The sequence below is a fragment of the Mustela nigripes genome, chromosome 1 (assembly GCF_022355385.1).
Source record: "Mustela nigripes isolate SB6536 chromosome 1, MUSNIG.SB6536, whole genome shotgun sequence".
Lineage (NCBI taxonomy): Eukaryota > Metazoa > Chordata > Mammalia > Carnivora > Mustelidae > Mustela > Mustela nigripes.
This window is the reverse complement of record NC_081557.1, coordinates 2,063,800-2,129,027: the sequence shown is the minus strand read 5'-3', so window position 1 is coordinate 2,129,027 and position 65,228 is coordinate 2,063,800. Positions and strand designations below refer to the sequence as shown.

Genomic DNA, 65,228 nt, shown 5'->3' with positions numbered 1-65,228 from the left:
TCCGCTGGACGGGGAGCCTGGCATCCGTCCTCCATCCGGGCCTCTGCTGGCAGCCCAGGGAGACCGCCGGAGGCTCTGTGGGGTCGTTCAGGCCCTGCTGCTTGTGCCAGAGAGGCCCCGAGCCGCCAGGAGCCAGTGGGGAAGGGGGCACTTGCAGCGGCTCTTTGGGTGATTGCTGACTGCGTGGGTCATGACCCCTGAATTGCCTGGAGCCACCTTTGTGTCCCCCTTCTGGGCTGGGCCACCACAATGCTTTTCAGAGGCTTCCAGTGACCGTCCAGGGCTACCTTCCCACCCCATGGGCTCTGCGGCCTGACCCTCCTTCCTTCTGTACTCCCCCCTTCAACTAGCTTGTCCTACACGAGACTGGGCCCGGCTGCCAGGTCTGTCCTTCCTGGTTCGCCCGCCCCTGCACCCTTAAATCTGCGGGCGGCTCTGCACCCGCCGAGTGCAGGGCTCACGCCCAAAGTGGAAGGGTCCCAGCCTTGGCTGGGGGAAGCCAGATACAAAGAAGGGCCTACAGACGACGCATTGTTCTGGCTTCTGAAGGCTGTGGGATGGCCGGGGCCGCGGTGGCAGGGTGACCGGGACACCCCCGAGGAGACAGGGACTCTGGGAACTGCTTCACTTGGGAGTGTCTGGTTGTACATGCGTAAACTGCCTCAGTGAAGCTACTTTCTCAGCAGTGCCCCGGAGTTGGGGTCAATCCACTTAAAATTCTGGTTTTCCTCTGGGTAAGTTAGGAATCGTGGCCACCCAGGGCCAGGTGAGTGGCAGAGGTTGCCCACACCCTGCAGTGGCCAGCAGTCCCACTCCCCCTGAGTGCTAGCCCAAGTCAGCCCTGTGGCTTGTGCTCCCAGAGAGTGCCCGGGCCCGGGGAGGTGAAGCCCAGACGTCAGCTGGCCTGTCTCGGCCGATCTGCCGGTCTCTGGCCCACTCTCTGCTCAGGGGTCGTCCCTGTCTCCTTGCCCCCGCGCGCCCAGTGGGTGATGGGGAACAACACAGGGTCACTGCAGGGGAGGGCCTAGGGCAGCAGTGGGAGACGTGTCCTCTGACCTGACCCTTTGCTGCACAGCCCAGGAAGGGTTCCGCCCGAGAGCACTGTGCCCGTCGGGGGCCACCCTCGGCTCCGTGCCAGCCAGCCTTGCCCTCAGCCGCTGCCCCAGTGCCAGGGGCTCCCGGACCCTCCTCAGCTGACCCCGGCTGAGCTTTCCATCCTTCTGAACTTGGTGTGATCCTCCTCGTTGGCCAGGGACCCCCTCACCATCAGAGGCCACAGTGGGTGAAGCCTACATTCCAAGGTGGGTGAGGCCTAGACACCTCCTTGAGGCCAAGTCACCTTGGTGCACCAGGACGGAGCCCCTGTCCACCCCCAGGATGTCACCATGGTGCCATTCGCGGGGCGAGCGGGGCCCAGAGGACTCAGCTCAGGGAGGGCGGCGGCCGGATGTTCCTTTCCCTGACAGCCCAGCAGGCGTGCCTGGCCCGGCTGGGCTTCTGTAGGCCCTGGAGACATGGGGTGCCCCCCCGACACGGGCCGGAGACGTCCCGAAGCCCAGGAATGTCAGTGAAGCTCCCCAGATCTCAGCTTCTGCTTCTGGAACATGGGGAGAACCCTCCCTCCTGGGCACAGGCCAGAGGCTTCAGAGAGAAAGCCCAAGGCACATGGCTACAGCCGCCTCCCTGCCCAAAGCCTTGGTCCAGGCAGAGCCGCCCACGCGGGTCCTCCGCATCGCCTGCCAGTGTGGAGCGGGGCGGGGCGGGGCGGGGCGGGGGGGTTGCTTGGGGACGGGAAGGCCTCTGGGACGCAGGCCAGCAGGGAGGCCCTTGGGTCCCTACCTGCCCGCATTTCTGGCAGGGGCTGGAAGTTCCCAGGAGAGCTCCCGTCCTGGAGAGGGGAGAGACGAGCAGAGGAGGGGGCTGGGGGTGCTCCCCCCCCCCCCGCACAGCCCTGGGAGGAGGACGGGGGGACCTGCAGCAGCTCCGGGAAGTGTGCGGCTGGGGTTCACCGTTAGGCTTCTGGCCTCCACATCTGGGAGGGGAGTGATGATGCGGCGTTCCCGGCCATGCGATGTGCGGTGCTGCCCGCGTAGCCCAGGACGCTCACGAAGGTAGTCGCCGGCGTCCAGGTGCTCAGAGTCGGGGGCGGCAGCGGGGGTGGGAGGATGGATGGGGCCCGGAGGGGGCGCCGTCAGGGCGGCGGGCGCTGTTTGAAGTGGTTGCCGGGGAACCCTGAAGAGCCTGGGCCAGGACACCCAGCACTCAGGCACTCGGGCGTGGGGAGCCGGGGTGGCACCTGGTGACAGCAGGGCCACATGCAGACAGCCTTGAGACTTCGGTGCCCACAGGCTGCTGGTGCGGAGGAAGCGGCGAGAGGTCCCCCCCCAGAAGAGGGGCACCTCCATCTCCCACGGGTCCTCGACCGCTCCGCCCCCACGTCCTGCACCGGGCAGCATTTCTGACTTCAGAGCTGCGCAGAGCACGCTGAACTCTCCCTGGTCCTCGCCCGGGGAAGGCCCGGTGCTGCGGAGAACTCCTGCACATCCTCGCAAACCCAGTGCGGAAGGCCCCGGTGGTCTCCGGAAAGCCTCGACCTCCTCAGCCAGAGCCGGCTCATGCCGCCTCTCTGCTGGGCCGCCTCTGCCAGCAGACGTCGTGACCGGCTGAGGCCAGCAGCCTGTCGCGGGGCTGGGGCCTGTGCTAGAGTCGGCGGAACAAAGCAGGGCTCTGAGACCAGAAGCGGAAATCCAGGGGTCCTGCGGCGCTGGGGGGCCTGCTGCATCCTTCCTGCTCCTGCTGCTGCTGGGGGCCCCGGTGTCCCGGGGCTGTGGCCCCTCCTCCCTCTCTCGGAAGGACACGGACCGCATTCAGGGCCCACCCAGATAATCGGGGGTGACCTCATGGTCCTCAGTCACATCTTCCATCACATCAGGCAGTAGTGACTGACCCCGTGATGTCCCATCCACCGGTTCCATGGACAGGACACCCCAGGTTTGCCCGCAGGGTTGGAGAAAAGTTGCACGAATGCCGGCTGCCTGTCACGTTCGGGTGGGGGTGGGAGCCGGCCGGTGGGCGGTCTCCGAGCTGTCACCGTTCACCCAGCAGTCTGTCCCGTGACCTTGTGCGGCCCAGGATCGTTCACGCAGCCTCACTTGTCGCTTCTGAGATTCGCCTAACACTGCGCCCCCCGAACACCAACGGGGGACACTGCAGAGGACTGCCCGGGACACCAGTCGGAGAGAACAGCACTGGGCCGCGTCTCCCTGTTAGGGAACACGGCAGGCTCCCTGTTAGGGAACACGGCAGGCTCCCGCCAGGGCACGCGTGCGTGTTCATGTGTAAATACATCTCTTTAACTGGCAAAATACACAGAAATGTCCCGTCTTCCCGGCCTCTGAGCGCGCGGCTTGGGCACGGAGCACATTCACACTGTTGTGCGGCAGTCCCCACCGCCCCTGTGCAGAGGGAAACTGCCTGTGAGACACCGACCCCATCCCTCCCCCGGCCCCAGCGCCCACCGTCCACCCTCTGTCCCCCAAGACCCCGACCACCATCCCGGCCCTGGCGCCCACGGTCCACCCTCTGTCCTCCGAGACACCGACCACCATCCTGGCCCCGGCGCCCACCATCCACTTTCCATCCCCGAGACACCGACCCCCAGCCCCAGAGCCCACCATCCATTCTCCATCCACCAAGACATGGATCCCCATCCTTCCCCCGGCCCTGGGGCCCACCGTCCACTCTCTGTCCCCCTGAGACACCGACCCCCCTCCGTCCCCTGGCACCCACTGTCCACTCTCTGTGCCTGTGAATCTGGAGACTCAAGGGACCCCATCTGGGTGGGATCTGCAGTATTTGCCCTTCTGTGTCTGGCCTTTTTGACTCTGCATCACGTCCCAGGTCCATCTAGCTGTGGCCGGTGTCAGCGTGTCCCTCCATGTTCAGCCTGAGGGACAGTCTGGTGTGTGGACAGACCATGTCCTGTGACTCCATTCATTTGTCGACAGACGTGGGGACCAATCTACCTGCCTGGGGGCAGGAGTGAGAGTCCCTCAGGCAGCCGTGGGAATCCCGGGTGGGACCCTTGGGTAAATAATAGTAAGCAGCCCACCTTTGGGGGGCGGGGTGGACAGGCGCAGACGTCCCTTCTGTCCTGTGAGGACGCCGCCCGGGAGCCTGCAAGGGCTGACGCCGTCCAGAAGGCGGCGGCCTCAGCTTGTCCGTCTCTGCTCTCCCAGTATTTCGTGCATCCTCGTTTGATTCAGGCTTCCAGAAAGGTCCTGTGTCCCCGTGACCCAGGCCCCGGGCAGTCTGCCCGAAGTGTGGGCGTGCCTGCCGGCTCCCGCTCCTCCCCTGACCCTGGCCCCGGCCCCCCAGCCCCGACCCCTCCCTGACTGCTCTGACAAGCACGCGGAGCCCCCACAGACTTCCGGTGCTCTGAATAGTCCCATTTCTGGGACAAGGAGGTCGACGCTTTTTAGGTCCACGTTTCCCAGAAACTTCCCTGAGCACCTGGGCTGGGCTCTGGGGGCCCCACAGTGTGCGACCCTGGCCCTGCATCCCAGGAGCTGATCGAGGTGGTGCGGCATGGATGGACGCTTGCTGGGGGCCGAGGAGGAGGAAGGGGCTCTGGGCAGGGGAGGGGCCGTGATTCACTGATGAGCGTCTCGCGCGGAGGCCCACCTGTCAGACTCCCGCCGAGGGCCCCGAGAACCAGAGAGGGGGACAGGGACACAGGAAACCAGGCTGACCGTGAAAGTCGGGGTGACACCCGCCTCCCGCCCTCCGGCCTCTCCCTTTTCCCAGGTTCCCGATGGGAGGAGAGAGATCAAGGGCGGGCCCGGTGGCAGGCAGCGGTGGCCAATGGGCCATGTCAGCCTCGGGTCAGGTGGCATCAGGCCATCTCCCAGGTGCGTGGACTTCCCCCACCTTCCCGGGGTTCACACTGGAGCCACCACCAGGACCCCAGTTCCCAGCAGTGCATAGTTGGTGGGAGTAGGCCTTAGGGTATGCTCTGACCATCTGAGGGGACTTCCTGGAGGGGGCCGGGGGAGAGGGTCTCCCAGGCACGGGAAGCAGGGAGCCCCCCCCCTCCCCAGCCCCGGGGCTGTTCTGAGCACCGCCTCCCACAGGAAGAGGGCGGTATGGAGCCCGGGGGCGCCTGGGCTGCCCTGGGCTGCCGTGACGCACGGCTTCCTCCCAGGCTTCCTCCCAGGCCGCTCTTCCCAGGCTGGTTGGGCGAGAGCCTCCGGGGCTCGGCCTCTCACGGCTGCATGGATGAGCTCACGAGGGGCGTTTCAGAGAGGTGCCATCATTCTGACTGGGCCGTCTGACGTCCTCCCCCAGCCGGACGGGACCGCAAGGGCCCCTGGCCGGATGTTTGGGGACTAGCCTGTCTGCCTGGCGGCAGGAGCGGGTGTCCCCCCAGACAGGCTGTGCGTGAATCCCGGATGCGACCCTTGGATAAATATTAGTAAACTTGGCTCTGACCTACACTGCCTGACGCCACCAATGGGAGGCAAAGCCCGGCAAGGTCCCTCCCTGTTCATTTGGGTGGGGCTACTTCCTGCCCCGGGGCCTTGGGGTGCACAGGCTGGCAGCGGGACCCTCGGCTGAGGCCCTGACTTCTCTGAGGCCCCACCCTCCATTCCCTGCAAGTCTGAAAAAGTGACCCCAGCAGCCCCCACCTTGTTGGGGGCCCAAGAAGGGCAAAGAGCGAACGGAGCCCCTGTCTCTCCGGCGCGCGGCCGGCCGGCCGGCACCCATGTGGCCAAGAAGCCTGGTGGGCTGCAGGTCCCCGCGGGGTGCAGGCCGAATTCGCAGCAGGGCCCCCACTGCCCGGCGGGAAGCCGTCTCCCTGCTGGGTCCTCTGGGCTCCCAGCCACCAAATGGCTCAGGGAGGGAGCTCCCCCCAAAGGTCCTCCGTTGGGGTTACAAGGGCAGTGCTTTGCATCCTCATCCCTCCCAATTCCCTGCCCCAGAGGGTCCTCCCGATGGGCCTACTCAGGGGCGGGCACGGGGCCCTCTCCTGGCTCCAGGCTCACGCTTCTTAGCTGGGAGCAGGAGCCGGCGGCAGGTGGCCCACGGGGCCGCTGCTGGCCCAGGGCAGGAGCTGTTGCTAGTGAAGCTGCCTGGGTGGGCCCAGCTCCCGACCCCCAACCGTGGGGGAACCCCACCCAGGCTGCCCTGCCCCAGGGTCTCCCTCCCAGGTTGGAGGCCAAGGCTCCTCCCCACTCCCTGTGACGCCCACTTGTCAGAACACCCCCCGGGTCGCTGGCCCGCCAACGCTCCCTGGAGAGGCCTGGCCAGTGGGAGGCAAGGAGATAAGGCCTCACCTGGCCTCACTGGGCACCCCCTGGTTTGGGGGGCCCCCACAGCCCCTTCCTCCCACTCAGTCTGCTTCTCTAGCACCTCAAGCCCCCCACCTCTTCTTCCCCCGGCCTCACCCCTCCCACCAGGGCCCCTCCTCCCTAAGGCCTCACTTCTCTGTGAAATGGGGCTGAGAAGAGCACCCCTGGGCGCCCCCTGGGCAGCTCCGCAGGCAACACCCCCTCCCCGGGACTCCTTCAAGCTGTCCTCGTGGCCCCGGGCCCCCAGGGTCTCCTTCCTGAGGGCGGGCAGGACTCCCATCCTCGGGTTCCTAGCCCCAAGCCCCTGGTCCGAGCTGGTGACCCCCAAGGGCCGGGGTTCTGGACTGCCCTCTGCGAGGTTAGGGGACTTCCCAGGCACGGGACAGGGGTGGCTGGGGGAGGGTCAGTTCAGCCGCAGGCCCGGCTTCCTGAACCCGCACTGGCTCCTCCTGCGCTCTGCCGTCACCAGCGCGAGAACTTTTGGAAGCAGGGACCTGGGTGTTCCTCCGCACCTGCACCTGCGCTGCAACCTTGTCCCAGCCCGCCAGGGCGCCCGGGCCCTTCCTGTTCGGTGTGCGGTCCTTTCCCAGGGTCACAGCTAGGTGGGGGTGTTGGAAAGTGGGTGTCTTGAAGAGGCCCTGGCCGCCGGGACCCTCTCCGGGACTCCACCCCCACCCCTGGGAACCGGGCGGGGCCAGCCGTCCCTCCTGCTCCTATAAAAGGGAGACAGTAACTGAAAAGCCCGCCCCCCCTTCCTACTGGGAAGCATGACTCAGCCGCCCCCACCGCCCGCCCCAGGCTGAGCCTCCAGCACCAGCAGAGTTTTCGGCACCCACAGGGTCTTTCGGAGGCCCCCCTACCCCCTGGGGGGTGCAGGCGGGGGCCAGCCGGCAGGAGGGCGCGGGAAGGACAGGACCCCGGGGAGGAAGGGGGCTCCCTCACGTCCACGGGGCACTGTCCCCGCGTCCCTCATCGAACAGAAGTGTTACTGTCCCCACCCACTTCACGGAGGAGAAAGCAGGCTCCCAGCACCCGCTCTCCGCGTCCGCCTGGCCCCGGGGTGGGGAAGACGGAAGGTCCGGCCAGGGGCGGCCCGCGGGGTGGAGGTGGGAGAGCAGGCCGGCGGGGCAGGGCCCTCGGAGGGTCTCCCGGGGAAGGGCTCTCCGGGCGCGCGAGGACTAGCTGCCCGGGCGCCTGGAGGAGGGTGGGGGTCCGGGCCCCGCGGACTTCCCGCCCTGGGCCGGCCCCGTCCCCCGGCGGTTCCCGGGGCTCCCCGGCGGTGAGTCACCGCGGGCAGGGCCGGCCGCAGCGCATTCCTCCGCGGGGCCGGCGTCCGGGGCGGGGTGGGACCGCGAGTCACCCCACGAGGCCGGGGCCGGGGCGGCGGAGGAACAGGAGCCGAGCGCGCGGCCTCCCGCGGCCGCGGACGGCGGGGGCGCGGTCTCGGGGGCAGGGGGCGGGGAGAGGGGCGGGGCCGAGCCCAGGCGGGGCCCTATAAAGGCGGCGCCGGGAGCCCCGGAGCGCACCGTCCGCACCGCCCGCGCCTCTGCCGCCGCCACCGCCGCCATGAGGACGCCGGGCGAGGTGCTGCGCGAGGGCGAGCTGGAGAAGCGCAGCGACAGCCTGTTCCAGCTGTGGAAGAAGAAGCGCGGGGTGCTCACGCCCGACCGCCTGCGCCTGTTCCCCGCCGGGCCCGGCGCGCGCCCCAAGGAGCTGCGCTTCCACTCCATCCTCAAGGTGGACTGCGTGGAGCGCACCGGCAAGTACGTCTACTTCACCATCGTCACCACCGACCGCAAGGAGATCGACTTCCGCTGCGCGGGCGAGAGCTGCTGGAACGCGGCCATCACGCTGGCGCTCATCGACTTCCAGAACCGCCGCGCCCTGCAGGACTTCCGCAGCCGCCAGGAGCGCGCCGCGCCCGCCGCGCCCCCCGAGTCCCGGCCAGCCCGCGCGCCCTGAGCGCCGCCGCGGTGAGTGCCGGCCGTCGCGCGGGGGACCGTCGCGGGAGGCCGTCGCGCGGGGGACCGCGGCCGCGTGTCCGCGCGCGGGGCCCCGGGGGGACCCTCCGCCGGCCGGACCCCGGCCGCCCTCCGCGCGCCCTAACCGCCTGCTCTCCCCCCAACCCTCTCCAGGAGCCGCGCACTGGACGAGTCGGGTCGACGCGGGGCCGCGCCGCCGGCAGGAAACCCAGGGGGCCGCCCGGGACTGCGGGGGACCCGGGCGGGCCGCCCGCCCGCTGACCACAGTGAGGACAAAGGCCGGGAGCCGTGTCCCTGACCCACACGGAAGGATCTTCCCATGCAGAGCCACAGAGCCTCGGCCCGCTGAGCGGGCGCCTTAAATTATCAGACTATCTATGTATTTATTGGGTGGTTATCATGGAACCATCTGTCGTAATAGTTCGTTTTGCATCAATGTGTTCATTCCAAATAAACTGATCTGTTCCCTTTTCTACCAGCCCAGGCCTGGTGCCGTGAGCTTCCTGCGGCGGGTTGGTGGCCCTGCCCGTGGGCGTCGGGTGGGGGTGGGGAGAGCCACCACCCTGGCGTCTGGGAAGGGCCCGGGGAGAGCTGTCTGAACGAGCGCAGTGTCATCTGCACGGCCCTGTTCACGCCCTCCTTGCCAAGCAGCCTCTCCCGAGGCTGGGAAGTGCCCCGAGGTTTGGCCCCGGCTGACTTCTGCTCCTGGGTGTGCCTCGGGAGGACAGGAGGGGGGGCGGGCTGGAAGGCCGGGGCTGGTGCTTGCCCAGGGAGGTCATTCAAACTGCCCCCTTGAGGTCGGTGCACCTCCTCTGCCCACAGACCCCAACGGCCGCCCACCACCACTCGCCACCTGTCCCGCAGCCCTCTGGAAGGAAGCCTCAGGCCTCTGGTCGCCTGCCCGGCTGCGCTCCCCTTAACCCCACCCCACCCTGCGGCTGCAGCCGCTCCTGGCCATGTGGCCGCCAGGTCCTGCTGGCCGGCACCCACCCTGTGGGGCTAGGAAGGCAGCGGGGCTTCTGGGCAAGTAGTGGGAGGTCTGGGCCGTTCCCCGTGGTTGGCAGCCGACAAGCGGCAGCCTCTGCCCTGCCCGCCCAGCTGCTTCCTCTGGGCTTGGCCAACACAGTGTGTCCGGGGCTGCCTGGTGGGGAGGACTCGAGGTGAGTTCCTCCAGCCACTGGTGATGAGCTGGCCAGAGGACAGAAGAACAGGACATTGTTCTCAGCCTGCTGAGGGGAAACTTCATTTCGGGGACCTTTCTGGCGGGAAGGATATCAGGGTGGGAGGCAGTGGCGTGGGGAGTGAAGAACCAGAATTGGGCCCTAAAGCCTTGTCACTCACACTGGACGCAGGGGAGCCCCGTGGGCCTCCTTGCTGGGTCTCAGGGCTGACTGGGGCGAGGGGGTGGGCGCTTGCCCCTTCGCTGGGAAACCGGAGGAAACCATCCCTTGTGGGGCGCCTGGGGGGCTCAGTCTGTTAAGTGTTTGTCTTCTGCTCAGGTCATGATTCTAGCATCCTGGGATCGAGCCGGCTTCTGGGCCCCTGCAGGTCCCTGTGGGTCTGCTTCTCCCCTTCCCTCGGCCTCCCGCTCCCCTGCTTGTGCTCGCGCACAAGCTCTCTGTCAAATAAAATCTCCAAAAAGAAAAGGAACCATTCCTTGCAAGGAATTTTCTCCTGAACACGACCTGTGCTTGGGGGAGGGGTTCCTCTGGAGAAGTGGAGAGAGAGTGGCCCCGGGGCCTGCACAGGCTTCAGATCCACCCCTGTCCTGCCCAGACCTTTATGGAGACTAAGGGTCAGTCCCCGTCCCCCGTGCAGTTCACACAGAAACTGGTCTGGTCTGAGCTCTTGGGCCAGGAGAGCTGACGGACCTCTGCTCTCTGTGGTCCCTCTGGTCGGGACCGTGGAATTTTGGGGGGTTGGGGGTCCCGAGTTGTAACAACCAGTTTTCCAGGCAGCCTGTGTGCGGGGCGGTGGGGGGGTGACCTTCCTGGTTTCAGGGTCGCCTGCCCCCACTACTGGATTGTTCTCTCTGGACTGGTCATGCTGGCCTCCCCTGCCTAGTGCCCTCTCCCCAGACGGGGTGGGAGGCGAAGGGGCTCCCCGGCTCTCATGACTTGCTGCCTGGCTCCACCCACCAGGCGCCCCCACCAGGGAGTGCGGCCGTCTCCCTAGACCTCTTTCCAAGCCTTGAACTCCTGATCCTCGTTCTGTTCACGTGGGGTGACTGACAAGGGCGAATGGGCAGCGGCGTGCTTAGCCCCGAGGCCGCGCGTCAGAGGACTGGGGGTGGGCTGCAAGCTCCGGGCGCCAAGTTGCTCCGCGCTCTCCGGGTGGGGGTGGCAGAGGGGAAGGAGGGGACAGACTTCTAACCAGACGGCAATGCCCTCCAGGGGGCAGGGCCCAACGCACAAGGTCAACTCGGGCAGCACCGCTCTCTCAGGAGCCCTGGGGCTCTGCGGCCAGCCCCTCCTCCAGGAAGCTCTCCAGCCTCTCCATCCCTCTGGCGCTCACCCCCAACTGCCCTGTTCAACCCACAGGACTTTGCAGAAATTAGGCTGGATGAAGGCTTTATTGCCAGTCTGTGCTCGGGGACTGTGGTCACCGGACTTTGTCCGTCTTCTGGGGCAGAGGCAGTCTCCAGAGCACCAGGAGGACAAGGACATTGGTGGCAAACTGCACGTGGCCAAAGATGGGGACCCCAAAGCTGCGGTAAAGGAGGCCGCCCACGGTGGGCCCCAGGGTGCGAGTCAGGGGCTGCACGGAGGCGCAGAGGCCCAGCATGGTCCCTAAGGGGCGAGGGCAGGGGGGCAAGTCAGGTTCGGCCAGGTCCCTCGGCACCACTGCCCTGGCCACCCCCTCCCGGGACACAGCCAAGGCCTCCCCTGTTCCACACCCCCCACGCGGTCCTGGCCCTGCTGCCCTGGCTCCCTCCACCCAGACCCGTGGGTCTGCTCCTTTTGGACCACCCAGAGGTGGGGCTGAGCCCGCGCCATGGCCCAGAAAGTTCCAGAGCCCCCGAGGAGTTTGGGAGTGGAGCCACAGGCCACAGGCCAGGCCCTGTCCTCCTAGACCTACCAGGGCGATGGCATCCCAATGGGGCCAGGAACCGGGAAGGGTGGGCGTGGGGCTGGGGTCCCGGGCAGGCTGACAACCCCCAGGATCACCCGACAGCCCCCACCCCTCATGTGGACGGATGAGTGCCTCCCCCACCCACTTCCCAGGCTCACCTCACTGCCTGAGTCCCCGCTGCCAGACACCCCCACCCCGTCACTACAGCGCTCCCTGCGGCTGGGCCCTGTGCAAGCCACTGTGCATGTGGGTGACATCAACGGGACATGGCCCCCAGGGTCCTGGGCTCCTGGGGCTCACAGCCCCGTGTCTGTCTGTCTCTTTCTCCCGTCTCCCCGCTGGGCCGGCTGGGAGCTGCCTGGTGAGGCCCCGCCTGGGCTCAGGGGCTGGCGTGGGGGAGATTTAAGAGCGGCTTCTCCCATCGCCCACATGCCCTGTAGACACCGGGGAGCAATTACCACCCCCTCTGTGGTCTCGGTTTCCCAGGCTGGTGCTGAGAACCGGCTCCCAGCTCCTTCTGCGCAGAGGGGTGGGGCCTGGGGTTCCCCCTGGGCGGGCTCCGTGTGGCCCCAGCGGCTTGGGAGTGCTCGGGCCTCCTCCCTGCCAGGCCCTGGCCCCATCTCTCCACACTTGGCTCCCCTGCCTCCTCCTGGCCTCCCCTGGGGGCCAGCCCACCACTCCAGGACGCCCTCCAGGCCCGGCCGGCCGCCCTCGGGAGAGGCCTTGCCCAGCAGCCACCTGGTTCCCATCTGGGCCTCTAGGCCTCAGTCTGTCCCTTGCGGACAGACAGGTAGATAGAGTGAGGGCTGCTGAGATCTTCACCCTCCACCAGCTGCCGGAGCCCGTGAACTTGGCCTGTCCCAGGCCTGGACCATGCCTGCCAGGAGCGGAGAGGGGGTGGGCAGTAGCCACGGCCCTGTCAGGCCCCGGGGCCCGAGTGTGGATGGGACACTCGGGCCTCACCACACAGAGCTAGGTGCGAAGTGCAGACAGGGGTCCCTGTCTGGGGACACCTGTGTCCTACCCGGCCGGGGTGGGGGGGGAGCCGGGGGCTTCCTAGGTTTGACCAACAGTGACCAACAGTGACCAACAGCCTGCATGGACTCACTCGTGAAGGACCTCCACGCCCCCTTCCCCCGGTGCCGGGGAGGGAACAGAAGGCCGGCTCCTGCCTCCTCCCGGCCTGCAGGCCAGCCCCTTCCTGTGCTGACCACGCCTGGCCCCCCCGAGCCGCCAAGCCCCTTCCTGTGCTGACCACGCCTGGCCCCCCCGAGCCGCCTTCCTAACTGGCCCCTGCAGGAGACTTTGGGTTCCACACCTCCCTCCACACCTCTGCCCCCCTGGGGTGCCGGGAATGCCATCCTCCTGCTCCGTGAAATCCTGCCCATGCTCCAGAGCCAAACACCACCTCCAGGAAGCCCTCTTCCCATCTGGGAGGCCCGGCCCAGCCAGGTGGTGGATTTGCACCTGAGCCAACTCGCCGCCTGCCGCAGCTGCCCTCGCCCCACCCCCTCTCGGACCCCAGGCCGCCGGCGCCCCTCCGCACTCACTGGGTCCGGGCAGACCCAGCTTGGAACTGGAGGAGCTGCTCTGTCTGAAATGGCCCAGAAAGCTGTCCAGAGAGGAGGGCCCAGGGCCTCCCAGGGCCTGCCCCTCCCTGGCTCCGGGGGCTGTGGCTCTCACCCGTGTCTGACGCTGGGACAGCCTTGGTCAGCATGCTGTCGGTGACCACGTTGAGGGCGCACAGGCTGAAGACCAGGCCAGGCATCAGGAGGCAGAAGTGGAAGACGCTGGACATCAGGGCCTGGCATGGGGCGGGGCGGGGAGGCCATGGTGACCAGGAGCCACCAGGGGCCGGGTGGAAGGGCCCATCCCTGCAATCCCATGGAGGGCGGCCCCGGTTGGGGTGGAGGGGCTCACTGCATCCTGGGCATGGGCAGAGGGTTGGGGGATGGGCCCGGGACCCCAACTTATTCTCCTGGGAGGTGCTGGTCACTCATGACACATTGGATGTGCAGGCGGCTGGGGGCTTACCTCTGTCCCGCCCCCCGACCCTGTATGACAGCCCAGAGGGACATGCTCACCATGGCCAGCCCCACGACCACGAAGACTAGCACGCCGGCCCGGAGCAGGGCCCCCTCGGAGAAGTAGCTGCTCAGCCGGCCGATGACCACGCCCTGAATGACCTGGGGAGACGAGGGGGAGGGGCTGTGGTGGGAGGGGGCTGGACCGGCTGGGGGGTGCCCCCGCAGATGGGGACCTCCCTTGGGGTCCCCTCCCAGCTCTGGCAGCCACCAGGTCCTAGTAGCAGAGTGGGTCCCAAAGTCTGTGTGTGGCCGCAAGGGCTCCGGGGAGAGGGGTGCTGGCCTGGCCCCCCACAGGCTCCTGTGTGCTCATGCAGCACTCAGAGGGCCAGCGGTCCCCTTCAAAGCGAATCTAACAAGACTGCTTTAAAGCAGAACCATAAATGTCCTTTAAAAAAAATCCTACTTTCAGACTTGCTTCCTCAGATTTCTTTGTTTGCTTGTTTTTGTAGAGGAAGGTCTCCTGGGCAGGTCCCTCGGCGCCGCACAGCTGGGGGGCTCTCAGCAGCTCGCGAGGGCGAGTCTGGCCCGTCCCCACTCGGACGCACCCAGACCCAAACCCTGGAGCGGTGGAGTTGTGCCTCAGTTTCCTGTTCACCTAAACAGTCCTGGACTCCATGCCCCGCAAGTTACTACTGCACGGACCCAGGAGTTAACCAACAGGCCCGTCAGCTCGCACCTCCCCCAGGCCTAACGCGGGCCTCCTGAAGCCCCCACGTTCCCCTCTCTGACAGCACCCAGAGCTGGGGGGCCTCGTAAGACCTTGTCCAGCCTCTGCGCGGACCCTGTCTGCAGCCCCACCCCAGTCTGAGTAAATTCAGACCCTTCCTGCCCTGCACACCGCCCACCCCCGCCACGGCCTCAGAGGCGAGCCCTCAGCCTCAGCCTGCGCAGCAGCGGGTGAGCTCCCCAACCCCAGGCCCTTTGCACCTGCAGCCCTTCCAGACCACACCAACCGCCCCATCTAAAGTCGCACCTCTGCCCTTCTGAGGACCCTATTCTCCTGCAGGGTGCTGGTCACCCCGACACATGGGATGTGTAGGCGGCTGGAGGCTTATCTCCATCCCTCCCGACCCCATACTACGCGGCGAAACGGCCTGGGGTATAGGTGAAGGCACAGCCGGCACACCTCTCGCAGGAAGGTCTGCGACGGACCGAAGGCGGCAGATCCCCGGGGTGGCGCCGCTGTCCCCTCATGTTAGGGCCATCTGGGCTGGCGCTGCCCCCTGGCCCCCAACCCCAGAGGCACCCCCACACCGGGAAGCGGGAAGGGGGTGCTGTGGTCCCCTCGGGGTCACTTCACAGTGGGGCAGGAAGTGGTTGTGGGGGGGCAGCAGGCGGGAGCCCAGCTGTGGGGCCAGGCGAAGCCCGCGGTGGGGGTGGCCCTCCTGCTCTGGGGGCCTGGGGGCAGGGAGGTGCCGGACAATGGGGGTTTGGGCTTCTCTCTGGAAACACAAGCCCCACCTCTGCCCACAGAGCCTCTAGATGGGGCTGGGGCCCGGCCACCCCCAGGGCCCGGCCACCCCCAGGGACCACCTTTGCTGTCCCACGCAGGGTCACCACCGTGCCCCTTGCCCCTGACCCGGCCACAGGCCCCCAGTCTGTCCACCCCCTGCCCGCCGAGGATCTCAGGGGTCTGCTGGCTTTAGCTGACATGCCATCCTAGCCTCCCGGGGGTGGCCATTCAGAACCGGCTCCAGGGACCCCCGACTCTGGCTGTGCTGTCACTGTTTAGTCCATATTGGTGGCGTGTGTCCCCCCAGGCCGGCCCTCCCCGCCTGCCACGCAGAACCGCCCAGGAGCTGCTGTTTCAGCCTGGAGGCCAGAGCGGTACTGGGCCCAGGGCCGGGGAGCAGATGGCTTGGGGGTGCCAGGAATGTCACGGGCTTCCGGAGCGGTCCAGGACTGCCTTCTCCCCAGACGGTCCCAGAATAGCCCCGTCCGCACTCCGGCTGTTGGGCCGCCGTCCGGGGTGGCGGCAGCACGTCGCCACCTGTCCCCACCACCCCAGGGCCTGGTGCCGGTGCCCAGGGGCGGCTGGGGCGTGGGGCTGGAGCACTAGCCACCTGTCCCACCTGGACACGTGTCTCGGGCATCTCCTGGTGGGCAGCTGCCAGGCTCGGGGCATCTCACAAGGACAGAGAGTGACTGTCACCCGGTGGGGCCGGTCTGTTCTGAGGGCTTAGCCACGTCATCACTGCATGAGTCACCGTGCTCCCCTCACCGGACGGATCAGGAGTCAGAGACTCCGAGAGCTTGGGGGACCTGCCTGCTTGTGGGTGGGCGGCTTCACCACACGCCCCAGCCACAGTTCACCGTCAGTGCCGCAGGGACACTGCGGCAGGCAGGCTGTGAGGTCCATCGCCTCCGAAGACCCCTGACCCACCCACCGCACGCCCTGAGCGCTGGCAGCCGCTTACCATCTGGAGAACCCCAAAGAAGGACGTGAGGTAGCCGGCCTCTGCGGCGTCCAGCTGGAAGAAGTCCATGGAGATGATGGAGAACATGACCATGAAGAGTCCTGGGAGAGGGGAGGAGGGGCCGCCTGGTCGTCCCCAAGCTCCTGGCCACAGGGCCCACCTCCCCTGCCAGTGGGCTGGGGACCTGGTCAGGCCACAGCGACCGATTTCATGGGTCTGTGGCTGGGGAAGCACGGCCCCAGAGACCAGTGCAGACTGTGCCCAGGAAGGTCTGAAGCGTCCCTGTGGCCAAGCTGGCTAGAGCCTGGGGCACCCTGCATGAGGGCCGCTGGGAGGTGGGGCCCCAGGGCTGACAGTGTGAGATGCTGTGACCCTGTGCCCACTCATGGCCCCCAGAGACCCCTTTGAATGAAGTCAGCCACTCCGGTCCCATCGCTGTGACCCCAAAGAGCCGATCGGAATCTGGGACAGCCAGTGAGGGCCGGGTCGGGCAGCCCCTGCCTCTGCATTTACCCCTACAGACCCGACCCCAGGACCTTCACTTTCGCAAGGGCAAGAGCTTCCTCGGGGCACCAGCATGAAACCTCCGTAAGTTGGTCTCTGCGCTGCCCCCCAGTGAGAGGACCCCAGAGCAGGGCTCGGAAGCCACAGCGGGGACCCCGAGGACTGAGTGGCAGGTGGGGCCTGCTTCCTGCTCTTCCCCTCCTCACCCGAGCAGCCATCCGGCCTCACCAGGGAGCCTCTCCTTCTCCGGGACCCACATGACGGGTGACGGCACAGGGAGAGCGTGGAGCGCGGGACACCAGGCAGAGGAAGGGTCTGCACCAGGCTCTGGGACTCACCGGAGGGGAAGCCGGACACCACCTTGATGAGGAACACGGGCAGGACACCAGGCCGCAGCAGCAGGCGGCTGATGGCCTTCAGGTCAAACACGCCGGCGTCGGGTCTGCCTGGGGGACCCCGAGAGGCCACTCAGACTGTGCGGTGGCCCGCTCCCCAGCTCCCCGACCTGGTCCCCCCGCCCCCGTCTGGCTTTCCCGGGGGTCTCCCTGTATTTGCCTCTTTCTCTGTCCCCTCCCTCCTGACTCCTCAGTCACTGGGCACCAAGGCGTGGGGTCCTCTGCGGGCCCCTCTGTGGAGCCCTGACCTTCCCTTGTGGCCCCAGGAGGCCCCACGTGCCCTCGCTGGCACCACTCTGCCTCCCACCTCGGCGTTGCCCCAGAACCTGCGCCCCGGGGCACCTGCCTCCGTGCGGCTCAGGGTCCTGGCTCACCCCTCCCCGTGGTCCCTCCTGTCCTTCCTGGGCCTCCCCTGCCTCCTGCCTCGGCCTCTCTGAGCACCCCACGCTTTCCTGCCCCGAGACCGCCCCCAGCTCAGCCCCGATGGTGCCGGCAGCCGGGAGACGCCTGGCTGCAGAGCGGCTCAGGGAGGGAAAGAGGATGCAAGTGGCCCCTAAATCCTAACCCCCGCCCCGCGTGCCTATTGCTTGGAGCGCGTGCTGGGCTCGGCGGGCAGGAAGCCACTGCGGACACTTTGGTGTGTCCTGGTCTTGGCCAGCTCTCCCTGAGGGGAGGCCTGGGGCGCTGGCCGGTGAGGCGGGGGGTGCCTCGGAGCGACCCGGCATCCGGGCACGGTGCACCTGGCGGGGCTCACCTGGCGGGGCCGCCGGAGCATCGGCGCTAACCCCTTTAGTGCTGATGGGGATGCAGGTGAAGCTGAGGATGGCTGCCACGAGGTTGGCCACGAGAGCCACGGAGGCCGGACATTGAAGCCTGGGGGTGAGAGTAGTGGTCACACAGGACAGGGGTCTCTGGGTGTGGGATCTCCCCCAACGGGATGAAGAAGCAGGTGAAGCTGTCACCGTGCCTGATGTTCCCGTGACAGCGGCAGCCTCTGGCATCCCCGGGTCTGGTGGGGGGTCGGTGGTGAGAGCCGGGGACCTGAGCCCTGGAGGGCCGGGGCGGAGTCTCCCAGGAGACGGTCAGCTCCCAGACTGCCGAGGGTTAGGAAGGCCCCCCGAGGACGGGCTTAGGGCACACGTGTGGGTGTACCTGCGTGTGTGCACGTGTGTGCATGTGTGGGTGTGTGTGCACATGCACCCTCCGCTCCCAGCCAGGGCAGGGCATCCCACATCTGGGGACCCTGGACTCAGCCCCAGCCTGGTCTTCCCATGTGAAGGAGACCCTGCATGGCTCCGCAGAAGTGGGCCGGCCACGCGTCCTTCCCATTTGACAGAGGAGGAAACTGAGGTCCCTGTCCCCAGATCAGTCCTCGTCCCTCTGGTGGGACTGGAAGGCCTCCTGGGGTGGGGGACGTCTCGGCAGTTCCTTTGAGTGCCACGTGTCTGGGCCTTTGGGCTGGTGGGGAACGACACGGCCCGGGTCAGAACACCAGGACAGGGTGCGCGGGAGGCCGAGGCGTAGGGGTGCAGAGGCCTGGACTGGTTCCACCCGGGGACCCCCACACAGCCCCGTCAGGCCTCCTTCCCCTCCCGCTCCGTAGTCCTCAGGAACCCCCGCTACGGCGCCCCATCTTCCTGCAGGGCGGGCAAGCCGGGCTAGGGAAGGGTGCCAGACGCCGCGCTCAGGACACGGTCCCACCTGCCTTCCCAGAGCGCCACCAGGGACCCAGACTCCGGCGGGCCCTCAGCTTCTGCGTCGGAGAAAGTCCCTCCCCGCACGAGTCACCCTGCGGAAACCCAGCCCCTGACTCCCCTGGAAGGGCCAGGTGGCCGGGCAGCCAATGTCACCCGATGTCGCGGGCCCTTCCGATCATTACCATTTCTTGCGGAGGCCGACCTGGGCCGCTCCTGGGGGTGCAGGGGAGAGATGGGAGGGAATGGAAGCTTCTTACGAGCCAGGCCCCTCTCTGACCTTCCAGACCGGCGCATGGCCTCAAAGCCCTTCCCCTCAGCCGTGGAGGAAACTCCTGCACATCCTGCAAGCGCCTTTCTCCGCAAGCCCCTGGCACTCTGCCCGCTGGGCACCGCGTCCTCTGAGAGGGGCCTGCTCCGTTAGATGGCCAGTCTGGCCCCAAGGACAAGTGTGCCTGGGAGGACCCTAAGCCAAGACCCCAGGGAACATCAGACCATGGACACACGTGTGGCCTGTTCCCAGGCACCGCGTCCTAACCCAAGCTCACCAGCGTCGCCTGTTAGTGACCTCAGGGCATAGATGCAAGGTGCCCTTGGCCCTCCGCGGAGTGCAAAGAAAGGACTTGCCCTGCCCCTCCCCAGCACAGCTCCTGCGTGTGCACACACACGCACACACAGAGCTCCTACAGGAGACATAGGCAGGACAGGCCCTGTCCCATATGGGATCAGAGGGGCTAGGGGGGACATTCCCCCATCTCTAGCCTGGACTGCCCAGGCTCACACAGGTGGTCGGCAGTAGGGCTGGAAGTCGCCGACCCGCCCCTCCCCCACTGGCTCATCTCTGTCCCCCTCCCCCCCCCCCGCGACCCCCACTGCCCAGGATGGTGGATATCCGGGCCTCCTGACCGCCAGGCTTCCCAACCAACGGGCACTTCCACTGACCGACAGGTCAGAGGGTCAGAGGCCTGCGCTCAGCTGCCTGGGAGGGCCAGGGCTGGCAGGGACTGATCTGTGACGCGGGCAGGGACACCCCGGCCCTGACGGCTGGCCCCAGAGAGAAGGCTCTTTCTTCAGGACCTGCACGTCACTGCTCGGGGCCTGGCGGGCAGGGACAGAACCTGCTTTCTTTGCCAGATGCCCCGGAAATTCGCGGGAGCAGGGGCGGCCGCTTCAATGGCTATTTTGGGAGGCTGGTGACAAGCGAGGGCTGGGTGGTGGCAAAGAGCCAGGCCCCTCCTTGGGGCATCTGACCCACCCCGTAGCGTGAGGGCTGGTAAACCGAAGGGAGCACGGGGAATGTGGGGGCCCCGGAGGGAGTGGGAGGGTGCAGCTTCCCAGGGGACGTGGGGTTCCTTCTCCACCAGCCCCCTCCCGCTCCCCCAGGTCAAGTGCCAGAGGGTGAGCAGAAGGCACGGGGAACAGATGCGGCCGGCCAGCTCAGCAGCCCCCCGCCCTCGCATGGACGGCCGTCGCCTCGGCCTGGGACTCTCTGGCCTGGTGCCCCCACCGGGAGCCGCTCTGTCCTCCAGGACACAGCTCGGCGCCCCTCTCCAGGGCCCATAGGGTCAGTGCGCCCCCGAGCACGGGGCAGAGTCAACTCCCCTGTGGGGGGCCTCCTGCCTCCTTTGCACAGGATCCCACGGAGCTGCTGTGGGCTTCCTGGAGCCCAGATAGGGACCGAGTGTCAACCACGGCGGCCCGCGACGCTCCCGCTCTGTGTCCGCCCACCCCTTCTGTTCTCGGGTGAGTGACCAACAGGAGGTCGGAGGGATGGAGGCCAGGACGGGGTTCTGGACAGGACTCTGGGCACCCGAGTCTCTGTCCTTTTGCCCTTCTCTGGGGCGACCTTGCTGGGTGACCCGCTCTCCTCAGAGGCAAATGGAGGCTCCCCAGACACGCCGTCCGGTACCAGGTTCCCAGGGGCCCCAGAGGGCTCGCCTTTCCTCCCCAGCCCAGGGGCCTCTCATTTGCCAACGGACATCATCAGGAGGGCGGGGGGCCGGGCCATCGGCCCACCCTGCGGGGATGATGTGCATTTGCTCCCCTCCCCCACCCTGTCCGGCCACAAGGTGACAGGACGCCCTCGCCCTGCTCCGAGGCTCCCCTGGCCCCAGGGGGCTCAGGACTCTGCTCTGGAACCCGGAGGACAGGCTGCGGTCGGCGGGACCTAGCCTCCCAACACCTGGCTGCGAAGGTCACCAGAGTCTGGCCTGGGGCTGGGGCGCAGAAGTCACCCTGCCCTACCCAGTCCTTGGATGCCGTAGCTAGAACACTGTCTGAGCATGGAAGCCCTGTGGGGCTGCTCCTGATTCAGCCTCCCTCTGCCTTCCAGGTCCCAGAAAAAAGGCCAGGAAACCCTGCCTGGCCTGACCCTTCTGGCCCTCCATGCTCCCCGAGCACCTGGTCCCCCCACTTCCAACCACGCCGGCCTCCAAGCAGGTCCCAAGCTCCTTCCTGCCCCAGGGCCCTTGCACATGCTTTCCCTCTGCCTGGAACACGGCCCCTGCCAGCGCCTCCGTCAGCAGTGGACTTCTCCCTCACCTCTCGGGTCTGAGCCAAGCTTTTGGCCAGCTGGGCCTGGTCTGTGCACTGCCCTGCGCCTGGGACACGCAGGGTCCTCCTGCTGGGTCCCTATCCCCCCGCCCCCCACAGTGGGGAGAGCCTGGGGAGAGCCTCGGTGAGCTCCATGAAGGGGAGCAGGCTGCTGGGCGGACCCAGGCGTCCCTCCTGCCGCAGTCATTCAGGGCAGGCGCTTACTCATTAACTTCCAGGGGAAACAGTGGTGTCGCCGTGTCACGGGGCGGAAACCCTCTGTCAGCAGGATAAGGGCTTCCCATTCCCCAGTCAGACCCAAGGCCGAGATAACCTCCCAAGTCCTCAGGGAGATAAGGGGTGTCATAAATTCCCTGAGACACCGAGGGCCCACCAGGCCCAGGAGGGCTGCCCGGTGACCCTGAGGGGCGTCAGCTGGCCTGACCTGCAGGGTCTGTAGCTGGGGGCTGCCCCAGCATCCTCCTCGGTCTCCCTGAACTGCCGTCCTCAGGGGCATCTGTCCAAATCCTGAGGCCCTGCAGGGCACAGAGCCCCCCATACCCGAGACTGTGTGCAGCAGCCCACGGCACTCAGAGAGTGGGGGGCTGCCCGCTCTGAGTCCCACTGTTAGACCCCCCCCCCCCGTCAGCAGTGTTCCTTCGACAGGTGGCTCCCCTTTCCAGGAATCCCTGGACCCCCTCCCCGGGGACCTGACTCTGGGCCATGAATCACAGAGCGTCCCCACCTGCTAAGTGACTCAGAGGGAGTCTGGGCCCTCTGCGGGAGCCCAGCCTCCCAGCGGGAGTGGAGTGAGCTCCAGCCTGAGCCCAAACCAGTTAAACCAGTGCCCGTCCCACACCTGGAGGCTGCCAAGGCCACTTCCTCTCTCTGCCCCCTGCTCCCAGGAGGTGGGGGGCATGGCTGAGGACTTGTGGGGGAGGGGTCGCGGGAGGCGCAGTGGGCGGGAAGGTGGAGGCCGGGGAGCCCTCACATGGTGCCTTGGTTTCCACGGAGGAGAGGGAAGGAGGAAGACACAAGGTGGCCCTTGCCCCAGGAGGACAGGCCGACAGGGCACTGGCCCCTGCCATGGGGCACTGGGATCCTGGAGCCCACTTGCCCTGGGCCTTGGACAGGCTCCTGGAGCTCCATGGGGGAGACTCACTCCCCCCGGGACCTCGGGTTTTCCCACCCATCCAAGGACATGTAGGGGCTGTAGAGCACCTTCTATGTTGGGACGGAAGAAGACGAGGAAGCAAACGGATGGTTCTGGAAGCTAAGGGCAGGCGTGCAGGCCGTCCCCGTCCTGGGGGCTGCTCCAGGAAAGGGCCGTGAGTGGTGTCCTCTGGGCCAGGAGCTGGGACGAAGGGAGAGGAAGTGACGGCTGGGGGGGGGGGGCGGGGGCGGGGGGGGGGGGGGGGGCAGCCCGCCCGGCCGGGGGGGGGGGGGGCGGACAGCCCGCACGCCGCGCAGGGGGAGGCCCGGACAGCCCGCACGCCGCGCAGGGGGAGGCCCGGACAGCCCGCACGCCACGCAGGGCGGCCCGGCTCACAGGTGAGAGCGCCTGTCCCGGGGCCCCGAGGGGCCCGGCGGCCGCAGTGGCTGGGCTGTTCAGCGTCCAGGGGGGCCGCACGGGGGCCTCCCCGCTGCGCTGCCTCACCCTCTTCTGCACCCTCTTCACACCCAGGCGACTCAGGCGCCCCCAACCTTCCTGGGGTGACTAACGCCCTCTTGCTCTTGCTCCCACCACCCCAGCCGCTCCCGCGCAGGCAGAACCGTGGTCACAGCCATCCCGTCGGCGCGGTGGGGCTCTCCCCTCTGGGACCCACGTGCCCCTTGGCTTCTGGAATGTTCTCCCGGGTCGCCTTCCCTTCATGTCCTCCCTGTGCCTCCCCTCCCGTGAAGTACCACGTCAGGGCTCGGGGCTTGGGGCTCGACCTGAACCAGTTCCTAGGGCTTGAACACCACCCACATGAGGACACGGCTCGCCGACCCGGCCCCGGGCCCTCAGTTCACACCTGCACCCCACCTGTTGACAAAACCAAGGCAGACCCTGCCCTCTCCCGTCCAGACTGGGCCAGGGGCCACCTGGCGGGTCTCCCTGCAGAGGTCTCGCTCCCACGTTCACACAGTAGCCGGGTCCCACCCCTCCCCTGCCCACACCTGACCAGGGCTCCACGGCCCCCCACGCACCTCCCCTCCGTCCCCTCCCTGCTGCCCCACTCTAGCCACACCAGCCTCATCACTCCCCCAACCTCAGGGCCTTTGCATCTGCTGGGTCTTTGCTTCCCCAGACGTCCTCCTGCCTCCCCCGTCACTCCTTAGTGGGAGGTCTTTGCGACCACCTGTCCACCAGCCCTCAGTCTTGCTGTTACTCTCTACCCCATGGGGCTCACCCCAGCCTTAGAGAAATACGTGTCATTTTCATCTGAGGACTTGGCCTGTACTGCTCCCTGCCATATCCGGATCGTGGAACCCCAGGGCACTTAGCAGGCTCAGTAAACACCAGCGAGGAACCTGATAGACGGAGCCCCGCCCTCCCCACGCCGGCCTCTGCCGGAGGAGCCCAGCGGAGACAGACCTGCACAGGCCAGGCGCTGAGGAGAATGCTGGGGGTGGGGACAGAGACGTCCCTCCGCACTGGGAGTTGGTGTCACAGGGCCACCCTCGCCTCCTGTTCCCCGGTCCCCGGGGATCAGCCGTCACCCGGCTGCATCTGCCGCCCCGGGGGTCTGTTGCGGAGGGTCACCAGGGTTGGGAGGCCTGGGGTCAGCAGAGGAGGCTGCGTGCGCTTGCTTGCTTGTGTGTGTGTGTGTGTGATTCGCATGAGTGTGCGTGCGACTCGTGGATGAGTGTGTGTGATTCCTCTATGAGTGTGTGACTCAGATGAGTGTGTGTGATTTGTGGCTGAGTGTGCGATTCATGTATGAGCCTGTGTACGGAGTGCGCGCGTGCTTCAGATGCCAGCCAGGCCCCGCCCCCGAGCGACGTCCGCACAGGGTGGATGGGTCACCGGCGGGCACGGCCCCCCTACAGCTGGGCACCCACCTTCCAGACCGAAAGCCAAGACTTGGGTCTGAATGAAGGCAAGGGGCAAGGTCCGATCCTTTGGAGAAACCGATTGTGAGTGGGTGTTGGGGCGCTGGGGGCGGGGGAGGAGGAACAGGGTGAGGCACCAGTCTCCCGGCGGCGGAAATGAGGTGCCCCTCCCTAGGCCGGCGGGGCCTCTCCAGGGCAAGGTGTCTCCCGTCCAAGGTTAAGTAAGGCGCGCTCCGGGCCGCGCTCTGGGGCGCCTGGGACAGACACGGCTCCGCGCTGTTCCTAAACCTCCGGAAACTGGGTCCGGTTGCCCCCAGCGACCCCCCACGCCGTCCCCCGGGCCACAATGTGCCCACGGGTCAGGCCGGGACCCCGCCTCCAGGGCCTGCCCTCTGGTTTCTCTAGGTCCCGTCCCCTGAGGGCCACGCCTCCCCCCAGCTGGGAACCCCTGGGGCGCTCCCTGCCCCGCCCACCCACTAGCCCCGCCCACCCACTAACCCCGCCCACCGCGTGGGGCCGGCCGGCTCTCCCTTCACCCGGGCCAGGAGGCTGGGCCTGCAGATGGGGAGACCGACGCCTGGTCTCCGCTGTCCTGACCCGCACCCCCGCTCCCGGCCGGGTTCCCGCCGCGGCCACTCACCCGCACGCGGCGCTCAGGGTCCCGCCGAGCAGCGAGCCGGAGATCATGCCGACCCCGAAGCACAGGCCCAGTCGGCCCAGGGCCGCCGGCCGCTCCTCGGGCGCAGACAGGTCCGCGATGACCATCTGAGCCGCTGGGGGTGGAGTGGGGGGTGCTGAGCGGGGCGGCCCCGTCTCAGAGGCCCTTGTGGCCCAGGTCACGCCCCTTCCCCTCCCCCACCTGCTCCCCAGGCCACATCCCCGGGTCACACCTTACCCCCTCCACCCCAGTCCTACTCTCTGGCCCAGACTGGCATGCAGAAGGTGACCTCTGTCCTGCCCTCTGGCTCTGGCCACCCCCAACCTTCCTCAGGGGGCACCCTGGGCCCGGGCTCCCCCCTGCCCCACGTGCCCCGCACCTTCCCACCCACAGTCCTCCCGCAGGAGCCCAACCTGGCCCTACCTGGCAGCCCGTGCATGAGGGCGGCAGGCAAGGGCAAGGCATAGAGCAAGGCCACGCCGGGCAGGGCCGGGCTGCAGGCGGCCGCCAGGAGCAGGTAGAAGGCAGAGGCCGCCAGGAAGCTGAGCGTGAACGCCGCCCTCGCCCCGTGCTGGTCGGCGAACCTGGGGGCCCGAAGCCATGAGCCCTATGGATACCAGGCAGGGTCCTCTCTCCTCTGCCCCTGACACCCACCCCATGGGGCTGCCAGGTCTCTAGGCCACAGGGATCCCCTCATGGCCAAGGAGGGAGACCTGGGTGTGGGATGCTGGGGGAGGGCCTCCACGTGGAGGGCCTGAGCTTGCCCCAGCCTCTGCTGGGCTCCTTCCCATTTCCTGGGGGTGTCCGGCCCCACGGGGCATTTCCACTCCCCTTGAGAAAACCTTGGGGGGCCCCAGGGGAGCCCGGGCCTGCTTGTTGTACAGTAAATGTCTCCCAGGGGCACCTGGGGGCTCCGAGGGTTAAGGGTCTGCCTTCTGCCTTTCGCGCAGGTCAGGATCCGGGGATCCCCCGGCCCCACCTGGGTCAGGCCCAGGTTAGGGCGGAGCCTGCTTCTCCCTCTGCCCCTCCCCCTGCTCCTACTCTCTCTCTCTCTCAAATAAATAACTAAAATCTTTAAAAAAGAAAACAAACAAATTCCTGTCTCCTAGGCTCCAGGTCTTTCTCCTCCTGCCCCAGCATCCCCAGGAAACCTGCCAGAGCCCCTGCCCGCTGGCTTTCCCACCTCTGGAGCCCGTTTCCTGCACATCCTGAAGATCCTGCCTCGCTGATCTGGCCTCCTCAGGGTTTGTGGAAGGATGGGTGCTGCCCTGACCTGAACCCAAGAACAACACCCCGCCCCCACTGCCCTGAGGGGTCCTGAAGATTTGCTGGTGGGACCCCCAGCTCAGTGGGCTGGATGTTTGCAGCCACCAGTTTTGCTAGAACAATCCTCTCTCTGGCTGCCACCAGGATTGGTGGATATGGAGGTGGAGGGGTACAGGGTGCCCCCCCCCACCTGTGAGGGACCATAGGCCTGTGCTTGGCAGGCCCCTCCTGTGCAGCAGACCCATGCTCAGGTCGGGGAAGCTGGCATGACCCAGCCTGTGACCTCTGAGGGGCGACCCTGCCCACCCCTCCCCTTGGTACCTGCCAAACACGGGCCCCCCCAGAAGCTGAAGCACGCCGAAGGCCGTCTGCAGGTAGCCAAAGGCCACGGAATCCAGGCCCAGCTGCCGGGTCAAGTACTGCAAACACAAGAAGGGCGCGAGGGAAGGGTCAGGGGGTCTGGGGTGCGCAGTGGGGGGGGAGTGGGGGAGGTAGCCCTGAACTGGAGGGGAGGGAGGCCTGCCCTCTGGCTCTGACCACGCTGTGGTGTGCCCGTGAGGGGGCCCTGGGCCTGGAACTCAGCTGCCCATAGCGAGGAGCTCCCTGGGGCCTCTGGGTCCGGCTTCCGGGGCCCCGTGCTCAGTAAGGGTGAGGACTGGCCCTCCTTCCCTGCGGCAGGGCACACCTGACCCATCCGAGGCTGCCTGGTGGACGGTGGCATCTTCTGGGGCCAGCAAGAGACGCTCCCCGAATACCCTGATGGCCTCCGGAAGCTGACCCATTTTCCAGCAGGACCCATGCCTGCTCTTGGGGGCTCCTGGGGTCTGCTGGCGCCCAGCTGGGGAGGGGAAGGCCGTGACCGGTGTCTCTCCAGGGAATGGGAGGGTTAGCACGCTCTAATCCTGGGACTTCAGTATCTGTACCCTGGCCTCTGAGTTCCTGGCCCCTGCCTCCAGTGATCCCCCCTGTAATGGGTTGAATTGGGTCCCCCCAAAAGTCCTAAAGCTCAGTACTCGGAATGTGACCTTATTTGGAGACAAGAGTCTTTTTTTCATGTTCGGTTAGGCCCCCCATATGGTGCGTAACCGTCCGCGAGGTGGTCTTCAGCGGATCTGTGGTTAAGTGTAACACTCCGTGCTCATCCCAGCGTGTGCCCTCCTCAATACCCTTCACCCGGTAACCCCTCCCCCCACGGAAGCCCCCGATTGTTTCCTGGGGTCCGTAGTTGGAGATACCGTCTTTGCAGAGGGAACCAAGTTCAAGTGAGGTCATTAGGGTGATCTGGTGTCTTTACACAGAGGGGAATTTTGGACACGGACATGCCCAGCAGGACAGCCACGCCGGAGGACAGATGGGCAGACACTGGAATATTTGGGGAGGGGCTGGGACCAGCAGAAGCTGAAAGAGGCAGGAAGGACCATCCCCTGGGGGCTTCAGAAGGCGGCCTGAGACCCCGGGAATTCAGACTTGTGGCCTCCAGACTGGGAGACGGCCAGCTTCGGTGACTGTCACGGCAGCCCCAGGACACCAGTAGCCCTCGCCCCGGCCCCGCGCCCTGTACTTTCCCTCAGCTCGGTCAAGGGCATCCCTACGCCTGCTTTGTTTCTCGGGTGCACACCCCTCTCCCCAGTGCAGCTGAAATCCCCCTGCTCCTGGCGTGGGGTGTGGGGTAGGGCTCGGGGTGCTGCTGAGCGCCCCTGGGGAAGCCCGAAGCCCTGCTCTGGGTCGGGTTTCTCCTGTCGGCGCCCCGACCGCACCGTCATCCCACGGTCCCCTAGTGAGGCCGCGCTCTCCCCCGCCCCAGTGTAGCCCACCTTCTCGCTCTCACACCTGCCTCGCCCTCCCTCCCACCCAAGGACCAGCTCCTCTGCTCCATGGTTCACGCGTCCGCCCCTGCAAGCGTTCAGGTCCGAATCCTCGGTGTTGTCCCTGACCACCCCTCTTTCTTGCACAGTCACCGCCAATCCATCGGCAGCTCCTGGGTTCAGCCTTCATGACGGACCTTAAAGCCAGCGGCTTCCTGCCTTCCCCACGGCCAGCAACCTCCTGGCGCCCTGGCCGCCTTCCTGGGGCCTTATGTCCATCTCCCCTCGGGTCACTCCTCTCTAGCTGCGCTGCTTTCACTGCCCCAGGGCCTTTGCATCACCCAGGTTTGCTCAGTTTCCTCTAAGCCTGCCCTCTGCGGGAGGCTTTCCTGTCCCAGCCCGGGGGCCCTCCCAGCGTCTGCAGAAGCCTTCTCTCCCACACCGCACAGTGTAAGCATCGCGGAGTCCATGTCTGCTGTGTTCCAGGTCCTGAGAACAGGACGCACTTGGTAGGTGGTCGGGTAGCATTTGCAGAAAGGAATGTTCCACCCTTGTTCTGTGCCTTTAACTGTCCACGCGTCGCTCCCCGCACCAAGCCTCCTAGGGAGGGATGTTGTGAGCCATTGCAGACGACAGGACAGCGCGGCGTCTGGCCAGCCCACATGGCTGCTATGGAGAGGAGTCAGGCCTTGGGAGTTGGGGCGCACCCTTGGGCTGGGAGCTCCCGGCAGCAGAGGCAGGGCCCCTCCCGCTCGGAACCCCAGGGCACAGCCTGCTCATGAGAATCCCTTGGGGAATTTTATTTGTATTATTGTTTTTGTTTATTTTTATTTTTTATTTATTTCTTTTAAGATTTTATTTATTTATTTGACAAAGATCACAAGTAGGCAGGGAGGCAGGCAGAGAGAGAGGGAGGGAAGCAGGCTCCCCGCTGAGCAGAGCCAGATGTGGGGCTCGACCCCAGGACCCTGAGAACATGACCTGAGCCGAAGGCAGAGGCTTTAACCCACTGAGCCCCCCAGGCACCGCCGCCCATCCCTGCCGGGAACTTTAAAAAGTGGCTGGTAGCTGTGCTATGGCCGCACACAGACCAGATGGGAAAGGCCCTTGGGGACATCCCTGGGTGCTGCTGCCTGGGGAGGGGGAGACCCGGGCCAGCCCCACGAGGGGTCTGTGGACAGACGGAACCAGCTGGCAAGCAAAGGCGGACTCTACAGACAGCGGTGGGTAGGCACCAAGCGCTGACCATGGCCGAGCAGCCAACCGCCTACGCTCACCGGGCAGAGTTCCAGACCAGGGGAGGCAGCTGGGGAAGAGATGGGGCCAGCCCCGCCCTCACGCCCTGGTCGGGGAGACAGAAATAATTTAATATTGTGGGACAGGAAGTGGGGCGTTGGGCGACCTACAGGAGGACTGACCCAGCACGACCTAGGTGGAAGGGAGGTGTTGGGAGGGAAGGCTGGGCAGGTGTTGGGAGGGAAGGCTCCCTGCCGAGGAGACCTGAGCCCAGAGGCCTGAGCCAGGACGGGCGGGAGCCCCGTGGCTGCTGGGACAGAGGATCGATAGGGCAACGGCCCGGGCGGGGCGGGAGGGACAGAGCCAGGCCAGCCAGGGGGAGGGGCGCTGCCCCCACAAGGGCTGCGTGGCCGTGGGGGTGGCTCTCTGTGGCCCCTCCCTGGGTCTGCCCTGCACTGGGGCCCAGAAAGTGCTGATGGAGAGCCCAGGAGGCACAGCCCCCGGGGTCCCCAGTGAGGGGCCTGGGCAGCCCTGGGCCCCCACTCCCAGCTCCTGCCGTTGCCCGGAGGGAGGAAAGGGATGATGGGGCGGGCGGGTGGCTGGCCGCCCGGGGGAGGGTACTCACCGGCATGATGGAGAACCGCATGAAAAGACAGGTGAGCTCCAGGGCCACCAGCACGTAGGAGAGTATGACGACCTGGGAACGGCCCAGGGAGCCCATCCTGCTGGAACGCTGGCCGTGGCCCCCAGCGGCTCCGGTTCCCCGCATCCCGGGCAGGTGTGGTGGGAGAGCCCGGATGGATCTGAGCAGGAGGCCGGCACAGTGGGCAGGGTCCAAAAGTCGTGCCGCGCTGGGCAAGGGTGCTGAGTCACAGGGTGGGAGGCGGGCAGCGCCCGGCCTGTCGTCGGCGAGAGGGCCTGCGGGAGAGGCCGGTGCTGCAGGACCCTGAACTGGGCTTCGGGCCACCTGCTGGGTGACCTTCGGAGAACATGGCAGGCGGCCCTCCCCCTCCGCCAGGGACAGCTCCGGGTCTGTGGGGGCACAGCTCCCGTGGAGCCGGACGCAGACCCCACCTGCGAGGGCGGGCTAGGCTCCGCGGCTCTCCTTACACGGGAAGGCACCAGCGCCCCGTCTTGAGAGCGAAGCCCGTCTTAGAGGCCCGGATGGCCGAATGAACTCCAGTTCAGGTAGGTGCCTCCCGCGGGTGTGGGCTGATGGATTTGGGGTCCCTGTTATTGGGTGGGAGACTCCTCAGGCCCACAACGTCCCCCCATCACCATGGAGCAGCTTAACCCCCTCGCCCAGTCCTCCAGCCAGAGCCCAAGGGGGCTTCCGAGTGGCCCGAGGATGGAGTCGGGGCCACAGCTGGGCCTTCCGGGCCCCTAGGGCAGGGCAGCTCTTCGTGGCCTCTAGCCCGCAACCGGCAGAAACCAGATTTTGTGGCTCGGTGGAAGCCTCCCCAGAGTTTTACTAAGTGAACACTGGATTGCACAGCTGAGCCCCAGGGAGGCCTTCAGTGCCCGGGGTCCAGGGGGTGGAGGTGGGGCGGGTGACAGCAGGAGGAAAGCCCGGCCGCTGCCTCGGGCACCCTCCCCATCCTGGTTCGGGAAGGCTGCGGGAGGTGGGTAGAGGCTGAGCGCCTCGGGTCAGGGGCACCTGGCCGGCGGCTCGGGGGCTCACGCAACAAGGGGCGCCGTCGGGGCTGCCCTCGCCGGAGCGCGTGCCAGCACCTTCCTGCCCTAGGGCCCTGGTCCGGTGGGGAGCCCTCCCGGGGAGAGCTCCGGCCCGGCCCTTCCGTCGCTAACCCACACCCTCTGGGTGACCTGAGACTCCAGCCTTCCTGGGGTGACCTGGGACTCTGGCCCAGCGCACCCTGAGAGTCCAGGCCCCCCCACTCCCCCCGCAGCTTTTCTCCCAGGTTGGTGGGGGGGCCGGGACTCTGACTTCTAGAAGGGGTGGGCAGGGCTGGGAGGAGGACGGGGCAGAGGGCCTGGGGACAGGGGCTGGAATGAGGGGGAGGGGAGGGGAGGGGGAGGAAGGGGAGGGCTCAGTGTCTGGCCTGCTGCCTCCCTAGGGTCCGCACAGAGACTAGAGGTGAGGCAGGGGACAGGAGCATTTCCAGAAACAGCTCCGGGGTCTCTGGAGGGAGAGAGACCCCTCCCCGATTCCTCATGTCACACGGCTGCCCCTCTACCCCCTTGGCCGGGGCCACCAGAGACCCGCGGAATGCAGGTGCACCTGGCTTCAAGCGGCCCCTCAGTGGGACTTGGGGGTGGGGGACCGGGGTGCACACAGCTACCCAGATCCCCTGCTGCTGTCCTCGGGAGCACAGCTCCTCTGATAAGGAACCTGACGCTGGTCCAGGACACTGTGGCTCTGCCCCCAGAGCCAGGCCACAGGCCCAAATGTCAAAGCCAAACTCCCCTCAGCCTGTGTTAACTTAGGGTACCAGGGGCCCGGCCAGGTGGAGCCCTCCTGCCAGTGCCCAGGGACAGCTGGGAGTGGGGACCAAAGTCCGCGGCTGACCTCAGGAGTTGTGCTGAGAGCCCAGAGCTGGGGCGGGTAGACCAGCATGGGTTTCTCAGAAGAACTGCACGGAAGGGCTGGCCTGGGGAAGAGGGGGGGGTGTGATGCCTGAGATTCAGGACCCCTGGGAGGACTGGCGGTCAGGTGGGTCTGTGCTCCGTGGGGGGCGGGGGATGGGACTGTCCCCAGGAGGCTCCAGCCTCCCAGGGCCTGTGAGCTGCGACCTGGCTGCCTGCCGTAGACTGATGGGGACATCACCTGGCTCCTTCTGGGTTCTCTGGGCAAGGGTTGGGGGTAAAGTGGCGGGAGAGGGAGGGAGGAGGGAGTCTCGGGTCTGCCCCAGGGCAGGTGGGGGAGGCGGAGGGCCCCGGGGTGGGCAGGAAGGAGTGTTACTCACCTCTCCCTTCCCCTGCGCCCAGCAGGGCCTTTGGAGGGCTTGGAACTGGTTGGAGCAGAAGTAATGGGCTCTCGCCCGAGTGTTTGTCTTGAACAGGCTCCGTGTGGGCGGGGCGCTTCCTGGTCCCGAGTGTGGGAAATCTGCTCTCGGGGTCATATGACCAGCAGAACCCTGAACTCTAGAACCCCCGACAGGCTCTTCCTTCCCCAGAGTAGCCCCTCACTTAGCCTCTCAGCACACACTCTGCCCTTCCCCAGGGCCGGCTCCCAGCCCCAGGGAGATCCCAGGCTCCCGGCTAGCCCAAGCAGGCAGGCAGTTCTGCCCTGTTGAGGCTAATCTAGGCCCAGGAGGAATCAGGGGCGGGGTTAGGGGGTGACGCCTCCTCGGAGGCTTCAGGATAAGCGAAGACCGGCCGGGTGCGGGAGGAGCCTGCCAGGCCGAGGGGTGAGCCCAAGCTGGCAGCGTTTTGAAAGCGGAGAACCCCTGATGGGAGTGAGAGCCAAGAGCTAGTTCTGGGGTGGTGGGGCCAGACGGCGGAGGCCCACTGGCTTGTGTCGCGTGCCACCATGTGCTGGGCTCTGTGCCAGGCGCTGGGGGTACTCAGCTCACAGGTGTGACTGCCCTGGTGTGGCTGGCACTATAGTGAGCCTGAGACCACCTACGTGTGCACACGCGTGCACCTGCACATATGTGTGAGCGTGCACGTGTATGAACGCACGTGTAAACGTGCACGCAGGCGTGTACAAGCGTGTGCACACACACGAGTGTGCATATGCGTGCATGTGCGTGTACACGGGTGTGTGTGGGTGTGTACAAGTGTGTGCATGTATGTGTGTATGCGTGAGGGGGCGGGTACCGCCCACGAGGTGTGGTGGGTAAATTACAGTGACCGGGAGTGGGTGGTCATGCCCGGCGTGCAACGGAGCCCCGCAGAGTCCTGAGCTTCCCTTGGGTCCTTCTGGAAGGAGCCTCTGGCCGGTGGGACCGAGGGGCGCAGGCCTGCTGCCGGCGGGGGGTGGGGGTGTTCTGCAGTCCCAGCAAGGGGAGGGGGCAGCGGAGGTGGGGGTGGGATGCGGCCCACCCCGGGGAGGAGGAGCTGACACGCTGTCCTGACAGACGGGGCAGGATGGCATTGCAGCTTGGGCCCCGGCAGCGGCATGTGGGGGCTTCTGGAGGGAGACCAGGGCCGGAGAGCGTGGTCTGGGGCTGTGGTCTGAGCTGGAGGTTTGATGAGGGGCGGGATGAGCCCACTTCAAACGTGGGTCGACGAGGGCCGACGGCGCTTCTTACCTGTATGACTGCCCGAGGCTCCCCTCGAGTGTCCCCTGGTCAGCGGTGCCCGCGGGGTTTTGGCCAGGACGGGAAGGACCGGCCCCCGCCCCGCAGGGTGCGGTCTCGGCGGCCGAGGTGCAGTTTCAGGCCTCGGCCGGCAGGGGCGCCCGCACGCCCGCAGCCGCGTCTGTGCGGTGGCCTCAGGCGGCCCGTCGGGCCTGGGGGAGGGCGCGGGACCTCAGCCTCCGCCCTGGGGTCAGAACCGCACAGGGGGCGCCCGGGCGGCTGCAGGCATCCGGCCTGGCCTCGGCCAGCCAGCTCCGTCCCAGAGCCCGCCTGCTTGAGGGTCTTAGAGGGCCGAGTCCCTTTCCCAGAGTCACATGAGGGGCCGGACTGGCAGGGCCCAAGGACTCTACCGGAGCGGGTCTGTGAGCAGGCTTCGGGGAGGGCTGCGGGCAGGGGCTGGGCCTTGCCCAAGGCTGGGTCCCCGGAGTTCTGACTCACGCTGTGGGTGGGTTTGCGGGATCGAAGCATGGCCACGTTCCCCAGGGGCAGGCCGGGCTGGCTCATAGGGCCTTTTCCAAGTGATCCAGGAACCCCAGGGTCAGGTGGAAGGAAGGCAGAGGCCTGGGGTCCTGGGACCCAGGAGCACTCCCCTTGCACTTCCCGAGCTCTGTGCTGCTCCTGGCTGCAAGCTGGGACGCAGGGTCCCTCGTGGGCAGTGTGGGTCACTCCCTCCAGGGGCTCCAGCCAGCCAGCGGCCGTGACCAGGAAGGAGGAAGGCCCTCCTGGAAGCGTGTGAGCAGGCTGCGGCAGGGGCCCCTGGCGGGGTGGAGACCTGGGACCTCTAGTCGGATGCCGTCTGGGATGCTCGCGTCCCCTTCCTCCCACCGTGGTCTGGGGGACCAGAGCAGAGGAGGAGCCGGGGACCCTGTCTCGGGAAACTCCGACTCGGCATGAAACGCCTGTTGCCCCTGCTGTCTTGGGACTGAGGCGTTTCTGGGAAGTGGGGCTCTCCAGGTAAAAATGGGGACAGTCCCAGACAAACCCGGATGGCTGGTCACTCTCCCTTTATGGGTCCCTGGAGGCCAGACGCTGGAACTTGGGCCAGAGGAAGGGAGAAAGTTGCGGGGGTGGGGCCGGCAGCACGGGGATGGGAATGACAAGGTCACGGCCCCCCCCTCCAGCCCCCTCGAGGGACGCTGTGCCTCAACTTCCGCACTCAGGAAGGAACAACAGCTTCAAAGGAGGGGTGTCCATCCAGGGAGGCCAGAGGGGAAGTGGCCAGCAGCTGGTGGTCTGGCTTGGCAAGGACCTCCCAGGGGGAGTGGGAGGGCAGAAGGGCCGCCCGGACTCAGGAAGAGGCAGGCCTTGAACTTCTCAGGATAGCAGGGCTCAGGGAGAGCGGCCCCACACCTGATCGCCAGGCTGTGGCGGGGAAACCGAAGCAGGACACGTGGCCAGAATACGCCCCTCTTCCTGCCCTCCAGGCACTGGTCTCCCAATAGGCACATGCCCGGGGGCGCCTGGAAGTTCCCAAATGCGTCTTAGGTACCTGAACCTCCCCCAAGCAGCGCCTCCTCCTCTCCTGGCCCCTCAACCTCCAGCAGGAAGAGACGACACCATGTCTGACCACCCAATCCCACATGCAGCGTCTTCTAGAACCCTTGTCCATTGGACCTCAATAGAGAATCCATCCAGAAAGGAGCAGGAAGGACTTCCAGAAAGCCAGAAGTCACAAGCCTACGCACTCCTTCCTACCCTGGTGATGCCCTTGGCCGCCATCCGGCCACGTCCCCCTGCTGGATGGCACTTTTAAGGCACCTGCCTATTTGGTGTCTGCTGGGGGCCGCCACAGAGACAACCCAAGCATGGAGAAGCCGCAGCTGCCCTTCTGTGCTCTGGGCTCCCTGGAAACTGGCTGAATGAGACTCTAGGGGACCTGGCGCCCCTCGCCCCAAGGCCTCTGGTCCCCTGCTCTGTTCCAGGGATGGCTGGCTCTTCCACATATTTTGGGGAAACTGAAGAAGAGGGAGCAACTGCCCCAGCACCTCACCCTGCCCCTTGCCCCCACGGGACTCGGCACAAATCCAAGCCCTGAAAGTCCTCCCTGGAGCCTGAGGCATCGGGCAGCCAGCCCTTCTGCAGGCCGGTGGCCCCAAACCTGCCCTGGTTTATTCACCTGTTTCGGACTCCACCCACCAGCCTGGAAGCCCCTGGAGGGGAGCCCCACCCCCACCCTGAGGTCCCAGGGAAACACTCCTGGCCTACATCCTGATTGGACGTTGGAGGAGGAGGGCCCGCTCAAGGTCACACTGCCAACAGGGGCCTGCCAGGCTACCAGAGCTAATGTCCAGCCCAAGGCGGTCACTTGCTCCACTACTTTCCATAAATCAGCATCCGGAGCATGAGGGAAAGGGGGCTCAGCAGGGGGCCCAGCAGCAGGCAGGTCTGCGCTCAGGGTGGAGCCCAGGAGTTATGCCCAGAGCTGGGCAGTCCCCCCACCGGGGCTGGCATCTCTGTGACTCGCCAGGTCTCGATAAGGGGCTTGTCCTCTCAAGACTGTATCCCCACCTGTGAAATGGACAAGATTGGTCTCTGCCGGTCTAGGAGGGTTAATGAGCTAATGCCTACGTAAGGTGCAGGTACAGGGCTGCCTGGCCCGGCCCGGGGAGGGTCCCGCCGGCAGCAGCCGGCTGCTGACCGGCGTCCAGCCTGGGGCCGGCTGAGGGCCCTACTGAGCGCTGCGTGTTTGATGGGTTGGGCTCCTGGGAGTCGTGGCCACCTGCATGGACTCTGGAGGTGTTGGTAGCGCTGTCCAGGCTGCCGAGTGTGTAAATGCTGTTCCACCCTGCCCGAAGGGTTATTAGGGAATGCACGTGATGGGGGGTGTCTGAATCCCCCCACCAGCCCATGTCCCTGCACTCAGAGCAAATGTCCACTTTAGATTACAGTGGCAGCTGGAGGGGCCGCTGGTGTCGGGGCTGTGCCTGCCCACCCCTTCAGGTCTGACGATAGGGAGGGTGCTGGCCACTGTGCCGGACACATGCGGACACGGCCCCCCGGGCCTCCTCAGGGGCCTTGAAGGGGAAGAAGCAGAGGGCCAGAGAGGTTAAGTGACTCGCCCATGGTCACATGGCCAGTACGGGACCGTTGCTCTGCCTGACTCTGAAGCCCCAAGCCCCTTGGCCAGGCAGTGCTCCTACCTTGCCCCCTGCCCCAATGCCCTTGCCATGTGAATGCTGCCGGGATGGAATGGCCAGAGGTAGAAGTGGGAATCCGGGCCCCCAACACCCGGGGTGGGGGGACTGTGGGCTGTGGCACACCCTCCGCCCCCACAGCAAAGGTCTGCTGCCTGCTCCCTCCCCCCGGCACTCCAGCTCCCCCGATACCTTCCTACCTGATGCCTCCTGCCCTCTCTTTTGTCACGCCCCATAACCCAGGGGCCCAGCGCTCCCGGAGCCCGTCCTTCCGGGCCCCCAGCTCCTGCCCCGGCCTGGGGCCCGGTCATTTCCCGCCAGCCTGACTTCTGACAGTCCTCACGCCGCCTTCCGACCTGCTCACGGCACCTGCGTCCACCAACAAATCTCAGGACTCTGGACCCCAAGACAGGAGTCTCCAAGGCTCTTTGATGCCTTCAAGATGTCACCAGCTCCTGGAGCTGGAGTCCCCAGCCTCCCACGCCTGGCCACCCCTCGCCCCCAGGCCCTCCCCAGCAATCTGGTTCATTCTGGACTCACTCAGTACCAGCTGTGACCAGCTTGGCCACTTCCCTGCCTGGGACCTCTGCCCTTCCCAGGGTCCCCCTCCTCCTCCCAAACCTGGGGTGGGCTCTTATGAGGGCTCCTGCTGTACCCCATTTCCCACCATCCTGGCACAGACCGCCTGCGTGGCGGTGGAGGCTGTGGGAGGCTTGGGGGCAGACCCAGGCCTTCCCTGCTGGCTCACGGGGCTCCCTTCAGCTGCACGCTGATCTCGGGGGGCAGCCGGCCGAGCCCGTGGGGCACACTCTTCTCTTGGGGCTTGCTTTCCTGTCTGCTGCTCCCCCGGCCAGGCCCAGGCGCCCAGCACAGGGAAGGGGTTACGGTTCCTGGTTCAGTGGGCACAGTTGCAAGAAGCAGCTGAAGCCGGGTTGTTCTTGACGACCAGAGGCACCGTGGGAGAGTGTCTGCAGGGGGCCATTCAGGCCCCAAGACGGGCCCACCGGACTGGGGAGGACCACGCTGGACGCGGGGCTCTCGACGGTCTGGGGCTGTGACCAGCAGCACTAATGGAGGGAGGGGAGGCAGAGGGTGATGAGGGGCACAGGGCAGGAAGAGGAAGAGGAGCAAGGGGAGGGGGCGGAGCAGCTGCAGGGGAGGGCCGGGAGGGGCCGGTCCTCTCTGTGGTCTTAGGCTGGGGGCTACTCCCCTTCCTCTCCCTGGGCCCTGGTCCCCTACCCACCGGAGACAGGAGAAGTCATGCGTGCGTGTGAGAGTGGCAGCCCCCCTGCAAACACCTAGGGGTGATGTTTTTTTTTTTTTTAAAGAGGCCCCCCCCCCCCCCGCCCCCCGCGTAGCCCTGACCGGCCACATTGGGCAGCACCTCCTCCCCCATTTAGACTTGAGACTTGTGGCCTCGGAGAGCAAGACCCTTGCCCAAGTTCCCCCCAAGGTGAGGGACGAATGTGGGGGTCTAAGGACAGCTCTAGGGTCCCCCTAGGCTCTCCCTGTCCCCAGCCTGGGGGCAGGTGGGCTGGCTCCTGGATGCAATGCCATCTGTGGACACCAGGGGGCAGCAGGCACCCAGCTTTTCGCCTCAGGGCCTGCGGCTGGCCGCCTCGGGGCTCAGGGACTGTCCCCTCCGAGCCTTCAGCAGACCCCCAAACTATGCCCGAGCCATCGAGGGAGGCGGGAGACAGTCGTCCCTTCTGCTGAGGCCCTACTCTGTGTGGCCTGCAGGACACTGGGACGGGCTGGCCAGGGCTGGGACACGTCTACCTGCTGACCTCTGTCTCCACTGACCAGTGCTCACCTTTGACACCCAGCTGGGGGGAGGGGGTGGGGGAGTGCGGTGATGGACGAAGGGGGTTTGGCTCTCCTTCCCTGGCCCTGGCCGCCCCCAACTCGCTCTGGGGGCCGGCTAAGGGCTGTCACGGGAGCAGCTCACACACTGTTGTGCCCGGCACACGGCATGTCCTGCTCGCTCCCCTGAGGCCCAGGGGGCCCCCCACGCCCCGGGGCCCCGCGGGCATGTGGGCTCCTGTCTCTTGCCCTGCCCGGGGCGGGATGAGGGTGCACACGTGGGCCTCTGCGTCTCCTCCCTGGCGTTCAGGCTCTTCTAGGAACACGGTGTGGGTGTGTTGGGAGCGGGGTGGGAGCTGGTCCCCTGCAAGCCCTGTGGACAGCAGATGCTGACTCATGGGGTCCCCACTAGCTCGAGGAGACTGGGGGGGCACCAGCTCACCCACATTCATTTTTCCTGGTCTTTTTTTTTGGGAGAGTGAGCCTCTGAGTCCTGGGGACCTGCCTCCTCTGTGTCCTGTGGGCGCAGGGGAGGTGGGAGGCCTGGGGGGGGCTCTGAGCTGGCCACAGGGTTGCATGCCTGCCCCCTACCCTGGAAACCCTCCCCAGCCCTGGAGGGTCTGTCTGAAGCCTAGGAGAGCCCATGGTCAAGGACCTCCTGGGACGGTCAGTGCTGGAACAGGAACGGTCTGGACCAGCGGGGAGGACAGGCAGAGTCTCAGCTTGAGAGTCTGAGGGGAAGGGGCCCCTGGCCCGTTGTGGGGACTGGGCTGCGGCGCCCTCACGTCCAGGGCTGTTCCCTGCTCCCTCCACGCCTCCCCCAGGGCCTGCCCAGCCCCTCCTGCTAATTCCCGGGGAGTGAGGACCCCCAGCCCGGCCCAGACAGGAGCACAAGGCGGCCCCTGTAATCCGAGCTTTGGATTCCCGTCGTGCGGCATGTGGACGCGTCACCGGAGGGAGGCCGGCACCTGCGGAGGACGTGCCTGGCAGCCGCCCCGAGAACAGCCCGTCCTGGGGGGGCTGGGGGCGGGGCGAGCCGAGCGCGGGAAGTCGGTGCGGGGAGGAAGGTTCTCGCTGCTCGGCGCTGGGCCCTGGGCCAAGTGCGCTAGGAAAGCGCCCCCTCCCGCCAGCCCCAGCTCAGAGCTGGGCCGGCGGCCTGGAGCTGGAGGCCCGCTAGTTAATCGGTAACTCTCCACTCTCCTCGGGGCCTCCAGGCCTCCTCTCCTGGAGGAGAAGGTGAGGCTCTGCGGGGCAGCCGTCTTCCCTTCCTGAGGGGTCTGGCCGGGCCTGGCCGGGCCCACTGTGCGGGGCTGCGGTGTGGGGGCCCAGGGCTGGCCCTGCCCGGGGCTGCGGGGGAGGGGTGGGGAGTGGATGGGGCCTTTGCCCTGGTGGGGTACCCAGTGGACAGGCCAAGATCTACACAGGAGAGGGCAGACTGGGCTGGGCAAGAGCTGGGTCCCCTCCCTGACGAGAGGTGCCTGCGGGGGCCGCCCTCCAGGGACAGGGCCCCAGGCCCGGCAGATGGTCAGCTCTGGCTCCAGGTTTGGGGGACTGAGGTTAACCCTGAGACTCGCTTTCTTTCCTCTCATGCTTTCGTGCTCATCGGCCCCTCGTGGAAGTCCAGTGCGGGGGCTCAGGGCCGGGGCGAGCCTCGGGTCTGCTGTCCCCGAGCATGGAGAGGTGGCTCAGCCTCTCTGAACCTCTGGCTCCCCACTTGCAAAACAGGCATCAAGAGGCCCGTAGGGGTTCTTGGAAGGGTTAAGCGAGGCAAGTTGCAAGTTGCTGAGCCCGGTGCAGGGCTGGCTTAAGGTGGCTGGTGCTGTCGGCCTGGGGAATGTCCCCCGGCGCTGCAGGGCAGTCCTGGAGGCCTGCAGACAGACGTCCCTTGCAGGGTCCCTGGGAGCATGCCAGGGGCAGCCCCCAGGCCCCAGGCTGCCCTCCCGGGCTTCCAGAAACAGCTCCAAGCGGCTCCCCAGAAGGAGGGAGCCCTGGGACCCCCCGGCATGGAAGTCAGCCACCAGGCGGCAGCACGTGGCCGAGGACGGCGCTTTCTGCCCGCCCTGCTCTGCCACTCGCTTGGGCAAGAGCATCTCCCCATCGAGCCTCAGTTTCCTGGACTGCAAAAGGGTCCCACTCCCTCAGCACGGGTGGCACTGTCAGGGAAACAACCCAAGGCCCTGGGTTTTGTGGTTAGCTGCCTTAACCCCCGGGGGCTGAGCCAAGTTCTTCAATCTTCCCAGAATGGGCCCTGTCTCCCCATCCAGAAAATGACACCCCAAACAGGCCTGTGCCACGCAGGGGAGTCCGGTGGGCAGCGGTGGCGGCTGGAACTGACGAGCCCCCGCGTGTTAGTGGGCAATAAACATTCGCTCCTCACTCCCATCTTGGGCTGGTGGGCATGTAGAGGGAGCTTGTGGCTCTGCTCCCTGTGGCCATTCAGCGCTTCCGACACCCAGGGGGGGGGTCTCTGTCCCCGGAGTCCCTCCCTGGACGGCCCCGCGGCCACCCCGTCTGGCTGGCAGAGTGGGGACGGGAGGGGCAGGATGGCTTGGCTGGTTTGGATGGGCCCGGGGCTGGAGGTGGTGGGTGCCCTTTGGCTCTCTTGTTCATGGCCAGCAGTGGTCCCGTGGCTCCCCAGGTCCCGAGGGGCTGGGAATGTGGTCTTTGTGCTGATCGGTCAGCTGGACAGGGTGGAGGTATGCTGGAGAAGCCGGCAGGGGCCGGTGCTTCCCGCCCCCGAATCCCATGCAGGCAGGATTGGGTTGCTGGTCCCGCCCGGGGGCCGGCACCCCCTGGTTCTGCGGCAACACAAGAGTACAAACATTTCCCTTTTGTTTCCTTTTTCTGCTTCGGATATATTTTTAATTACAAAAGTAGGGCTTGGCTATTGTACTCGGACAGATGTTCGCACGCCTGGGGGGCCCCTTGGGGTGGAGGCCTGGGCCTTCTCTCTGACTCCCAGCCCCCAGCTCTATCCCTGGCTTGGGGGGAAGGGACCCAGCTCCACTGTTGGGACCAGCAAGTCAGTAAACCAACGGGTACCATGCTTCCCTAGATTCAGGGTCACATACTCAGAGAAGGTCCCCTCCCTGCCCTAACAAGTCCAGGAGGGGAGGTGTCCCTGTGGCCCTCAGAGAAAGAGAAGCAGAAAGCCCCGAGGGAAAGCAGGGAGAAAGCCAGGCAGTGGGAGGGGGTGAGTCAAACTCGCTCCCTCCCCCGCTGCGTGGCCCTGGTGGCTTCCCGGGCTCCCTCTGTCAGCTCCACCCCCTGCCTTCCCGGCAGGACAGGTGAGGCCCAGTGAGGAGGTGCAGGAGAGCCACCCGGGCAGCCCTTGGCCCAGTGAAGGGCGGCAGCTGTTGCCACACTGTGTGACACGAGGTGCGGGGCTGCCACTCTCAGTCCTTGGAGGTAGGACTCCATGTCACAATCCGTTACGCCTGTCCCTGGAGGGAGTGTTGGACCCACCCATCTGAGCTCAGCTGGTCCCCACGGAGGCGTCAGGGTGGGCACCAGAGGTAGTGGGAATGGCCCTCTAGGCCCAGCCCCCGCCAGGGACAGGGCTGGGGGAAGGTGGGGTCCCATGGGGGAATGGGGTGTTGCTGGAGCAGGCTTGCTCCTGCTCCTTTCCGAAGCAACTCCTGGCCTTAGGGAGCCGAGGCCAGGCAGGGGTTCATAGGACCAGGCTGTCCCTGCTGGGGAGGGGAGCTCAGGCTCCCCTGAGGCTCTGCAGCAGGGGCTGGGAGTGGGGTGGCATCGTTCCTCGAGGAAGGGAGCGGCCTGGAGGCCGAATCTGGGCTGGGGATGGGCTGCTTCCCCAGCCTGCCCTCCTGGACAGCTGGACTGAGGGCATCCGGACCTCTCGGGAAATCCTGGGGGCCACCTGGTTCCACATTTTGGGGTCACTGCGGCTGTGGCACTGGGGAAGCTGGCAAGACCTTGGCGCCAACACCACTGGGCTCCCCGGCCTCCTTTTCGCCCCAGGCCCCGTGACGTCAGCCTGGTGTGGGGGGCCACAGAGCTTGGGGGACCTTTCCCGGTTCCTCCTCACATTCCTGACGATACGAAATTGTAACATCTCCATGCTTGTGGGAAATGAGGAATGCAGCGCACAGACGGGAATAAAAACCCATCGTGAACCACCGCCTCGGTCCTGCCGTCAAGACCCCCGCACGCTGCCTCGCCCTCCTCGCCCGCCCCTGCGCCAGTTCCCACTCCCGTTGGCCTCCTCCCCTCTCCCTGACCCTCAGCTGCCCCGGACCCAGGATGCCTCCTCCAGGACACGTTTGCTCACTATCACACTGTCCCAGCCCTGGGGAGTCCTGCAACCCACCTGGCCCTGGCTGGGGTCTAGTCAGCCTTCTTTATCTCGCTGGGCTCATGGACTCACCTGGGACAGGGGCTCACGACAGCTCAGGGCTCTGCTGAACCCTCCAACAGGTGCCTGACCCTCCTGAACCCCCAGCCCAGGGCTGCTCTTAGCTTGGGGGGTGGTGCCGGTGGGGGGTGGTGGCTGGAGGCATTTCCTAGGCTCCCTGCCCCACTACAGGCTGGGCCAAATGGAAAGCTGCAGAATATAATACTCGCCCATGGCCTGGCCCCGCGGGGATGAGAGCCGCCCTGGGAGGACCTGGGGCTGGGCCAGGCCGGGCCTGTGGGGGAGAAGGGGTGTGGGTCCTGGCAGGTCCTGCCCGGTCCCCTGACAGCTGGAGTAGGGCTCTCTGGCTTGCATGTGCCATCATCCTCAGGGTGTGTTTTCTCCCAACAAACAGTATTTACCGGGCATGATGAGGGGGTGCTAGCCCTCGCAGGCGGCGGGACAGGTAGAAGTCCGGCTGCCTGCGGCTCAGCCCCAGTTCCCACCTGCGGGTGGGCTGTGTGATCGGGTGTATCTGCCCAGAGAACCAGTATTCTCAGTCAAGGCCCTACGCTGAGCAGGGCCAGGGCCAGGGCCACTCCCTGGAGAGGCCTCTAGTGCCCTGTCCAGTAGCCAACCCCCCCAGAAGAACAGCCTCCAGTCAGTGTGGACAATCAGACCTCGGGCCTTGTGCGGCAGAAGCCCAGAGAGCCGCACCGAAGCCTGAGAGGTGCCGGGCACCTGGTCCGCGGCGTGGTGGGTAGAGCCGGGATGGGCTCCGTCTGTTTCCTATCCACTGAGCAGGGCTGGGCAGGCCCCAAGAGCCCAGGACTCCAGGGGCCGAGGGCCGGCTCTCCAAGGTGTCTCGAGACTTCGCCCCAGCAGGGGCGGGGGGACAGTGGTTCGACGGCCTTAGGGCCAGCAGGTGTGTCAGGGCTCCAGGTGCGCGGAACCCCGCCAGGGACGCCAGCCCCGGGCGCCGCAGGCCGCGCGGGGGCAGCCGAAGACCCCGTCTCGCTCCAGCCGAGGACGGGATGCCCACGGCGGGTTCAAGCCCCGTCAACTGGCGCTGGAGGCCCAAAGGCGAGCGCGGGCGGCGGGGCCGGCGCCCCCGGGGGTCGAGTCGCAACCGGCCGGACGCCGGGCCCCGCCGCGCCGAGGAGGGCGCGCCTGCCGAGGGGGCGCCCGCGCCACCGCCGCCGCCGCCGCCTCGCAGCCCCCGCCAGCAGACAAAGGAGCCGGAGGGGGGCGGGGGGGGGGATGGGGCGAGGGGGCGGGGCGCCGCGGTGTCACGTTACCGCCCGCAGCGCCCTTTAACTCGGGCCCCGCCCCGCTCGCCGCCCCCCGCCCGCGGCCGCGCGCCCCGCGCCCCGCCAATCGGCCCGCGCGCCCCGCCCCGCCCTCGGGTGGGTGTGTGCACGCGGCCAATGGGCGGCGCGCGGGGGCCGGGCGGCCGGCGGGGCGGGGGCAGAGCGGCGCGGGCCAATCGCCGCGGTGTTGTTGAAACTGAAAATACTACATTATGCTAATCGCGGCGGGGCCCCCGCGGGGGGGCGAGTGCGACCCTCGCGTATAAAGGGGCGCGCGAGGGCTGGGCGTTCCACAGGCCAAGTGCTCTGCGCTCGGTAGGTGCCAACCAGGCCCGAACGAGCCGAGCGGGCGAGGACAGGCACCGAGGGGGCGCGGCCGCGGCCGGACGACACCGCGAGCGACACTCAGGAGCAGCCCAGGGCCCGACAGCCAGGTAGCCGCCGCGCCGCCCTCCCGCCGCGTCCCTGTGCCAATGCGGACTCCGAGCGCGCGGGGTCTCCCCTGCGCCCGGCCTCCGCCCTCCTCTCCTCTCCTCCTCCTCCTCCTCCTCTCCCCTCCTCTCCCGTGGCCCCGGCCCGCGCTGCCCGGGGCCAGGCTGGACGTGTGTCTCCGCAGCGCCTTGGCAATGGAGCGCCTTGTCGCCCGCCGCACCTTTCCCCTGTTCGCGCGCACCAGCGCCTGCCGCAGCCTCTTCGGGCCGGTGGACCACGAGGAGCTGAGCCGGGAGCTGCAGATCCGCCTGGCCGAGCTGAGTGCCGAGGACCAGCGCCGCTGGGACTACAACTTCCAGCAGGACGTGCCCCTGCGCGGCCCCGGACGTCTGCAGTGGACCGAGGTGGACAGCGACTCCGTGCCCGCCTTCTACCGCGAGACGGTGCAGGTGGGGCGCTGCCGCCTGCTCCTGGCGCCCCGGCCCCGCCCGGAGGGCGCAGGCGATAGCCCGCCCCCCGCGCCGCCGGCCGAGGAGCCCCTCGACGGCCTCGGGGAGGCGCCGGCGCCGCCGTCCGGCGGCCCGGTGGTGGCTCCCGCCCCGGCCCCAGCCGTGGCGCCGCAGGAGAGCGATGAGCAGGAGGCGGTCCCGCCGCCGCGCAGCCAGGAGCCCCTGGCCGAGCCGCTGCACTCAGGGATTTCGGGGCGCCCCGCGCCGGGCACTGCCGCTGCAGCCGGTGGCGCCGCCGCCGCCGCCAATGCTGCCGCCGCCGCCGCCGCCGGCGGGGCTGTTGCCACCACCGCTGCCGCGGGAGGCGCCGCGATCAAGAAGCTGCCCGGGCCTCTCATCTCCGGTGAGTCCCGCGCGGCCCCGCCCCGGCCCGGCCCGGCCCTGCTTTGTCCGGCCGGCCGGGCTCCCCCGGCCTCGGGGGCCTCACTTGGTCCCCGCCTCCTCCCGTGGCATTAAAGGGCCAGCAGCGCGCAGGGCGCGGCCGTGCCCGCACCCCGTCCCGCCCCGCTGTTGTGCTCCCGAGCGGCGGGCGCGGGAGGGACGGGGGAGCGCGCGCTCGGGCCCCCTGGGCGCGCGATCCCCGCTCTGGCCGCGGGAGCCCCTCCCCGGGCGCGGCGGGCGCGGCGGGCGCGGCGGGCGCGGCGCGGAGGGGGTTAAGTGCGGCCGCAGCCCCGGGGGGCTTGGCCGCGGGACAAGGAGAAATGCTTACACAGCACATTGCGCGGGCGACGTAAACAAAGCTGACCCGCCGCGGACCTCGGCGCGAGCGGGGACGGCGCCCCCATCCCGGCCCCCTCTTGGGTTCCCCGGCCGACCCCGCCCTGACCGGCTGCGCGCGCTGTCGCCCGCAGATTTCTTCGCCAAGCGCAAGAGACCCGCGCCCGAGGCCAAGGCGTCGAACGAGGTTCCCGCGGGATGCGCCGCCCCTGGCGCCGCTCCAGCCGTCGGCTCGGCGGAGCAGACCCCGCGCAAGCGGCTGCGGTGAGGTGGGTACGGCCCCGCGCGCGCTGGGCGGGGAGGGGTCGCCCCGCGGGGTCCTCGCGGCCACTCTGTCTGTCTGTCTGTCTGCTGTCGCTGACCGCGCCTCTCTCCCGCAGCGTCGCGCGTAAAGAGCCCTGAGAGAGCCCGCGGGGCGGCGGACAGGACAGGAGCGCGGGGCCTCGGCTGGGACCGTCCATGTAGCAGCACCCGGCGGCAGCTGCCGTCGAGCAGCGTTCGGTTTCGTGTTTAAAATTTAAAAAAAAAAAAAAAAAAACTGTGCAATGTATTAATAACGTCTTTTATATCTAAATGTATTCTGCACGAGGAGTACACTGGTCCCAAGGTGTAAAGCTTTAAGAGTCATTTATATAAAATGTTTAATCTCTGCTGAAACTCAGTGCAAAAAAATGAAAAAAGAAAAAAAAAAGGAAAAAAGAAAAAAACATGTATATTTGTACAAAAAGTTTTTAAAGTTATACTAACTTATATTTTCTATTTATGTCGAGGCGTGGGCCGCTCTGCCACGCGGTAGCTCGGTTATTGGTTATGCCAAAGGCACCTCACCGCATCTGGTTATCGACAAATGTAAATTTATTTTTATAGCGGACTCTGGGGGGAGGGTCGCTCCCAAGCTGTAGCCGCCGGACATGCCCATCTAGCTAGCAGTTCTCTCCGCGCTTTCGCTGTCTCTCTTTATTATTATGATCATTTTAAACTTGAAGACAAATTTGTTAACATGGTTCCTGAGCCGTCTGCACCACTGCCCCGGCCCCTCGTCCGCCGGGTTCTAAATAAAGAGGCCGAAAAACGCTGCAAGTCAGCTCCGTGTGTGCGTGAACTGCCTCCAGCCTCCTCCTGGGGCACCCCTCGGAAGTTAGGGAGATAGGACAGTGGACACGGGGGCAGCCCAGCTTCTTTCTAGGCCACCGTTCCAAAGTGACAGGGACTTTCTCCGGCTAGGGTAGGCCCACCACCACCTGCTGCAGGCCCCTAACTTAGGGATGAGCGGCCCCGCCCTCTCTGCCACCCCTTCCCCCCGCCCCCCTCGTGCGGGGCTGTGCGCTGAACCTGGAGACTGGGGAGAGGGGGGCTCACTGCTTCCCTGCTCCAGGGAAGCCACCCACACTCCAGCCGCCCTGGGCTGATGCCCCACGGGGCTCAGGTGGGCACTTGCGGGGGGCTGGGCCAACGCCCCACCCCCGCCCCCACTCTGACTACTGCGTCGCCGTCGCAGGGCGCCTGGGGACCAGGGCTCTCAACTGTTCGAGCCTGGCACACGGTGGAGCCGCAATGGCTCCGGGGTTCCCAGCTTCGTGGGTCGGGGTCCACCGGGGTCGGGCCAGAAGAACCCCTGACGGGTTCTGGGCCTGTTCGCGCTCGCAATGGGGGAGGGGCAGCCCAAAGGCCTGCGAGGGAGGAGTGGGGAGGGGAGGCGCCTGGGGCCAGGTCGGGCTGGGGAGGGGTGGGCTCCGCCGAGGAGGAACTCAACTGGAAGTCTGATCCACCCGCGCGCACCCACCAGCCTTCTGGTTTCAAAGGACTCCCTTTCAGTGGAAAAGAGGAGGTCTATTTTATTTTATTTTTTATAGCTGACCTATAAACCTCTGCAAATTATGGCTTACAATGGAAAGGATGACGTGAGGTAGCCCAGACTGGCGGCGGGCAGTGTTTGTGCCGTGCCTTGGGCCAGGAGAAGCTGGGGAACGGGCGGCATATTTAAGTTAACCGTTTTGGGGCTGTAGGTGACACTGAGCGTCCCCACGGCTCAGGGACAAAGGCTGGGCTCAACCCTTAAGTCTGAAGATGCATCTGGCCTTGTCATTAACTTCACCTCCCCACCAAGCGCCTAAAAGGGCCTGGAAGAGGGACATGGGGCTGGACAGGTCACGGAGAAATGCCCCAGCAGGAGAGTCCGGGGGCGGGGGGCAGCCCCCTCCAGCTTGCTTTGAGTCTGATTACAAGCTGGGATTAGGCCTGCATAGACCTGACATCAGGCTTCAAGCCTCTCCTGTGGGGAGGGAACCTGCCCCACACCCCCCCTGGTGAGCACAGCCTGGTAGAGAGGACGGGTGGGGGTGGGGGGCTGCTAGGCCTGGCACCCAGCAGAGTCCCCTGCGCTTTCCCCAAAGCTCACAGTCCCCAAGCGCAACTGTGCCGGGGTGCGGCCCCCTGTCCCTCCCCGCCTCCTGCTGTCCACCGGACAGCTTTCTCCAAGCAGGGCGAGGGCTGCTTCCCGATGGAAAGGCGAGCGATGCTATCATTTCTAGAGATGGTGCCCCTGTCCCCCAGCAGGACCTGGGAGCAGATACCCAGAGGTTGCCCTCCGCAGGGAAAAAGCACTGGATTTGGAGTCACCTGTGTGACCCTGGGCCCACACACGGCCCCGACAAGCCCTTCTTTCCCTCGATGGCTCTCTGTTTCCTGCCTTTGGTGCCCGGTGGTCATCCTATGAGGATATTATGGACACGATGACATCTGGTGACCTCCAGCTCTCTCCTCACCCATGCTCATGTTGTAGGAAAGGGGCACGTGCCCTGCTGTCAGTATGGGCCCTTTCCTCTCCGGACCCCCAGGCCCTGCCCAAGCCCAGAGCACCTGGGAGCCAGCATGTGGGGCGTGTGTGCCCACAGTCAGGGGCTGGCCTCAGCTCCCCGGGGGACCCATGAGGGTGATGATGATGATAACAGCCACAGCCAGGACGACCGGTCTCGGGCCCTAACGGCACAGGCCGAGCGCAGTTCAGCGAGATCCCGTCCGTCCACACAGCCCTGCCACATGCCCCATCTGTCTGAGGAGGAAACTGAGGCACGGAGCCAGCTGTCAGAGGGCAAGTCACTGACCTCAGCAGGGCTGTATTGCACGAGCCTGTCCCTCGGAAGGCTCCCCGGGCCGCCGGCGGGGAGTGTGAGCTCACACGCACAGAGCGTGGGGGGCTGCGCCGGACACACACAGCAGGCGTGCGCAGACGTCAGGGGCTTGGGCGATGTGTCTTCCGCGGGCTCCCCCGGACGCGGACTGGGCACACGCCACACGCCGGGCCCTGAGCTGGGCTCTAGCTGCGGGGCAGCTGCCTGCGGGCCCGGCTGGGAAGACAGAACGAGCAGCCAGCCAGGCGGAGGCTGGGAACCCGGCAGCGCCCTGGGCAGTGGTGCGCAGGGGAGCAGCGGGAAGGGCGAGCGCCCTCTGCGCAGGGCGGGACGTCACGCGTGTCTGAGCTGGAGCGTCCGAATGAGGCTGGGGAGCGGGGCAAAGGGGCTGCTTGCGGGTCTCTTCTGGCTTTGTGGCCCTCACTGGCCCGGCCTGCTGCGGGGTGTTGGGCTCCCCACCCCCACACGCAGCTGAAACAGTAGTTCCCATAATGGTGCCTTTTGGGGGTGTGGCTGCCTGGCCTGCCCACTCCTTGTCCTTTTCCTCTGGTCTTCTGGACCCTCCTGGGTCTGAAGGCTGAGGTCACAGGTTGGATTTTATCTCTAGGCAGTGCGGAGCCCCTGGGCTGACAAGGGGCTGAGGCTGCTCGGTGGGGAGGGAGGCAAGGGTGACGAGGCGCTCCGGCGGCCGTCCGGGCAGAGGTCCCCGTCTGGCTACGATTCCAAGGGCCATTCTGGGCACGCGGGACAGGGCGGTGAACGAGAGGGACCCAGCTAGTCCCTGCTCCCAGGAGCTGTCTTTAGAGTGGGACGTGACACGCTGAGACGTGCTGAGCGAGTGACAGCAGAGGTGGCGCTGTCACTGGTGAGCAAAGCTGGGCCCCTGTGTCAGGACTGAGGGTGGGGGGCTACTGTTTAAAGCAGGTCATGTCAGCCCCCCAGCAGGGGACGTCTGAATTGGACCTGAGGGCCACATGCCATGAGGATTAGCTGGGAGAGGAGTTCTGGGCAAAGGGCATGGCCAGTGCAAAGGCCCGGAGGTCAGGAGTGCTCATGGAGTAATGGGCCCGAGGGGCTGGGGTGCGAGGTGGGTCCAGAGAGCGGAGCTGGACTGGCAAGCAGGACTTGCAGGACCAGCAGGTAGGCTGGAGGGGGTGTGGGAACCCAGGAGGGGGATTTGGGGCTCCCCTAAGCACGAAGGTGGCTCCTTCTCAGAGCCAAGGAAGCCTTTACAGAGAACCGGAGAGCAGAGACAGGCCCCCTTTTTTGGACTTAAACTGTCATCCAGGCTCTTCCCTGCCCCAATTCCCTTCTCACCAGGCCTGTGGACCCCAGGATGCATGTTTAGTTCTGCCAAGGAGGCGTTAGGGCTCACAGGTGATGATGGGACGTTCAGACATTCGGGGCCACTGGCCTTGTTGCCAGCCGGGACTCAGCTCGCCCTCACACCCAAGAGCACTGTTTCTTAAAAATGAATGTATACGCCATTATTAACTAAAATCAATATTTTACATAAGAGGTGTCTCTTGGCGGTGTCCTGTGGGTTCATACAGACACGTGATGACGCACGTCCACCACCACAGGGTCACACCGAGTGGAGTCCCCACCCTAAAGCCCTCTGCGCCCCGCCTGTTTGTCCCTCTGCCCCTCCAACCCTGACAACCCCCGACCTCTGTACTGTCTCCCTAGTTCTGCCTTTTCCAGAATGTTGTAGAGCTGGGGTCATGGCATGCGGTGGTCCCGCAGGGTCCCACCAGGCTGTACTTCCTGCGACAAGCAGGGCAGCCCAGCCGCAGCCCACGGGGCGGGGATGGGGGCGTGGCCACGGTGTGCAGGTGGCGTCCGCCGTGGAGATGTTTGTTATACGGCACCGGCCCATGGCGCTGACAGAGACAGCTTATTGGAAGATCCCAGCCCTCCATTTCAGGTCTGCAGGAGCGGCACAAGGGCCCGGTGGAGTTGTTGGGTTGTCCTGGATGCTGGACACATGTCCGGAGATTATCCAGAGACGCGATGGGCACCACATCTGGGGTCTGCCGGGAGCTGGCTCTGTACCGTCTCGTTGAAGGGCTGGAGGCCGGGCCTCGGAGCTCGGCAGGGCTCCCTGTCCCCTTGGGCTGTCTTCTATTCTGTACTGTTTGTGTGTTAAACCGTGTCTGGGAGTGACACGAGGCAGAGAGTGGCCGGGCAGAGGGCCTGAACGTGGGTGCGTGGCACATCGTGCATTTGCACGGCTGATGTGACAGAGACCCTGATTCTGCCTGCCTCGATGTGTGCGGGGGGCATGTGTTCCTGCCCCTGCGGGGGTGAGTCACCCTGAGCTTTCCTGGGGTAGCAGAACCGGTAACAAGCTTCTGAACAAATGAAACCCCACGTGGCCACCCACCTCTGTCCCCTACCACCCCATGGTGTGGCTGGGCTGTGCGGGGCTTGGGCTCTGGAAGCCAGGCTGATGTCCACAAGCCACGGCGTGGACCCAGCACGTCACTGATGGGCCTGAGGCATCGATGCGCCTCTGCAGAAGGCTTGGCGGCCGATGGTCCAGGTGTGGTTTTCTCCAGGCTGCCTTGGCCAGAGTCATGACCCCTTCCCACCGGCCCCCCACCGGCAACCACCGGTAGATGTGGGGGACAAAGCTTGGCCCCTTGCCTGGAGCACACGGCTCTGAGCGACCGCCCCAGGGTGCCCGGCGCCGCGGCTGAGAACTCTGTCTCACCCAACTTCCCCCCACCCCGCCCCTTCCCTCCCCCACAGGGGTGTTCCCGAACATCCCTGACGAAGCCTCCTGCACACGTGTGCATACATGTGCACACAGAGACACACACAGATGCACACAGACAGAAGAGGCACGTATATGGACACACACATGCATCTAGTAATTCTTTTTTTTTCTTTGACAAAGGAGGATAAACGTCCACTTTGGACCTCGGGCCCAGATGCAAAGAGGGAACCGCGTGTGCATGGGCACGCCTGTGAGGGCCCCGCCGCCCTTCCCGGTGTATTTAAGCCCCGGAGCGAGTGTTTCGGGGTGCCAGAGCCACAGAGCACATCACTGAGAGACGCTCCCTGAAATACGAAATGGAAAGGCTGCGGCGGCCCGAGTAGCATGTGCTTTGATCTCAGCTTTTGTCTGGAAGCCCTTGAAGGGGGGGATCCTCTTTGGGCGGCTTCCACGCCAGGGAGCCCCGCAGTGTGACCGCCACTGTGCCCCCGACGCCTGGAGCGTGAAGTCAGGTGAGCACGGCATCCGGCCCCTGCTCTTCCATTGGCCTGAGGACACCTGTTCCCATGAGTTCTTGCCAAGTACAAGTGATCCGGCGCTCTGCGGCCTCTAACAACGGGTTTGTTGACACCTATGATGTTATGAGTCAGGAATTTGGGAAGTGCCGGCAGGTACTTGGGCTGTGCTTTCGGCATCAGCTGGGGCGTTACATCGGAGTCGGGGGGTCCGCTGCCCAGCAGGTTCACTCCCACACTTGGCCTTGTGGACCGGCCGTGGCAGTGGTGGGGTGGGGGGCTCGGTCCCTCTGCCCAGGGTTTCTCCGCGGGCCGCCTTGGGCTTCCTCACAGCGTGGCTGCTGGATCCGGAGTGGCAGCAGCTGACCCTGCCCAGCCTCCGTCGAGAGATGGCACCTCGGCTTCGTCCGGCTAAACCGGGGACGTCCCGAGATCGCCCGGGACCCACGGGCAGGCACCCCGTCCTGCTTTGCCCATTGAGCTTAAGGCCACGTTGGCCACCACGCCCCTCCTGGCATACCCGGCGCTGGTGGGCTGTGCCCAGCACAGGCCGGAGGTTTACTTCCGGACTCAGGAACCAACGATTACCTCGACTTGAAACAACCTTGGTTTCCTTTTGTGTGGATTTTCGGTCAGACACAGGCAGGCTGGCCACGGAGAGCTTCCTGGGTCTGAGCTGGCCGGCAGCGGAGCGGTGTTTTGCTCAGACATCAGAGCTGGTGCAGTCCAGGGGCGGAGCTGTGCGCGCAGGCGCGAGGCAGCAGGGACCCCTCCTCACCAAGACCACGGACCCGAACCCGCCACCGCACCTGAGAAGCGCTTCTGCGTCCTTTTACTGTGTGTGCGTGTGTTTATATACACGCGTGGGTGCCTATGAGTCACGCTCTGAATACATGGTCCTGTATTGTGTATATTAGGCACACATGTGCACACACACCGCGCATCACACACACACCCTGTATCACACGCACATATCCCGTCTATCTCACACACACACTGTGTATCACACACATACCGTGCATCACACACACCCCCTGTATCATACGCACATGTCTCGTGTATCACACACACACACTGTGTATCACACACGTACCGTGCATCACACACGCATACCGTGTAACACACCTACACTGCATACATTGCACACACACACGTACCGTGTAACACACGCACACTGCACACGTCATGCACACACGTACCGTGTAACACACGTACACTGCATACGTTGCACAGCACACACACGTACCATGTAACACACGTACACCGCATACGTCGCACACACACGTACTGTGTAACACACGTACACCGCATACGTTGCACAGCACACACACGTACCGTGTAACACACGTACACCGCATACGTTGCACAGCACACACATGTACCGTGTAACACACGTACACTGCACACGTTGCACAGCACACACACTTTTACATGCTTTCTTCTCACTAACTCTGTAGCCCGCCTGGAGCTCACTGAACAGCGGTTACGGTGTCATCGCTCCTCCTCTAGAAGACGCTTGCGGGAGCCCGTCGGCACGGAGTCCGTGGAACGGCGCGGGCCGGGGCCTCTGTGTGCCGCGGCCCGCGCTGCGGGTCCTCAGCACTCCTCCCTCCAGCTGTGAACTTTTTTTTTTCCCAGCTGGACCCTAGACCCTGTGTCCTCCCCCAGGGGAACCTTGCCTTGCCCCGGGAGCAGGCCTCGCACCCCCAGGTGCAGCCTGGACCTGCGGCACCGCGGCGGCCGCGCGCCCTTCCCTGCCTTCCCTGCGCCACCCGCCGGCCTCGTCCTGGAAGAGCACTGTCGGCTTCCGGGGAGAGCCCCAAGCTTCGTCTGAAACGGACACAGATCCGTTGCCGACCTCAGGTCGTGCCAGGCTCCCCGAGGCCCCTCGCAGACGGCTGTCCGGTGATGGCCCACTGCAGACCGTCATCACGCCCGCGGGGCCTCCCGGCTTCCTGGCTGCTTCTGTGCGCGCCGCCCGCGGGGGACACCCGCGCGTGGAGGCCGTCCCAGGGTCGCCCTGGGGCCCCGGCAGGTCAGCCTGAGGCTGCTTTTTGAGAGTTCTTTGAGCCACTGACCCACTTCTGGTGACCACGATCGCATAAGCGTGGACGCGTCACTCAGATACACCGTTGTGCGCAGACCGACGGCAGAAGGCGCGTCTGCAGAGCCGACGGGTGGCCGCTCAGCAACATGGCCTAGACCTCAGGGGCACGACGGGGTCACAGGGGTGGTGCACGTGCGGATACAGACCGTCTCCCTTCCCCTTGAAAGTGCCACCTCCCTGCGGCTACTTCTCAGAGGGGCTCCTGGGGTGCAGTGAGGCAATCATCAGGTGGTCTTGGGGTCCCGTGATCAGGGGCTGGGGTCAGGATGGCTGGGTTGGGCTGACATAGAGAACCGGCAGGGAGTTTGTGCCAGCTCTGCCTCGGGGACTGCAGGGGGCCTGCCCAGCTCGTGCGGGTGGGCAGCAGGGCAGGGAAGCAGCGGTGTGGGGGGTGTCAGGGCTGCGGGTGGGGGTCGTGACCCGCACTGGCCGTCTCCTGATCATCTTTCATTTCGGACCTGCTCCTCCTTGCTGGGCTCCGACCCCGGGCCCCGCTGGTCTCTACGGGGGGGGGGTCCTTCTGTGGGGAGGGAAGCAAAGCATGAGCCCTCTTCTCTCCGGGCCTCAGTTTCCCCTCCAGGAAAAAAGGACGGGGGCCCCCGAGGCCTGTCTTGCGCAGCATTCTTCGGGTCTTGGAAGCCCGTGCTAGTTCAACATCTGCACCCTCTGTGGCTAGCATGGACCCCACTCTGTGGCCCTCCTGGATTCAGGCTCAGAAGACCTCACTGGTCCCTCTAGTGGGAGGGAGCCCTGCACCCCGGAGTTACCGGGCTTTTGTTTGGATGGTCACGTAGTTAATACCCAAGCTGGGCACTTCACTCTCGGTCCTGAGAACTGGCCGTGGTGGCAGAGCTGGGACAGCAGAGGCCCAAGGGAGTCCGCCTGTCGCCTGCTGTCCACTGACAGAGGCTGTGGGTCAGGTGCTGCTGTCCCAGGCAGCGCTCGCAGCAGGCGGGGCCGGAGCCCCTGACCCACAGCCTCGGCCACACCGCTGCCCGGCTCCGGTCCTTGCGGGAGTCTCGCTATGGGCTGAGACAAAGGCAAGTGTCTGTCTCCTGTGCTGTCTGGTGCAAAGTTCCCTCAGCCACTGCTCTCCTGTGCCGGGACATCTCCTTTTGGTCTGTTATACCCCAGAGGGCAGGGACTGTGATCTGCGCGGCAGCACCCGGTTCCCAGCCGGCCGTGGAGACATTCCCATTGGTGCTGCTGGAGCTTGAAGCTGCTTTGGGGACTCCAGGAGCCACTTAGGGACCCGCCTCCCGCCCCCACCCTGCCGGCTCTTCCCCCTCCCCGAGCCCGGCTGGCTGCCCTCACCCCCCTCTCCCGCTCGCCCCAGCTCACCGCATCAGGGAGGCAAGGGGAGGGGCGGCCCCGCGGGCTCAAAGGGGACCCCCGTCGGGGGAGGGGTGGGCACAGGGGCCTTGGGGAGGCCGATCTGTGCGAGTTTCTGGGGAGAGACCAGCGTCCCAGGGAGGCGCCTTTCGGGGAACCTTGGGCTCAGGCCGGTGGGGCTGCCCCTCAGAGGCCCCGGAGAGGTGGGGAAGGTGGTGGAGGAAGCGGAGGTGCCGGGCCGTCGCGTGGGAGGAAGGAGAACCGGCGTCGGGGCGGGGCGAAGAGGAGAGAGGCCACGGGCCTGGCTGGTGGAAGTCACTCGGGGTCAGAAATGCCCAAGCAGGAAATGAGATGCAACTTGTAAAAGACATCAAAGGAAATGGAAAACATTCTTCTAATATGTCACGGAGAAGGGAGGGAATGGGAGGGGTGCGGCCCTTTACTGGGGAGGGGCGGGGCGGGGAGGTGGGAGGTGATGGCGCTGGACGGTGGAAATCCAGAGCCTGCGACCTGCCGGGAGCGAGCGCCCTCCCAGACAGACCCCAGAAGCAGGTGGGAGCCCGTGGGGTGTGCCCCTCTGCCTGGCACCCCGGAGCCGCCCCAGCCAGCTAGGTTGTCCAGGGTCAGGGACCCGAGCTCGGGGCGCATGCCTGCAGGCCACCAGCCAAAGACCTGGAAGCTGAATGCACGCCTTTTCCTGGAAGGAAACACCAGCTGATCCGTGTGCCCACACGTGCAGATACCCCCGGCGCGCCCTGGTGCCGGGACACGTCCAGGAGCCCGCGTCCAGCCCCCTCCATGGAGAAGGAGGCAGTGCCTGTCCATCCGAGGGGATGCTGCCCTAGAGGGAGGACCTGGCCTCAGCACCCTCGTCCACAGCCAGGAGTAACCCCACACCCTCAGGGCCAGGCCCATCTCTACTGCCCACCTCTGCAGTGAAGCCCTGCTCCCTGACCCTGCGGGCTGGGCCCCCAGTGAGCCTTTTCTGCTGTTGTATCCGAGGGCCCCCCAGGTGGGAATACAGACCCTGCTGTAGCTCCTGACCACTGTCTGCCTATCCACCTCCTGAGGAAAGAGATTTGCGGCCACCAAAGACGTTCACAGTAACATGGGGGGGAGATACAGGCTCCAGCAGATGAAGTGGGGGAGTTGGTGGTCAGCCCAAAGTTTGGACTCAGACCAGTGTGTGCGTTGGGAAAGGCTTGCCCAGGACTGGTCTCACAACATCCACCCCCAGCCGGGGTCCAGGAAGGTGAGCACAGCTTCCCAGCTGGTTTTCTCCCTGGCCAGGGGAGGCTGTGCTGGCTGCTCCTGTAAGCATTGGGCTACAGCTGCAAATCCAGGCTTCTGAGAGCGTCCGTCCGCTCCAGCTGGGAGCCCGGCCTTGGAGAGGGCAGTGGCTAGGAAGGGCTCCGGGGTTGGGGGCTGCTGGCTGTGGGGGTCAGCGGAGTGTCAGTCCCTGCTTTTAAGGGTTGACAGGTCCCCAACTGGGCCTGGCCTTATGCGGCCCAGTGGAGCTGAGAGCATCACTCTGGGCGGAGTGGAGCTGTTTTCTCTGGGCTGGGGGAGCAGCCAGGGCGCGGGGAGCTGGGCTGTGGAGAGGGCGCTTCCCCGGCTCCCGAGGCTAGAAGCAGCAGCAGCAGTCCAGGCTGAGGTTCAGGAGTTCAAGGATTTGGTTCAAAGGCAGCAGGAGTGGGCACCCTGAGCCCCGAGGGCGGGCAGCGCCTGCTGGGTGCGCGGCTGCGTGGGCGCCCTGCAGGAGGGACCGCGCGGGACGGTACCCGCCACCTGCCGGGCCAGCAGCCCTGGGGCGCAGGCCTCTGCGGAAGGGCCGCAGCTGCACGCGAGCGGGCGGGAGCGAAGCGGTGCCCCGCGGCCCCGGGCCCGGCCGACTGACGGCGGACGCGGGGCGGCGGGCGGAGCCTCCCCCTCCGGCCGCGGCCGACGGGACCGCGGGTCCGCGGGGAGGGGCGGGAAGGCAGCTGGACGCGGCGGCGATTTATGGGCCTTTCAGGCGAGCAGGTGCCTCCTCAGGCCGCCCATTGTCCCGCCGGGCTCACAATGGGGCCGCCGCAGCCGCAGTGCCGGCCCCCGCGGCGGCCGGAGCCCTGCACGGGCGCGATGGTACCCGGCGGCGCGGGCCCGCGGTCCGTGCGCCGTCGGTGCGTCCGTCCGCGCGGCCTCCGTGCGCCCCGCCTTGGGAGCAGGGCCCGTGCGCCCGGCGCCCGTGCCTGCGCACATCCCGCCTGCTCGGCCTGCAGGGACCCCGCGCGCCGACGGTGCGCCCTTGGCCGTGGCGCCCGCTCCTCCTGCACCGTCGGGCACCCGGCTCGCCTCGCTGGCACGGCCCGCGCCGCTACGTCCCCGGCGCACACACAGGGGCCCATTCTTCCCGGCTTCGTGCAACCATATGGCAAATCCGCGTCGACACAGCAGCCCCCGCTCATTCAGGCGCAGAATGTCCCGCAACAGGGAACAATCGCAACTCTGTTCCCCTCGATTATGGATGCGAAAGGGCGAGAAAAAAAATCATTTAACTCCAAGAGATAGCCAGCTAATTACCCACCATATGTGAGCCCGGGTTCAAAGCGGTGCCGAGGAGTTCATTCGGAATCGGGGCGACTTTATTAGGTATAGAAGACAGATGTCCCGACAGCACACGCATCACAGAAAATCGTGTCAGGGAGTTCTTGAAATGTCCGGGAGAGCTCTTTAAATATTAAAGACTCAGCCTTTCTGATGGGCTGGGCCAGGGTCCTTGGGGAGCCCTGGGCCCAGGAGCGGGACTTAGCAACAGCCATCATGGCAGACGCTGGCCCTGCCTGGCCAGGGAGGGGTCCTCCTCCTCCGCCCCCTCCTCCACCAAGCTCTAAGAGCCTGGTCTCAGGTGCTCCCGCCCCCCCGGGGAAGTGGGAACAGTGTCTCCCCGGACCAAGCGCTGGCTCTGTTGGAACCTCGAGCCCTCCCCACCCCACAGGAGCTAGAAGGAGGCTGCACTTGGGGATGTCTGGTTACCCAGGCCCAGGGGGAGCCAGGCTGGGCCGAACACACCCTAGGTCTTCCGGAGGGAGATGACAGAGTGAGTGAGCCGGTGGGGGGGGGGGTGTCACGGAGTGGGGATAATCGGGAAGGAACAACCTCCTGATTTCTTTACCAAGAAAATAGCTTCTGGCCATGAGCCTCATTCTTGGAGGAAGGAAAAGAGAAGGCACATTTGAGAGAGAGAGAGAGAGAGAGAGAGAGAAATCTTGCTCTGTTTTCCATGCAATGCAATTATGTCCCAGCTTTTTCCCCTTGTTATTCTTTTAAGCCAAATGTCTGAATAAAAGGATTATTCCCCTGCCCCCCCCAGGACCATGGGGGCCACTGCTGGCGAGATTAACCGCCCCCATGGCTTCCGCATTTCTTCTATGAAAGTAAGTGAGCTCAGCTGCCATTCTTTGTCACAGCATATATATTTGAAAATTTAAATATTTGAATCAAAGGAAAAAGGGGGATTTGCATTTCTGCCCAACACGACAAGCGCGTCGCGAATACTGCACAATGGAAACGTTTCACTTGGAATGAATTGTCCCCTCGCCGGAGGGTTCTGCAGAAAGACCGGCCGCCGGCCCCTTCCCTTTTGTTTCTCCCGCTTTTGTTTTGTGTTGGTGTTTTTCTGTCCTCTTAGCCACTCCAATCCAGGACGGTGTTTTCTGAAACTTGGTGGCTGACTTTGGTTTGGAGGACATAAAGAAACACGGAGAAACTCCCCAGAAACGTTCACATCAGAGGCCTCTCTGGCACAAAAGCAAAATTTAATTGAACATGTGCGGGGGTGGGGGGGAGATATGGGGACTCCCAGTGCTGCTAGAATGGGCTAATCAGCTGACTCCAGCTGGACTGAATGCGGCTGCTAATGAAGACCCCGGTGGGTGGGAGGGAGGCCCAGCCCTGAGCCGAGCGTGGCCCTCCAGCCGGGCCCTGATTCTCCAGGGCACCGAACCTCGCAGCCAGCCACCCAGACAGACCCAAATTCCCACTGGCCCCGATTAGCATTAGGGACACACAGCCCTTGGCTCTGCACACGGCTTTTGTGTCTCGGTCTTGGGAAATGGCATTTTGGGGGACTCCCCGGTTTCAGGATGTGTCCCTGGGTGCTGAGGTGATGCTTCTAAAGGAGGCCAGCTGGGAGGCGGCTTCCTGAATCAGAAAAGGTCTGGAAGCTTGGGTGTGGGTGGGGTTTCTGTGGGAGGCCTGGGATGTGGTCCCTTTGTCTGCCCTGGCTGCGTGGGTCTGGACATGGGTCCTCCCTCCCCCTGTCTAGCTGTGGTTGGGTGGACACTGGGTACGGCAGTCTCCTGGGGCTACTGTGACACAGTCCCACACACCAATGGCTCACAGAGCAGAATCTGCTGTCCCCTGGTCCTGGAGGCTGGAAGTCTGAGGCGGAGGGGCTGGTGGGGCTGGGTCCCAAGGCCTCTCTCCTCGTGTGTGGACGGCCGTGCTCTCCCTGTGTACTTCTGTGCGTGTCTGTGTCCTGATCCCCTCTTCTGGTAAGGACCCCAGTCACACTGGCTCAGGGACACCCCACGACCCCATTTTACCTTAATTTCCTCTTTAAAGGCCCTCTCACTAAATGAGGTCACATTCTGAGATACTGCGTGTTAGGACCCCAGGTGGGAATTCTGGGGGCACACAGTTCTGTGTGTAACACTGGGCTTCCATCTTGGGCCTCCTGCCCGGAGACCCCGGGTGCCCAATGGTGTGCTGCCCACTCCAGGCCTCCGGCAGGCAGCCTAGATCGTTCGGGAGTTGGGGCTGGGGTGGACTCGGTGATTGGGGTTCATGACCAAAGCCGTCTCCAGAACCTCTCACATTTCAGAGAGGCCTAGGCGGCCACTGGGGACTATCCCCTCCTTTTGGGGGCACCCCCTGGACTGGACATGCTCCTTGAGGTTGCTGTCTCCCTCTCCCGGCCCTCCACACGCACTGAGCACGGGCCAGCCCCCCTGCAGGCCTCCTCCTCCGTCTCTTGGGCCCGGTTCTGAATTCCTCTCCTTTCTTCTGTTATATTCGTGCGTTTTCTTCTCTTTTCCCAAATCCACCCCCGGCCCCGAATTCCTGAATCCAAATAAAAGCCCGGTGGGGGCTGAGACATGACGGAGCATTCACCGCTCTCCGAGGCGACCTGGGGCTGGAGCCTCGGCGTTGACCCCCTTCTCACCTGGGGAACCGTGTGGCTGTGTGACCCGCGCTGGGTGTTTTGACCTCTCTGAGCCTTGGCTAGCCTGCTGCATGGCCCGCGAATGCCAGCCTGTCTCACGGGCAGAGTGAGAAGGACCTCATGAAGACGGCTGAAAAAACACCCCCGGCCTTTAAACAAACGTCATGTAACTGTAAAATAGTAATGACAACAGCAATATGCTTTGGGCCTGCCCTCTGCTGGGACCCAGGACAGGCCCAAGTGGGGTTCGGCCCGCAGTGGGCCTGTCCTGGAGTCCCTCCGAAAGGCTTTAGTCACTGGGGGGCTGGCAGGACTCGGGGGGTCCTGTTGCCAGACTCCCATGCAGGGCTGGGGTCCCCCCACTGGTGGAAGCAGCTCGCAGCCTAGTGCTTTTTATTTTTGTAATTTCTAAAATGAAAATAATCCTGTGTTTTCCCTGATTGTAAAAATATAGGCTCGTTGTAAAAAACCAAAACAACAAAACAAAAACAAACACAACCAAAAGCAAACAAGACAGAAGCACCGAGATGTATGAAGAAGAAAGTGGAAGCTCCTTCAGACGGGTTCTCCTCCTAGAGAGCGAGCCGGATGGCGGTCTGGGGCTTGATTCAAGTTAGGGACGCTCCACTCTTCAGGTGGAGGGTTCTATTTTAGTGTATCTTGTAGAAGCTTTAGAGTAAACATATGTACAGACACGTATGTTATTTTCATTTCAAAATATTTAAGCACGATGAGAGGGTTAAGAGACCCGTAATGCGAGGGTGGTAAACAGAGGAGCCGATGAACGTTCCGGAGAAAGTCTTCCCTGTGACTATACGAGATCGGGGAGGCTGGCCTCCGTCTTAGCCAGTGAGGAGAGGCCTGGGTGGGCTCCGGTTCCAGGTGTGGGGGGACGCTGCTGTCACAAGGTGGCCGCAGGAACAGGGGGAGACGCCGGGGCTCCAGAGAAAGTCACCGGAGTGAAGACTGGGCCACCGCAGCCGCGCGTGCCGGAGGTCAGTGCGCTGGCCGGGCCGCAGGTCCCAGGATGCCACGCGGGGCGGGGGACCTCCGCGGCCTGGGGGAGGAGGGAAGTGTCCGGTTCATGATGTGCCTGCGGGGGGCCAGGACCACACCGTGTTTGTCTTGAAGGGTCTATAAGTCCCGTTCGAACTGTTTCCTGGAAAGAGATGAAGGGTGAAGGCCGAGGAGAGCACCTGGGATTTCCGCACTGATAGGAAACGCTTTCCACCCCATGGCCATGGAAACCTCCACGGTGCCTCCGGGTGGCGCATTTCCCGCCATCCGCCCCTGCCCACGCTCATCCCGGCGCTGGCTCGGACTCTCCGCCGGCAGGAGAGGTGCCAAGGGTCGGCAAGCCTCCGGCCCCAGGCTGAGGGTCAGCAGGAGCGCTCGTAATGTCCCCCAGAGGGCCAGGCCGTGCGGGACACTAGCCGCCCCTTGGTGAAGGTACTGGGCGGCTGCCCTGAGGAGTCAGGTGAGGGAGGGGCTCTGGGGGCTGTTTGGGAAGAGCACCCCCCGGAGAGGTCCGGAGGGGTCTGGGACAAGGTGCAGGTGGGGTTAGGGTTCAGCGGCCAGGGGGCGTCAAGGCTAGGCTGGCGGAAGCCGGGGGCTTCGGACCTGGCCGGCGGGTCATCCCTTGTCCTGAGCAGGTTACAAAAACACAACAGAAAATTAGAGGACCCAAGGGTCTCTTTTCTTTCTAACGGTGGCTCCAGCCTGAGTTACGTGGCAGGAGGATTTGCTGGCCGGGAAGCCGACCGTCCTCGTGTCCCCGGCCGGTGGTCGGCCACGTCCGTCCCTCACCCACCAACACATCGGCTTTCTGAGTCTCGGCGGGGATGCTGAAAGTTCACCACCGTCCCCCGCTCGCTCATTCTCTCCTTCATTTGTTCATTCTGTGCAGACACTGTCCCAAGGCCGGGCGCTCCTGTCCTGCTGCCCACTGCAGAGTCAGGCCAGAGCCAGCTGCCGGTTCCGGGGTGGCGTGTCCAAAGGCACCCTGGGGCCAGAGGCCTCAGCTCTTGCTAGGGCCGGAGATAGTGCAGGAGGCCACTCTGAGGTCGTGCGCCCATGGCTCGCCTCATTTCTGGGTCCCGGGGGAGGGGCATCTGTCACCTTCCAGTCGCTTCCAGCTGTCCCAGGACCCTGGCTCCAGTTAAGAGTCCCCGAGCCTGCCCGGACTCACCAGGCGGCCCCCAGGTGCAGCCCGCGGGCCAGGGCCCTGGAGCCGGGAGCGAGGGCCCCGGGGCAGGGGTCCCGTGGCCACCCCGCCCGCCCCTCCCCCGCGCCCGCAGCCCCCACCGCCCCGCGCGTCTGTTTGGAGAAGAAAGCGGACCAATTTGTTTTCATTCAGAATCACTTAAGATCCCATTTTGGAGAAATGAAAAGAGAAAAGCGCGCTTCCCGCGCCTGGCCCGCTGGGTGCCCGCTCGTGCCCGGCGGCGCGCTGGGGGGCGCCCCTCCCCCTCGCCCCCGCCCCCTCTCCCCTCCGCGCGTCTCCCGCCGCCCCCAACCCGGGCTGTGGCTCCGGGCCCCAGGGCAGCCGGCCTGCAGGCCCCCGGCGGCCAGGCCGAGCTCATCTGCATGAAGCCCACACTCGCGGCCCATCTGCAAAGGCGCAATTAAACGCGGGGGGCGGGGGGCGCCCGAAATTAGCATTTCCGCGGCCATCTGGCGCGAGGAGCGGGCGCGGCCGGACAAAGGGCGCCGGGCTAGGGGAGAGGCGAGTGTGCCGCGGCATTGACCTGCAAATGAGGCTTTGTCAGCGCATTAAAGCTGGCCGGACCCCCGACCCCGCTCCCGCCCCCGCCGCCCGGCCCGCGGCCCCTCGCGGCCCAGAACCTAGCCTGGCACCGGGAGGCTTAGGGCGGCCCGCGCAGCCGAGCGCCCCCCACGACCGGCCCGGTCCGACCGCGGCCGGCGGCAGAGCCCCTGTCTGCGTCAAGGTCCCTGGGGGCGACATTGCCTCCAGCTGGGCTGCTCTGGCCATGCTGGTGGATCCCGGGGAGTCCTGGCAGGTGGGCTGGGGCGGGGTGGGGGGCAGGTGTGGGAGAGTCTGCCCGCCGAGATGGTAAAACCTGGACCCTGGCCACCCGCACCACAAGTGTTCCGTATTTCCCCCATGGTATTTAACACGCCCAGTCTTTGAAACCTTCAGGCGATCCAAGTCAGGGCCATCTTTGGCAACTTTTGGCGACTGTGTCTCAGCCTGGTGACCAGGGCTCCAGCGCCAGGCTAGGGCTAATGATCTCCATGCTCTTTCCTTCCTTGCCCTGGGCCAAGGCCTCAAGAACTCAAGAGTGTGCGTGCAAGTGGGTGCCCAAGGGGTGTGGTGAGACTCGGAGAGGCTTCAGCGGCACAAGGAAGCAGCAGAGGGGCCCACGGTGCCAGAGGCGGGAGGCAGAAGCCTGGGTCACTGGTGCCCCTCCAAGTCCCCTGTGCTTTTGATGGTATGTCTTAGACCCCTTGGCCGTACTCAAGGTCTAGGGGTGGTGTGAGACACAGGATGGTGTGTGCCTGTCCCTGGGCCTCAGTTTCCCCAGATGGACAAAGGGGAGTGGGTGATGTCCATCCTGTCCTGTCCTCTTCCCCTTCAGCACCAGCTCCCAGTGTGTGGAGGGACCCCCTGGCCCAGCCTGAGGGGACCTGAGGCCAAGGGAGGGGACAGGGACGGTTGTCCCTCCTGGGGTCAGCGGAGTGGGGCTGGGGCCTGGGCTCCGGGGTAGGGTGTATGGGGAAGGTGCTAGAGTGACAGGGAGGGGCCCGGTCGTGAGGCTGTGTGTGCTAGACAGAGTCATGGTTTTGGGGGACCCTCAGTAGCAGTGGCCAGGATGTCTGAGACCTCAGCGCTCAGACGTGGTCTTCTCCAGGGTTCCCTTCCCGGCGTTAATCCTGTCAGAAGGAGCAAGCTAAGAGCTGAGCAGTCAGTAACATTCCAGCGAAAATTTGTCTTCCAGCTCATTTTCTGGGAAACTGGGGTCCAGGGACCAGTGCGTAAGAGCATCTTGGATGGGAGAGCTCGGTCTGGGAGGCGTGGCCGTGCCCGAGCTCCCTGCCCTGCAGCCCCCCATCCAGCTGTGGCGGGGATGGGGGGGTGGGGGGGGGTGTTCCGGGTTCACCCACTGGTCATGTGACTGAGTGACCCTCGGCCGTGTCAGCGGACCACGAGCCATGGGGGACTTGGGCTGGGCACTTCTCCACCTGGCCTTCCGTTTTTGCCGAGTACCTGGGTCAGAGCGACCCTCTCTTGCCGTTATCCCAGGGGTGCTGGGAGGGATGGTGTCGGGGGGTGGTGACGCCTGGCACTCAGGTCTCCCTCGGGAGCTGGAACCTTCATCAGACGAGGTTAGGTGTGTGAGCTGTCCCGAACGGCAAAGTCAAGTCCGCTGCGACGACGATGAGGAAAGGGAGCCCCCTCCATCCTGGGTCTGTGCTGGGGGCCGGGCGCAGGGTCGCTGGTCCTCCAGGATCTCTGGGGCTGTGCCCTGGAGCACATAAGGTGCAGAGAATTTCAGAAACCTGCCTTCAAATTCTCCGGATGTAGGACGTGGATAAGGAGGGCTTTGGGGGTGGGTCGGCCTGTGGGGGGAGAACCGGGGGCTCCCAAGGGACTGTACATAGCCGGTGTGTCCAGAGGGGGCTGGAAGAGGGTGTGGCT

General features: G+C 65.6%; 3 protein-coding genes across 3 annotated transcripts; 2 read left to right on the top strand and 1 right to left on the bottom strand.

The window, feature by feature from the left end:
- The first annotated feature begins 7,860 nt into the window (after positions 1-7,860).
- On the top strand, positions 7,861-8,810 carry PHLDA2 (pleckstrin homology like domain family A member 2). The gene is made up of 2 exons (XM_059398925.1): positions 7,861-8,323; positions 8,486-8,810. The coding sequence occupies exon 1, from the start codon at positions 7,917-7,919 to the stop codon at positions 8,310-8,312; it is 396 nt and encodes a 131-aa protein (XP_059254908.1). The 5' UTR covers positions 7,861-7,916; the 3' UTR covers positions 8,313-8,323; positions 8,486-8,810.
- A 2,075-nt stretch (positions 8,811-10,885) lies between these two features.
- SLC22A18 (solute carrier family 22 member 18) lies at positions 10,886-29,815 on the bottom strand. Its single transcript, XM_059398922.1, has 10 exons — positions 29,660-29,815; positions 26,315-26,412; positions 25,151-25,311; positions 24,710-24,842; positions 17,562-17,680; positions 16,751-16,858; positions 15,909-16,009; positions 13,489-13,590; positions 13,088-13,208; positions 10,886-11,121 (listed from the first exon to the last, which is right to left on the bottom strand). Exons 1-10 carry the CDS (start codon positions 29,801-29,803, stop codon positions 10,934-10,936), a joined length of 1,275 nt encoding a protein of 424 aa, XP_059254905.1. The 5' UTR covers positions 29,804-29,815; the 3' UTR covers positions 10,886-10,933.
- A 327-nt stretch (positions 29,816-30,142) lies between these two features.
- CDKN1C (cyclin dependent kinase inhibitor 1C) lies at positions 30,143-46,639 on the top strand. The gene is made up of 5 exons (XM_059398923.1): positions 30,143-30,222; positions 44,217-44,331; positions 44,514-45,181; positions 45,690-45,824; positions 45,936-46,639. The coding sequence occupies exons 1-4, from the start codon at positions 30,207-30,209 to the stop codon at positions 45,821-45,823; spliced, it is 933 nt and encodes a 310-aa protein (XP_059254906.1). The 5' UTR covers positions 30,143-30,206; the 3' UTR covers position 45,824; positions 45,936-46,639.
- Positions 46,640-65,228: the final 18,589 nt, after the last annotated feature.

What these genes read in the sequence shown, in the direction of transcription:
- CDKN1C (XM_059398923.1), top strand. An exon ending in GCCCAGGGCCCGACAGCCAG is followed by an intron (nt 44,332 to 44,513) that starts GTAGCCGCCGCG and finishes GTGTCTCCGCAG; the next exon opens with CGCCTTGGCAATGGAGCGCC. An exon ending in GCCCGGGCCTCTCATCTCCG is followed by an intron (nt 45,182 to 45,689) that starts GTGAGTCCCGCG and finishes TGTCGCCCGCAG; the next exon opens with ATTTCTTCGCCAAGCGCAAG.
- SLC22A18 (XM_059398922.1), bottom strand. Translation starts at nt 29,803, where the DNA reads ATGCGGGGAACCGGAGCCGCTGGGGGCCACGGCCAGCGTTCCAGCAGG. An exon ending in TGCGGTTCTCCATCATGCCG is followed by an intron (nt 26,413 to 29,659) that starts GTGAGTACCCTC and finishes TTGTGTTTGCAG; the next exon opens with TACTTGACCCGGCAGCTGGG. An exon ending in TGTCCCAGCGTCAGACACGG is followed by an intron (nt 11,122 to 13,087) that starts GTGAGAGCCACA and finishes CTCGCCCCTTAG; the next exon opens with GGACCATGCTGGGCCTCTGC.
- PHLDA2 (XM_059398925.1), top strand. Translation starts at nt 7,917, where the DNA reads ATGAGGACGCCGGGCGAGGTGCTGCGCGAGGGCGAGCTGGAGAAGCGC.